The 70,394-nt window shown below is 52.4% G+C and overlaps 1 protein-coding gene across 2 annotated transcripts; it reads right to left on the bottom strand.

Annotated features, from left to right (window-relative positions):
- Window positions 1–19,713: 19,713 nt before the first annotated feature.
- Window positions 19,714–62,030, bottom strand: SLCO2B1 (solute carrier organic anion transporter family member 2B1). Of its 2 annotated transcripts, XM_057421173.1 has the most exons (14): window positions 61,897–62,030; window positions 52,547–52,684; window positions 52,293–52,455; window positions 50,485–50,712; window positions 49,132–49,230; window positions 46,997–47,127; window positions 37,696–37,804; window positions 30,956–31,120; window positions 28,821–29,013; window positions 27,652–27,811; window positions 23,217–23,386; window positions 21,447–21,511; window positions 20,645–20,765; window positions 19,714–20,236 (listed from the first exon to the last, which is right to left on the bottom strand). In XM_057421173.1, exons 1-14 carry the CDS (start codon window positions 61,975–61,977, stop codon window positions 20,062–20,064), a joined length of 1,998 nt encoding a protein of 665 aa, XP_057277156.1. In that variant the 5' UTR covers window positions 61,978–62,030; the 3' UTR covers window positions 19,714–20,061. The 2 variants fall into 2 exon arrangements, with proteins under 2 accessions (XP_057277156.1, XP_057277157.1); XM_057421174.1 differs by lacking the exons at window positions 52,547–52,684; window positions 61,897–62,030 and having other exon boundaries at window positions 52,289–52,446.
- Between the last annotated feature and the right edge of the window lie 8,364 nt (window positions 62,031–70,394).

The following is a 70,394-nucleotide window of genomic DNA, read 5'->3' as shown; positions in this document are numbered from 1 at the left end:
AGTGAGGAGCAATTGACGGCTGTACAAACAAAGGGGACCAGGTCCCATTCTCTGTTCACAAAGCCAACCATTAGAAATCACTGAACCCGAGTGCTGGTGGTGATAACAGAGGAAACGACCGAGTCTGGAAGTTTTACGGCCAGCTCCGTGTGCTGCTGGAGCCAGGCGATTGCTGGGGAGGGCCTGCTATTAGTCACGATAACCAGAGCATAGATCTGAGCATCTCTAAAGGGAAATAAAGCAGCTCTTTACAAACGGCACCGTGTTTTACAGTCATCAGTCTGGTTTCACTCGAGGCAAAGATTTCCAAGATTTACACACAAGTGAAGCTCCTTGTGGTGCAGTCAGAACGTGATAAAAGCTCCGCTATCGTTTGGTGCAAAGCAGCTGTTTCTGGGGTATCTTGGAGATTTTGGCTCCAAGTGGAAGTCTTTGATTGACATTGAGGTGCTGGAGCGGGGCCAGAGAAGGGCAGGGGAGCTGGTGCAGGGCCTGGAGCCCAAGTGTGATGGGGAAGGGCTGAGGGACCTGGGGGGTTCAGTGTGGAGAAGAGAAGGCTCAGGGGGACCTGATGGCTGCCTACAAGTGCCTGAGAGGAGGATGGAGCCAGGAGGGGCTGGGCTCTGCTCCCAAGGAACAAGGGATGGGACAAGAGGAACCGGCCTCAAGCTGCACCAGGGCAGGTTTAGATGGAGCTGAGGAACAATTCCTGCCCCAGAGGGTGCTCAGGCATTGGAACAGGCTGCCCAGGGCAGGGCTGCAGGCACCGGCCCTGCAAGGGTTCACACCCCATGGAGAGGAGGCCTCAGTGCCATGGGGCAGTGGTGGCCTTGGCACTGATGGGGTAAGTGCTGGACTCAATGATCTTAATTAAGGGTCTTTCCAATGATTCTAAGCTCATCTCTGCAGACACTGGGCTGTGCTTCCCACTCCTACTGACAGAGACACAGCCTTCAGCACTAAGTGCAGTTGCACAGGGGGTTACTGCAGATGAACCAACGTGCTGGATGATTTAGTCCATTCAACCGTTCCCGAGCAGTGATGTGGGCTGCAGGGAAACTGAGCTGCAGAAAGGTCATAAATCTGTGGGCTGTGGAGAAGCTTCCGATGCTGCTTTTGGGGTTGTAGCTACCGAGCTTGTGCTTTCATCCCTTGGTGCCTCAGGTCCCCCTGCACAAGTGATACTGGTCCGGTTGCCTACCAGAGGTGTCCAGAGCTGTCTGAGATGCCTGAAAGCGTTCAAGGCCAGGCTGGATGAGGCTTGGAGCAAGCTGCTCTAGTGGAAGGTGTCCTTGCCCATGGCAGGGGTTGGAACTGGATGAGCTTTGAGGTCCCTTCATCCCAAACCATTCCATGATTCCATGATTCTGTGCCCTTGAGCATCCTGGCAAGACCCCAAGTGCCAGCCACCAAGGGCAGAGGCTTCTTGTAGGTCCCATATCCTGGCTGCTCACCCCATTCAAGAGGATTCATTCTTGATCCAAGCTGCTCTGTTCTTACATACAGCTTTTCATGCACAGTCATGTTCACGGAAGGCTTTTCATGCACATGGAATCACAGAACCTCATTGCTCTCTGCAAAGAAATCTGAATACAATTGATATTACCCTGGCTCTTTTCTTATCTTCTCTGCTGGGTTCTCCTCCCACAAGCTGCTCGCATCTTCTGCTCTCACACCATCTCAGCTTATTATATCCATTCACTTGATGGATGCTGAGGCTTAATGATGACTGGTACATGACTGATAGAGAGACTGGGAAGCAGCGAGCAATATTCACTTCCAGATGGAGACCCAAGTCCTCTTGCAGCTGAGCGCTGGAAGGGAGCAGGGAAACAAATAGCTTTGAAATGATTTCCTTGGGCAACCTCTGAATATTTCACACTTGGCTGTGACTTGGATTTGTCGCTCAAAGCTGTCCATGCAAAATAGAGCCCATGGAGATGTTGCCCTCTGAACACCCAGTAGGATTTGGGCCACCGGCATCTCCAATCATCTGCTCCTTCTCCTGGGCATAGGGAGGGACAGAGAGGTCTGGAGGCTGCTTCATCCTGCCTCAAGATCATGTGTGTGGCCCATGCTCTGCTTATCCCTCCCTGCAGGCTATAGGGGAAGCCTTGCCCCTCCTCTGTCAGATACTGGACACTCAGCCAGCTCCATCACTGGCCGGGAGGCATCCACTTAAGCACAATCTCTTTCCATGAGGAGTTTCTCTCCTGCTGTATAAACACCACACGTACATTAGCCTAGAGGAGCTGGAAAGGGTTATTTTTACTGACCTGATCTATTGGCATGAGAAACTGCTTGCCTGGCTCTCCAGATGAAGGGCTATAGAAGAAAGAAGCAATGAGGCCATCAACAGGGAGACTTCTTATCGCTTGAGCGCTGTTTCTGTGCTTGCATCCGAATGTCCTCGCTCTTGAGGCCTGAAGCGATTGAGAAGAGCAAGCAGCAGTCCTTGTTTGGTGGTAGGGGTGACGAGAGAGGATGGACCAGGGTCTGCTGGAGGTTGGGAAGACCCATGAGTGTCATGAGTCTGCCGCAGACCCATTCCACCATCCAGGCTTTGAGATGATTCGACCCAAAGGCAGCAGCCCAAGTGGTCCTGGGAGTGAAGGGACATCAAAGTGGTCAGCAGAGAAGTGACAGCCTGCTCCTGCCTATGCAGGCATCCCCATCAGGGGTTTCCCGCAGAAGCGATTCATTTTTAACTGGCTTTTTCCACATTCACACCATTAAACCCACTGTTCCTTATCCTGAGAGGTGATAGTAACTGATGGATAGAGACATCTTCTGTGGGCCTGCCTGGGTTTCGCTCGGTGTGCTCTTTCTGTCATCCCTCCAGCATTTTAATTGTGGCCTTCACTCACCAAGCTGCATTTCTGCTGCTTTATCTAGTAGAAACAAAGAGACATTTTTCACCCTGGCCTCAAAGCCTCTGACTGTGGCCACATTGGCAGTCAATGGAGGTGGATTTAGGTGGCTTTCCAGCAGCTGCTCTCCATGGAAGATTTGCCAGCAAAGTGCAGAGCATCCACCCCTGCCCTCTGCAAACAGCTCACAGACCCCTCAGCCACAGTGAATGGCTTCTCTCTGGGAATCATAGAACCATGGAATGGTTTAGGTTGGGAAGGGAGCTTAAAGCTCCTCCAGCCCCAACCCCTGCCGCGGGCAGGGACCCCTTCCATAGAGCAGCTTGCTCCAAGCCCCTGTGTCCAACCTGGCCTTGAGCACTGCCAGGGATGGGGCAGCCACAGCTTCTCTGGGCACCCTGTGCCAGCGCCTCAGCACCCTCACAGGGAAGAGCTTCTGCCTTATCTCCAACCTGAACTTCCCCTGTTTCAGTCTGAACCCATCACCCCTTGTCCTATCACTGCAGTCCCTGATGAAGGAAGCTCCAAGAATGAGTCCTGAATCCTTTATTGGGTATTTAATAGAGGCAAAGCCTTGCACAGCACAGGAAATCCAGACTTGGTTTTCAAAGGGTTTGGTTTTTAGTGTCATGACATGACCCAACTCCTGGCTGCTGAACTTACTTCCCCGGTACGCATTGGGTTCAGAGCATCTATTAGAAACCCCAGGCATGTTCCATCCTTTTCCTGCAAGGTCCTGTGCTCTCCGGACATGCTGAGGGTGAAGGTGATTACCTGGAAAGGAAAAATCCTTCCTGCCAAGATCCTCTGGGAGGAATCTCCCTTCTGTTAGTTTAAAACCATCACCCCTTGTCCTGAGTTTGGGTTGTTGAGCCTGGAGAAGAGAAGCTGTGTGGAGACCTCAGAGCAGCTTCCAGTGTGTGAAGGGGGCTACAAGGATGCTGGGGAGGGACTCTTCATCAGGGACTGCAGTGATAGGACAAGGGGTGATGGGTTCAAACTGAAACAGGGGAAGTTCAGGTTGGAGATAAGGCAGAAGCTCTTCCCTGTGAGGGTGCTGAGGCGCTGGCACAGGGTGCCCAGAGAAGCTGTGGCTGCCCCATCCCTGGCAGTGTTCAAGGCCAGGTTGGACACAGGGGCTTGGAGCAAGCTGCTCTATGGAAGGGGTCCCTGCCCGTGGCAGGGCTTGGAGCTGGAGGAGCTTTAAGCTCCCTTCAACCCAAACCATTCCCTGATTCCATGATTCTATCACCAGAGGCCCTATGAAAAAGCCTGTCCCCACATTTTGTTAGCTACAAGAATGACAACCCATCACCAGGGCACTTGCATTGCTGTCTTGTGATGTTCCCTGCTCAATGCAGACAGTAACTGCAGCGCTCCCGCTTCCCTGTTGTTCGAGGACGTTCCAAGACAGGCGAGGTCAGCGGGGAGAGAAATGAATGCGCAGTGCACAGCACTCGGCTGTCAGAGCAAGGATGGATGGTGCAAGCACCATTTATCTCATGCAGCTGCATAAATCAAGCCAAGGAGAAGTGAGAACCTTCAGGGAAATCCCAGGCGTGGAATAGGAGGCGATTGGGAAGGAGTACAACGTGGCACCGAGGTACCATGGAGCCCTTTGGTCAGTGGAGACGGGTGGCAGGGAGCTGCAGAAGTGCTGGGGGATAAAAGAGGGCAAGCAGCTGATGTGCACAAGAGCTCAGAGGAGCACCAACTGTGTTGTGTGTTGGCGTGTGGGGGCCTGCACATGATGAAGGCACCCTCCTTCCCCCCAGGACCCCAGATATTTGTCTTTGGAACACTCCAGCACTGGAGAAAGGCACTGAATGAGCCTGAGGAGGATGTTAGGAGGAGGTGGAGATGCTACTGAGCTCTTCAGCCAAGCTTTTGAAGACTTCTTAGCCTTGTAGCCTTCAGCAAATGCCCCCTGTGCCTCCCTGAGCTGCCTGATTGCTGCATCACCTCTAAACACACACCCTATGGTGGGCAGAAGGATTTAGGGACTCTTGGACACGCACAGAGAACACACACTGGGAATCCTGGGGCTACTCTGGAAGAGAAGCAGCAGAGAAAAGGTGGCTTTGAGCCAAGTGATGGGCTGAGCACTGCAGTGTTTACCAGGGTGAACTTGCCCTCCAGTGCCTAAAGGGGCTGCAGGAAAGCTGGAGAGGGGCTTGGGACAAGAGATGTAGGGCCAGGCCAAGGGGAATGGCTTGAACCTGCCCGAGGGGAGACTGAGCTGAGCTCTTAGGCAGAAGCTCTTCCCTGGGAGGGTGAAGAATCCACGCTGGGATTCTATGACTTAACCTTGTGCCCTGCTGTGCCAGAGAGAGCTCTGCCTTGCAGGGGTGCGCACACTTTGCTGCAGCAGCGTGTGCAGGTTATTGATGGATGGAGTTAAAGCCACTTGTACAAAGCAGAAGGCTTCAAACTCCTCCTGCAGCTGTGAAGGCACTTTGGATTTAAAAGCCGATGTGGCTTTTCCAGCTCTTACTCCCCAGGCTGCTCTGTCCCATGCAAGGAGTCCCCATGGCATAATGTGCACAGTGCTTGCTGCATCTGACCCCAAATCGAGCCAGCGATGCTCCAGCTCACGATGGAGCCCCAGCAGAGGAAGCCAAGGAAGACCTCAAGCCTTCTCCTCCACGGTGTCCTCTGTCCTTTTCCACTTCACATTTCATCTGTTTGTTTCACTCTTGCCTTTGCTTTTGTCCAGTTCTTTCTCCTTCCCTATTTATTATTAATACATAAATTTTCTGCCTCATTTCTCCCTCCTTTTCTATTATTTAACTATACCCAGGCCACAGGTAGGGTCCTCTGGCTCAAAGGATGCTTTGAAATGAAAGCTGCATGGACCAGAAGAGGTGTGTTTGGAAGCCTCCATCACCTTCCAGGGCTCAGATCTGTGTGTGCTGCTTCCCATCATGCCCAACACGATGGGATCTGAGGACATCCAGGTTTTACAGAACCGTGTCCTTTGAGACCTGGCCGTTTGCTCGGTGCCAAATGAAACCTTAACAGCTCCAGCAGGGCTGTTATCTTTGGAAGGGTTTCATCCTGCAGCCTGCAGGGATATTGTGTTCCTCTGAATGCTTTACATCCTGCACGATTAGGTGGAAAGAGGAGCACAGGAGAGAGCTACATGGATCAGAGGAGTGGGCTGGGAACCCCGCGGTGGGATGTGCTGCTGGTCTCAAAGGGGTGTGCTGCGGAATGGTCCTTTCCCATGCATTTCCCAGCACCTGCACAGTTTTCTCACTTCCCAGCCCAGGAACAAGCGGAAGGAGCTGTTTCCCTCTGGGAAATCGGTTCTTTTACATTTATGGAGAAAAACAAACACAAAACTTCTTGGGGGAAGGAGGCAGAGCAGGGCCCACATTAACCCTTGGGCATCCTCCTCTTATTGTCCTCTCCAAGAGAGGCCTCATAGGCAAAAACCCTCTTGGTGTTCCCTGAGCTGGTCCATCACAACCTTTTCTGTGCCCTTTGCTTGGTGGCCCTGCAGCAGGTCGTGTGCATCCATCATGATGCGGGATGCCCTTGCTGGATTGGGTATTCGGGAACATGCATTAATATTTAGGATCCCAGTGGCTTAAATGATTTTCCACAGCTGTGTTTGTATAGAGGAGTCTAGGATGTGATGCGAGCTGAAATAGGAGAGCACATTGAGGCAGGTGGACGTCTACATTTAGGGGTTTTAATGTGCAAACTGAATCACATCTCAGCATCTGTATATGGGGGTGAGGAAAGATGCTGCTTCTGGCTTGAAAACCATCATGGACCTCATTGGCCCATGGCTCACTGCTCTGCTCTGTGCACAGCTTGCACTTGCAATGCCTCCCAGCCTCTGGAAAACAGGTTTGTGGTCCAGGGAATGGGAACAGGATGGTGGGGACCACACCGGAGATGAGGCATCGCATTGTTGGGAGGTGTGATTGCTTTGCAGCGTGCTCCCTGCTTGAGCTGCCTTTGAATCCTGGCTTTTGTTACAAATCACAGAGCCCTTTGTCCTCTGTTCCCAGAACATCTACGATTGCTCCCTTGAGCTATGAGGATTCCAGGAGAATTTGCAGCTGGGTTTTCAGGGAATTACGCTGCACACCAGGCTGCTAATCACAGTTTTGCTCCAGGTTCCTGGAAAGAGTAAAGCTGTAGTTTCCTTTTTGCTTGCCTGTTGTTATCACCTGGGTCCAAGAGCAACGTGTTGCCTTGCATGCCTGAACATAGAATCAATCGTCATAGAATCATAGAACCAACTATGCTGGGAAAGAGCTTTAAGATCATCAGGTCTTCAGACCTGTCTGTGCCACATCTCTGCTGGAGGGGAGAGCTTTGCCCTTTTCTGCTCCAGACAGAGGAGATCAGTGCACCAAGACTCAGAATGAGATTGTCTGGAAGGGAAGGTGGTACTTGGTTTAATCCCCATGTGTTTCAATGCTTTGCTCCTAGATTTCCCACACTCCTCCTCTGCTACCCGTGTATCTGCCAGCAGCAAGGCCCATGTGCCCCAGCCTGCTCAGGGTCACCTGCATGTGATGAAGAAGACCAGGACTTCAGAATGTTTGATGCTTCCCAGTTCTCTTGTCCTCGTCTACCATGACCACTTCCTCTCCAGTGGTCCTTCTCCATCCCCTCCATCTCTGTGGGGTCTCCATAGACTCTGACCTGCTTATCTTTCTCCTATATCTCCGCCAATGGAGGTGTAGATACTGTCTCTGTGCTATCAAGGTCCTTCACGCTGTGTCCTTGCCCCCCATGGCAGGCCCTCAGCCCCAGGTCCCTGCTTTATCCACATCTTTCTGCTTTCTCCAGGGTTGCCTGATGGAAGCATCTATCTAGGCTGAAGGAGTGGGTGATGTAGGAACCCCACTGTGCTTCTGCCTTGACAGAGACCCACATCCTCCTGTGGGGCTGTTCATCCTCCTGCTTGCAGTGACTTCTGCAGATCTCTGTATTTGTGCCCAGAGCAGCCACAGGAAATCAGAAGCTGAGGGTAAAGAAGATAAGCACAGGGTCCCATAAGCACAACTGTATGAGGCTGATTGCTTACATCCAGTCACAGATATGGTTAAGTCACAGACTGGGGGAAGCAGGGGATGGGAAGGTGGAAAAGGGAACCTTTTCTACCAGCAGGTATAGCAGCAAGCAGGTGCCAACAGGAAGTTTGACTGGGGAATGCTTTTCCTTCACTGGGGTTTGCTCAGGGAGGTGGAACCGCATGCACGGCTCGGAACCATCTCAGCTCCTGCCCTCTTTATCAGATGACATTTTAACTAGGAAAGCGAGGTGAGAGGGATTAGGATGTCACAGCAGCCGCTATCAGCGCTGTCTGAAAGCGCTCCTGTCCTTCAGCGCCCTGAAAGCAACAGATGGAGATGGAGCTGGGAATATTCCCCCCTCAGACCGGGAGGATAAAGGATGCTGTTCCCTCACCACAATAACTCCAGAGCCTCCACCAACAAGCTCCCGCACAGCTTCCTTGTGCCTACCTTAAACCCTCAAAGACGAGTTCCATATTTCATGAGTAATCTATTACCCAACCTGCCTCTAAACACAGACTGGGCTTCCAGATTTATTCTGCTCTGTTTGTCTTGGACCTTCGTGTAAGCACAACTGGAAGAGAGGAGGGGAAAATCTCAGCAATAAGTAAGGAAACACACTCAATTGGGTGAGATGGGGAGATAATTTTCTGCCTCAAAGTGCAAGGAGCTGTACTTCCTCCTCAGAGGAGTGCGAGTGAATGCCAGTTTAATTTAAAGGGATGATAGGAGCTTAAAACTCTTATAACAAAGACAGAGCATCTTCACCAAATCCCAGCACTCTTTCGCATTAAGGCAGCTGCCACCTCCACCATGTCCTGCCATGCTCTTGGCCCAGGGACAGGGAGGTCGCCCAGGGAAGGCTGCATCCCTCGATGGGATGGTTGCTCTTTGATGGATAGCTTGCTCGTTCCTCTTTTTCCTGACAGGATTCTGAGATACAGCCGAACGAAGGCAGGTTTGTAAATGGCAGGTCCTCTGTGGCCTTCGGTGTCACAGCCCTGGAAGGAAATGGTGATCCAAGCAACCAGTACTGCAGTGTAAGAACTTCTTTAAAGGGACAGTCAGATGCCACACAGGAGCAGGAAAGGAAGGAGGGAGCATTTGGATAAGTGGCTAACAGGGATGATGCTCATAGAATCATGGAATGGTTTGGGTTGAAAGGGATCCTAAAGCTCATCCCATTCCAGCCCCCTGCCACAGGCAGGGACCCCTTCCATAGAGCAGCTTGCTCCAAGCCCCTGTGTCCAACCTGGCCTTGAACACTGCCAGGGATGGGGCAGCCACAGCTTCTCTGGGCACCCTGTGCCAGCGCCTCAGCACCCTCCCAGGGAAGAGCTTCTGCCTTGCATCCAACCTGAACTTCCCCTGTTTCACTTTGGTGGTGGGTCAGTGATCAAACAAAAGGACAGAGCAAAGCCAACCATTAGACACCAGCAGTGCTTCCTGCAGGGGACAGTCTTTTCTTGATGATCTCCTGCCTACATCACATCACACCAGTGCTGTGCATTGCTCTATAACCTGTCTCAGCGCTGCACCACGGATGAAACCCCAAGAGCAAGTTCTGCTGCTCCCCGTCTGACAGAAGATGTTTTAAAACCTGACATTTTCTTCCCTTTTCCATTTTCAGCCACACCTGGTGTAATTCTGGGCATTCCCAGGATCTGGCTGAATCCTACATCCTCTGAACGCCCAAACAAGCCTTGGCTTCAGCTCTCCCACCCACCACGGAATGCGCAGGTGAGAAAAGCTGCTCTTTGGGGATAGACTTCCTGTGACTGTACTGAACGTGTCTCCTGCCAGCTTCACCCACTGTCACAGAGCTGGTAGCACCAACACAGGGATGATCCCTGCGGGGATGCCAGCTCCGGAGCAGTGCCAAGCATCCCCGTGGGGTCCCAAGACGTTCCCCGCTGTTTCTCTGCTCTTCGGAGCTTCAGTAGAGCCTGGGAAGGGAGGGTTGGAAGAGGCTCAACAGCTTCAGAGATATTTTGGGCTAAGAAAAGGCTTTATCTGTATTAGAGTTACCCTGGGAGTTTGGATTAAAGGCATGGATACTCCCTCCTCCCATTTGGTGCCATTCTGTCTTTAGTAATGGAATTAGGCAAGATTTAAGCATTCTTTGATTTAAACTGACTTCTGTAAATCCTCAGTCCCTGGCTCAGGGACAGGGAGCCATTCCCAACCGAACTACAACTGGAATAAAGAGGACTTTACTGTCCAAGATCTAGGTCTCTTCTTCCTCTTTCCCTTTCCAGGTCAACTCTCCTGCATCCAAAATCTGGTCCTATTGGTGTTTTTCCCCAAAGAAGTGAACATACAAATATAACTGCACTGGATATCTAAGAGGGTTGACAGTGGAATGAGTATTTCTCCATGTGTTCAGTGAAACCCAACCTGAAAAGGAGGCTCGGGGGAGACCTGATCCATGTGCCAGGAGGTAAAGGGGAGAAGATGGAAACTCCCTTTGCACAAGGAGTCCCATGGGAAAGCCAAGGGGTGATGGGAACAAGTTACTGCTGGGAGATTCCCAATGGACACAAGAGGAAAATCATCCCACTGGGAACAAGCAGCCACTGGAATAATGTCCCCAGGGCAGTGGTGACTCCCCAGGGCTGGACCCTGTTAAGATGGGGCTGCACAGGGTGCTGGGCATCCAGTGTGGGTCAGGCTGTGCCTGGAGAGGTTGGAGCAGGTGAGCCCTGAGGTCCCTTCCATCCTGGTGTTCTATGACTCTGTGTTTCCTAAAGCCTTCCACTGATGGACCCAGGGTTTTAGACCCCGCTGGGGCACCTCATTGCACGTGAAGCTCTTTCCTGCTCCTCCACCTCCATCTTTACCCCAACTCATAGCTTTTTCTCCTAGGAACAACTGATCTCCCCTCTCCTTCCAGCTCCTCTGTACAAGGCGGCTGCCACATCCCCTTTCTCATAGGGCACATTTTGCACCCAAGCCCTCCTTCCTCAGCTGGGCTGTTTTACTCCCCATGTTAAATCCCAGCATTATTGATTTCAGGCTGTTCCTCCCATCTGCCACAAGTGATTTGAATTCCAATCTTGCCATGGGCAGTGCTCCCACCCACAGGCACAGATTTGATTGGCTCTTCTTTCTCTCATCATCCAAGCCATTAATTACAGTATTGATCAGTATCAGAGACAGGACAGACTGCAGTGAGATGCTGAGGGATCAGTCCTTCTGGGTAGGTGATAACTACTTGTAACCCCTGGAAGTGAAGCTTTCTAATGAAACTTGCTCTTCCCCTTTCTTTTTACTCCTCCCTGCATGATCATTTCATATGGTTGATAATTACTTTACAAGAATAGGGTGGGATAAGGCCCAAATCCTTCCTTGAGAGGTAGCACAGCTTCCCCAGGTAAAGCAGCTCCTTGTCCAAAGGAGAAATGAAGTGCTTGATGTGATCTATGACAATCCATGATACTGTTATCCAAGTGATGGTACATGGATTAGTAGTTGCTTCACCACCTTTCTGGTGCTGGGGGCTGAGCTGGGTCTGGATCTGACTGATTTCTCCTTTTTCCCTTTCTAAGATCCTTTAGAAATCCCCAATCCCAGCAAATTGTGGGGTAATTGGTAGCAATTCAGTGATTCCTTGGCTCTTCTCTTCCGTATCCCATCGGGAACTTCCCAGACCTTCCTAAACTGGGTATTCCTACCATTGATATGCAAATACATGAACTATTTGCCTTCCTCCTCCCCATCCTGGGCCTGGATTTCTTTCTGTGCCTCAGCCCTAGCCTATGGCCAGGCACAGGGATTCTTTGTGTCTGTTCACCGAGCCTTTTGGGAACAGATTTTGGGTTGCCAGAGGCAGTTTGAGTGAGTTTTAATAGAAACACTGAGTGGGTTTGATAGACGTTTTGTGTTGGCATTCTGCAACAGTCACTGAATCCCCATCCCCATCCCCTCTGCTGAAAACCCTCCTCCTTTAACAGCAGCAGACAAGCAGGAGAACCCCTTTGGGCTTGGATTGCAGCAGAGCCGTGGCCAGGAGCACCCCAAGGAGGGACGTAGCTGAGATAAATAGACTGAAGGGATGTGAGGTTATTTAATAGCTTTGGCTTTGCTCTTTTCCAGAGGAATGAGCACTGTGCTGAGCTATAAAGTAGTGCCCAGCTCCATAAATGCCTTGGATCCTTCCCCGCTCAGACAGACAGTGATGAACCAGGTTCACTAAATCTTTGGCCAACTCTCCTGATGTTTTCTTTCTCCAGCCTGCAGAGATTTGGCCCAGGAGTGAATATTCCTGCGTTGGAATACGGCTGTTTAGTGGGAAGGGGTTAAAATGCCAGGAACAGCACCAATGCAGATGTCTGTAGGATGCAGTGCATTGAAAACCCTCATGGAAATCAAGGTCTGGAGTTTGGGTTCCTCTGCCCAAGAAAAAGCTGTACTCATGGGTTAACTGGATGAAAAAGAGAGGTGCTATGGCTTTGTAGGCAGAGATCTCCCTCTCACCTCCCTGGTGCTTCATAGAGTCATAGAATCAACCAGGTTGGAAAAGATGCTTCAGATCATCAAGTCCAACCTTCCTTTATCTCTGCTGGGTTCAAGCAGCTCCCAGCAATGCACCTCAGCTTTGTGAACCCCATTTTGAGGTGCTGGTCCCCATCCCTGCCTTGTGTAAGAGACTGTGGGAGGGGTTATCCCAGCCAGGAAGGGGTCCTCTCCACTGGAAATGCAGAGCTGCCCCTTTGTGAGCCTTTACCTGTGCGTGGTGGGACTTCAAGGCACCCAGCTTGCCTTTACTGCCGGATGGATGGAGGCTGGGTGCTGGCCAGGGATGCAGAGGACTGCTGTGGGTGTTAAAGCTGTCTCAATTTTATACCGTTGACAAGAGCAATTACAGGACTTGCTGCTCTCACCGTTTGTGCTGCCGTTTGTCACTCCTTGGCAGTGAGTCCGGCACCAATGAGCTCTTGGTGTCACATCTTCTGCCTGAGGAATTGGTGGCCTCGGGCGAGGGGCTGTGGGGAAGGACTGGGCTGTCCCTCATCAGGGATGGAGGTGATGGCCTTGGCTTTGAGGAAATTCAAATCATCGAATCTCAGACTGGTTTGGGTTGGAAGGGGCCTTAAAGCTCTTCCAGCTCCAACCCCCATCTAATTCCAACGCCCCAAATCCTGGGAAACATTTCAAATTCATCCCTATCTTCATTTCTTCCAGTGTGAGCCTCTGTAAAGTGCTGTGCTGATCCCCACACCCCCTCTCACACCATCTCTGACATTTCCCCCCCTCCCCTGCAGCCAAGCAGTGCCTTGGGCGTGCAGATGCTGTCCTGGACACAGCGATGCTCCAGTGTTATGGGTTCTCCCTGTTGATGGGGGTTTGAGAGGTGAAACTGCCCTCCAGAGGTGTTAGCACTGAGCATCATCGCTTTCCTGCTCTGGCCGGGCCTGAGGAGGTCCCAGCTGAGCCCAGCCAAGTGCTGCACGTTCATTGATGGATGAAGGAAACGGCGACAGACCAGAGGAGACGGTGATGGATCTCTTGGGGGTTTAGAGAACAAGAGCGAGGAGGGAAAGGTTGAATCTCTTGGGTTTATTTACTCCAGAAAGGGGAAGGTCAAAGTGTAATGGATAAGTAAAAGCAAAGTCGCTGTTAAGAGGGACACTATCAGGTTTTCCCCTGAGGAAAGACATGGGGAAGTGAGTTAATTCTGCAGTGAAGATTTGAGCTGTCTGCTCTGAAGGGCTTCCCAGTGCACTGACCACTGGGCAGCTTGGGCAAAAGGGGGAGGCCAGCTCTGAGATGGATGGTCCAGCTTTGTTTTGATGTCTTAACTCCTTCTGGTTTGAAGATGATAGAGGGTAACTTGTTGAGTGAGGTACATTGGGGTGTTCTCACTGTCTTGGGTACCACTGCTCTACCAGCATCATAGTGCCTTGGCTACCAAGGGTTGAATCACCATAGAATCCTCACCACCCTCACAGTAAAGAATTTCTTCCCTATATCCAACCTACATCTCCCCTGTTTAAGTTTGAACCCATCTCCCCTTGCCCTGTGACTACAGTTCCTGATGGAGAGTCCCTCTCCAGCATCCTTGTAGCCCCTTTCAGGTACTGGAACGCATCTGAACTCTTTTCACCCACAGCAAACAGCACAACAAGGGGCAACAGCCACAGGATGTGGTTTGGGCTGTTGGGGCTGGGCACTAGGAAAAGCATCTTACACCAGAAAGGTGGTGAAGCCCTGGCACCAGGATGCTGTGGTGTCTCCAACCTTGGAGGCTCTTCTAAGTCAAAGTCATGGCTGCCTTCACCTAGTATTGGTGATGCTCTTGCTGACTAGGTGACCTCCAGAGGTCTCTTAGAGCCTTTCTGTCACCCTGACCCTCAAATGGGACAGTTGAGCTCTTGAGGACCTTCTACAATGCTGTGTTTGGTAACTGCTTAAACTGGAGGCTGCATTGTACTGGAGAACAAGACACACATATAAGGAGTGTCAGCATATGATGGAAGGATGCCGTAGAGCACAGACGAATTTGTAATGGATTGACCTGAAGAGGGTGATTTAAAACCCATAACTGCACAAAACCAGCCTTGAAGATGTTTTCCTGCAGAGCTCTGTGTCTCTGCTCACCAGCTTGCTGCCTTTGCTGGAGCTGACGACATCCACCCAACCCTTTGCACCTTGCAAAGCCTTCTTGTAGCTGGGGACATAGCTTTCCCTCCGGTTCTAATTCATCCTTTTGACCCTGTACAGCTCCCACCAGCACTAAAGGCCCTGTTTGACCTCCGTGTCTGTGAACCTCCTAGTACAAAGTGCTGCACAGACACATCCAGTGCATTCAGTTCCTGGTTTGGATGTCCTTCCTATACCTGCCTTGCTGTTGGGTTATCTTCTTTAGCCTTCCTGGACCACAAAGCAGCAAGACAGAAAAGTCAATGGAGTTATGTCCCAGCTGGATTGACTCATATTAACCTCCCTTATGTAATTCATGGCTGTTGCCTACCATATACCCTTAAGTCCTTTGTAAAGTCTATTTTAAGTTATCTCCAGGGGAATATCTCCTCTAGGGAAAACCTGGCAAAGCATAAGAGCACAGGCTGGATTCTGCTGATGCTACACCTTCCTTTGCTTCCTCCCTTTGCAGTCCTACCTGCCTGCCCCTTGCTCTCCATCAAACACTCCTCCTCCCACCTTGGAGCTGACAACCTTTCATATTCCCTGGGTTTTATCTCCCTTCCTGCTGGCAGCAGGAGGTTGCCTTCCCAAACTGCCTTCTTTTAATCTTCCCTTGCAAGTCAGTCCCTTTCAACAGTGTTCTGAAAGACCACAGAGGAGGGGAAGGGGGGAACGTGGGTTTAGTTCTCTTTATAGAAACTCCAGCCCAAGTTAATGGAAATTACCACAGCAAAAGCATACTAACAGGCCTATAGTTGACCACAAAGCTAAGGCACGCTGGTTGCTTTGGATGCTTATCCACAGGGAGCCCTCCTCTGGTGATGGGGTAATGGGGAAAGCAAGAATTCGGGCTGTACCCTGTGTGTTGCCTGTGAAAAATCTCTATGTGATGTGATAGGAGTTTTCCAAGTGGAAAATGGCCGTGGAGTCCCGAGCCCGGCAGCAAGAAGAGGGAGTGAGCTGGCCAGGACATGCTGCTGGTGGCTTCTGCATCCATCATGAGCAAGACGTCTGAGGGATGGTGTATCCTGCCTTGCCACCTCAAAGAGCACCACAGCTGCAAGGGACGTGATTGAACTTGTTCATCTTTGAGTAATGCTGTTTGTGAGCAAACTTACAGGACAAACTGCTGTATGAGGCTGGGGTTTTCCTCTCTTTTTCCCCTCCTTTCTATAAGCAACACCACTGCTGTGGTAGATGTGAAGTTAAGAAACAAGGGGGCTTTGTGAAAGGCTGCACAGTCATCCCGCTGAGGGTTTCTGTTGTGGTTTAACCCCAGCCAGCAGCTAAGCCCTGCTCAGGCACTCATTCCCTCACTCATTCCATTCAGTGGGGTGGGGAGAGAATCAGAGGGGTAAAAGTGATGAAATCTGTGGGTGGGATAAGACAGCTTAGTAGGAAAGTAAAGGACACACAAGTAAGCAAAGAAAAACAAGGAATTCATTCCCATCTTCCCAGGGCCAGGCAGGTATTCACCCATCTACAGGAAAGCAGGGCTCCATCACACATAAATCTGACTTGGGAAGACAAACATCATCACTCCCAGTGTCCCCCCTTCCTTCCTTCTTCCTCCAGCTTTATAAGCTGAGCATGACGAGGATGCTATGAGGGCTGGAGCAGCTCTGCCCTGGAGCCAGGCTGAGAGAGCTGGGCTGGGGCAGACTGGAGAAGAGAAGGCTCCTGAAGGGGAGACCTGAGAGCAGCTCCAGTGCCTGAAGGGGCTGCAGGAAAACTGGAGAGGGGCTTGGGACAAGGGATGTAGGGACAGGCCAAGGGGAATGGCTTGAACCTGCCCGAGGGGAGACTGAGCTGAGCTCTTAGGCAGAAGCTCTTCCCTGGGAGGGTGCTGAGGCGCTGGCACAGGGTGCCCAGAGAAGCTGTGGCTGCCCCATCCCTGGCAGTGTTCAAGGCCAGGTTGGACACAGGGGCTTGGAGCAAGCTGCTCCAGTGGAAGGGGTCCCTGCCCGTGGCAGGGGTTGGAGCTGGAGGAGCTTTAAGGTCCCTTCCAATCCAAACCAGTCTGGGATTCTCTGACTCAACATCGTATGGTATGGGATATCCTTTGAGTCAGTTGGGGTCACCTGTCCTGAACTCCTCGTGCACCCCTATTCTCACTGGTAGGGTGAGGAGCAGGAAAGCCTTTGCCTCTGTGTAAGTGCTGCTCAGCAATCCCTAAAACCTCACTGAATTACCAACACTGCAGCACAAACCCAAACCATAGCCCTAAACCAGCTACTGTGAAGAAAATTAACCCTACCCCAGCCCAAACCAGCACTGGGTCCCTCTGATTCAGAACAGAGGAACTCTAGGGCTCCACTGGCTGCAACCCCTTGAGCCTGTCCCCATCATTGCCCATCAGCAGACCCAGATGAGCAAAGGGTCTGCATCCACAGACGGATTGCACTGGCACACCAAAACACAGCGCCCAGGACCCCTTGGACCCATGCAGTGAGCTGCTTTGGTGCTCAAGCACGGTCTGGTCCCCATCTGAAGCCATCTGCTCTAATGGTAGGGAGGTGCAGCCCTTCTGGCTTCATATAGTCGTTCTGCAAGCCCATCCCAGGGTATTCCCGGCTCAGCACAGTGCTGCTCTTGGGTTTTCATGCCACACAAAGCAGATTGGGCTGGTGTTCATTTGTGGTGGGTGGGAAATACCCTGGAGCCACTTGAGGTTGTGCTGAGCAAGGCAGGAAACTGCCTGCGAGCCAAAGGCTTGTGCTGAGCCAGGAAAGAACCTTCTTCTCCACGGGATGCAGTGGGGATGCTGCACATTCATGGGCTGCCAAGAGCTGGAGGTGAGCACCATGGACCATCTCTTCTCAACTCCTGTCCATAGTACCTGTCGTGGTTTAAGCCCGGCTGCCACGCAGTCTGTCTCTCACTGCCCCCCTTCCTCCACACAGCCACTTCTGCAGGGATGGGGAGGAGAACGAAAAGAATGTAACTCCAATGGGTTGAGATAAGAGCAGTCTAGCAACTAAGGTATAACACAAACCACTGCTGCTACCACCAATAATAATAATGATAAGGGAAATAACAAGGGGAGAGAACACAACCGCTCACCACCCGCTGACCGATACCCAGCCTGACCGAGCAGTGATCTCCCTTCCAGGTGACTGCCCCCAGTTTGTACAGTGGGCATGACATGCTGTGGTATGGAATACCTCCCGGCTTCCCCTCCTCCCTGGCAGAGCATGAGGCTCACAACGTCCTTGGTCAGAGTGAACATTACTGAGCAACAACTGAAAACAGCGGTGTTATCAGCGCTGTTCCCAGGCTGAAAGGCAAGAACACAGCACTGCACCAGCTACTAAGGAGGAGGAAAATGACTGCTGCTGCTGAACCCAGGACAGAACCTCAGTTCTATTCCATGCCTGCTAACACCCTGGTTTAGGAGCAGATGCTCATCATGGCTTGAAAACAACAGTGTAAAACTCCCCTAAGTTTGGCTTTCTGATGCTCGTGGCTAGCATACGCTATTGGTCCTTCCTTGAGTGGGTCCACCTACATCTCTTCAGCATTCACTCTTTTGTGGGTCTTCTAACAACCTTCTTTAAGCCAGAAGTCACTTCTCTGTGTTTAGGTACTTGAGAAAGGGGCTGGAGAGTCTCTCATCTCAATGAACAAAATGCTCTGCAAAAAAATAGCCCCCCCCCAAACCCCTAAAATAAAAGAAAGTAAAATAAAATAAAGTAAAATAAAATGAAATGAAATAAAATAAAGTAAAAAAATGAAATAAAATAAAGTAACATAAAGTAAAATAAAATAAAATATAATAAAATTAAATTAAATTAAATCAAATCAGTTTCTTATTCTGATGTGTGTTAATTTGGTCTCACAATGGCTGTGCAAAGAGTCTGGTGAATTATCTAAACCAGCCACTTAACCACCGGCCTTTCCCCCTCACCATAGGACTGCTTGCCAGGGTGTGAGGAGTTAATGTGTTTTCTCCTCTGTGTATGTCTTCTCTGTCCTGCACATTTGGGTTGAACTTTGTAGTTTGGGGGTTTCTACTGAACTCCATTCTTCAGCCAAAAATGACAAGTTACCCAATGGTCTGCGGCTGCACACTGATGGCATGAGACCAGGGACAGGATTTATGCTTGGATGGAAAGGAGCCTTGAGATGGGAAGAATGCAGGAAATAGAGGAAACCGCCCCAAAATAACACCGCACTTGACTTTCACCCCGTAATTAGAGCTGCCTCTGACAGTAACCCCTTCGAGGAGCACAGCGAGGCTGGCTGGGCTGTGGGCTCTGTCTGTGGGAGGGATGGGTTCAACCTCCCTTTCTGGTCCTGCATCCCTGGGGAAAGTCCTGCCTTTGTCAAACTGGAAAATGGGAAAGAGCCTTAACACTGCCGTGCTTCAGGAAGCCCCTGAATAAGTACTGATGATAAAAAAATAAGATTTATTAATATTAGTATTACTGCTGCAAAACGTGGCCAAACTGCCAAAGTCTGTGGGTAGAATCATGGAATCACAGTTGTTTGTGTTGGAGGGGACCTTAAAGTTGATCCAGCTCCAACCCCTGCCGTGGGTAGGGACCCCTTCCATAGAGCAGCTTGCTCCAAGCCCCTGTGTCCAACCTGGCCTTGAACACTGCCAGGGATGGGGCAGCCACAGCTTCTCTGGGCACCCTGTGCCAGCGCCTCAGCACCCTCCCAGGGAAGAGCTTCTGCCTAAGAGCTCAGCTCAGTCTCCCCTGGGGCAGGTTCAAGCCATTCCCCTTGGCCTGTCCCTACATCCCTTGTCCCAAGCCCCTCTCCAGCTTTCCTGCAGCCCCTTTAGGCACTGAAGCTGCTCTAAGGTCTCGCCATCAGGAGCCTTCTCCAGGCTGAACAAGGCACTGAACAGGTATTGCAGTTTCTCTCCCAGGCTGGACCTGTGGCTCCTTTTGACATCCTCCCATCCCCAGCATCCTCATCCCTTCCCCTCACCTTCAAAGCAGCCTCTGCACAGCAGCAGGGTGAAGCAGACAAGTTTGTCCTTGCCATGGTCCACAGCCTGTGACAAGCACCCCATCAATGTCAGCTCCAGTGGGATGAAGCCTTCAAGAGACCATCTAACACTGCAAGAGCAAAAGGAACAAGCACAGTGACGTTTTGGGGACAAGGACAGCCCATCCCTCATGGAGATGGATGGACCCAGTACAAAACCATTTCTTACAAATGATTTATTTAAAAACCCCACGGAATCCTTCAGCTCCGTGGTTACTGCGCCGTGCTGGCGTCACCAAGACCGTCAGTAGGAGCAAGTGCTTTGGAGGACATGAATCCAGAAGGCTGCAGTGTCCAAAGGTTAATGTGTGTGGACTGATCCACGTGAAGGAGCAAGCTGCACCACTGAGGTGGAGGAGGCAGACGTCCATGGCACTACAGATGTAGTCCATCCCACCCAGAACATTAGGAAGCCGCCCCGTTGTCCACCGCTCCAACCATCCATCCTTCACAGTTCAGGTGTGGCACGATTCACACGACTTCAGCTCCAAGGACATGGATTTCTGGTGTCACACTTTGGATTCTGGGCTCTTTATGGAGTTGCCTGCCAGTTTCTCCTTCTCTGGGTCTGCCTTTGTCCCTGCTGCACTGTTGGCTTCCCTTTCCTGCCGTCTGAGGATCATATAGACGGTCACAAAGCACAGGAAGGCACCAACCTCAAAGAAAAACTGGAGTCCAAGGTACCTGTGGTGTGGAAACACAATAAATCAGGGTAGGAAGCGTGTTCCTGTGCACATCAAGCACCAATACCCAGTGTCCCCGGGCACCCAGCGGACACTGAACATGGGGACTGGCTCCTTGGGCACATTCAGCAACTGCTGCAAGCCTGGAGTTCCATGCAGGGAGTTCTGGAATTGGACCTCTGTGGTCTACAGCAGCAAGTTAACAAGGTCCTGTTCAGGGTTTTCACTTGTGCCAATGACTTTCCAAACCATTCCTAGGCATTGCTGGGAGTCAGAGTGGGCCGGGGGGGATGCGAGTTTCCCTGCTTGCTTACCATGGCATATGCTGCAACTCATCCCATGCAGGAGGTGGCCTGATGCCGCGTTGTCCCTCTGCACCCTCAGCCCTTGTCCTGATGCACACCCCTACCTTTGCCTGAAGAGGTTGTTGTCGTAGTATCTGCAGGCTGCTTTCCTGTCACACTTCTTCTCCCAGAGGATGCAGGTCGTGTCGATGGCGCTGCCGTACAGAACAGGTCCTGGCATCCACGCTGGAAGCAGAAAGGGTTAAGGGGGGCATTGGGACGTTACAGAAGCAACTCTGCTGCGACAAACCCAACCCTGGTTACTCTCCCATGTGAGGGGCTATGAAGTGGCTGGGGATGGTCTTTGCGAAGGCACTGGTCCTGCACAGAGCACCAAGGGCTGGCTGTGTGTTTGCACCCCACTGGGATGCAAGATGGTCCTTCTTTCTCATTGCTCTTTGATAAAGGACCTTTCTCATTGCTCTTTGACAAAGGAATGATGCTCACCTCCTTCATGCACTGCGCATGGATGCTCCATCCCACAACTGCAATGGCACGTTCTGGGGGGTCTCCAGGTGAACATGGATTTTCACCATAGGAAAACTAAGTAGTGGGATCACAAGACACGGCTTGCAGCCACCCTGATAGGCTGAGGGCAAACGTGGCAGTATCCTCACACAGCCAAGGGCTGCTTGCGTGGATCTAAACTTATTCCCTGCCCTTTATTCATCACCCCATGGAGATGCCTCATTCCCTCCCCACCATGTGCAGCCCCCCAGACCCTGCAAGGCCGCATCTTCCCTGGTTAGAACAGGCTTTATCCAGTCTGAAACTCTGATTAAGCACCACTCCTGCAGCCCTGGGGCTGCACAACCCCCGGAGCTGCCACGATTTTCCAGGCTGACACTTCAACACGCTCTCCTTTACCTAAAACTCTCAGCAGCATGAACTGTATCCCGACAGCAAAGGATTTGTCTTCAGGCTGGATGCTCCTGAAACACAGAATGGAAATCGTGCTGCAAAGATGGATGTTTCCCTCCCGGCTCTCACATGAAGCCTGATGGCATCTCACCCCCCAAACCATCCTTCAACCCAGCCCAGGACCCCAGGCAGTTCCCGTTTACATCAGTGTCCTGATGAAGCTTCATTCATCAGGGCCAGACGCCTTTTCCTGGCCTGGAAAACCTGCTGAGCTCCATAAGAGACAGGGAGGAGCTCAGTGAAGTATTCTTGCTTCTTGTTTAAAGAGGAAGTCACAAACAAAACCCAATTTAGCTGCTGGCTCTGCAAACACAAGCAATAGAAGGGATGCTTTTTGTGGCTGCAAGGGAGATTTACCCGTTGAGGAAGTGGCTTTCCTTGAGGATGTCCCAGTGTGTGTTTTGGTGGTACCCCAGTTTTCTGGAAGTATTTCAGGCTGTGGTTCCTGATGGGGTCACGCATGGGAGGGGACTGGGTGGGAGAAGACCTCCAGGCCAACACATAGCATAGAATCATGGAATGGTTTGAGTTGGAAGGGACCTTAAAGCTCATTCAGTTCCACCCCCCTGGCCTTGAACACTGCCAGGGATGGGGCATCACTTCAAGGGACTCAGCTTCCCTTTCCTCTCTGACTGCCTGCTGTACGCATACCTCACTCATGGCATTAAAGGTGGGGTTTATATGATTTAATAATAAGTCAAGCTAAAACCAGGTTTTAACCACAGCTTATCCCTAAAAAGCAACTCTTTGGAGGGCTTTGACCACAGAAATGTGCTTGGGAAGATCATGTACAGACTAATCCATGGCTTTTCCCTCTCCTGCCCATCCCAGCCCGGAGCTTGTGCTGAGGCTGGCTCCAGCCTGCCCCATAGGCACCTTTACAAGGGTATGGGCAACTGCGGTCCTAGTTGCTTCTCTGCACTGGAAAGGGATGCTGTGCCCAAGGGAGATCCACCAGAAGGAAAGGAAAGTAATGAAACTTCTTAACTGAGCACAGAGGTGCATTAAAAAGTGCTGAAGTTCTGCAGTGCTGAGTTAATGGTGCATCTCGTTCCTGAGGCACCAGCCGTGGTGGGGAGAAGGAACAGGCTCTGCTGCTGGATCTGAAGGAATAAGGGTGCTGAGGGCCATGTGGGGTTCCTGCGAGCCCCACGGCCCCATTGCTGGGTGGGGGGGCTGTGGGGGCCTGGCATGGTGCTGAACACCACGATCCCTACAGGAGCAATTGGCCCCACAGCACCGTGGCTCCACGATACAGCCTCCAGCAGCCTGAAATCCTCACTTGGCTGCTTAAGTCTGCAGGGATCAGCAGCAATAACCAAAGAGACCTTGGAGGAGCCTTTGCAGTCTTAGGGAAGCAGGAGCTCTGTTAGTGCTGGGTCTTCAAGAGCAAGTCCTGAAGGTCTCTCCTGCTCCAGCATTTGAGACCGGAGATGCTTGGTGGTTCTGTCCTGCCCAGCAACGCCAGGTCTCCAGAGCCAGGCATAGCCTCGATGGACAACCACATGCACTGCCCTGATGGGAGCAGGGAAGCCCCATTCCCTGCACCAACACGTGCAAAAACCATGTAAAAACAATGGGATGAGCAGGTGCAATATGGGGTTGATTCAGCTGGAGAGAACCTTCCTCAACTCAAGGACCTCTTGGGCTCCCAAACAGCACTTTGTGATGTCTTTTGTGGCTGCACCCAGACCATGGCCAACCCAAGGTGCTCACCTGAGGATGAGCATGAAGGACGGCGTGTGGGAGGTGCTGGCGAGGATCCCTGCCAGGCAGGACAGGATCACAAAGGGCAGGAAGAGGCGGGAGCAGCCGGTGCTGCAGGTCCCGGGTCTGGCAGAGCCCATGAGCCCGTGGTCGGAGATGCAGCTGCAGTTGGTGTAGTTCTGCAGAGAGGAGAGAAACCAGAGCCTGCTCACCTGGAGATACCAGGGGTAGGTGCCAGCTGCCATGGGGCTGTCTGTGCATGGCCAGCAGTAATCAGCACTCGGCACTTCAAAGAGGGGTTGAGGGGAGGAAGAAACACGTATGATAAAGCTGGATGGGAATAACAGGCTGATGGATTGAGGAAACACAGGTTTCCATCCCACTGACTGCCTACAACGTGCTGTCATCGCTGAAAGGAGGTCCCAGACTCACAATGTCCCAAGGGCATCACCAGGGTGTCACATCCCCACACAGGTGATGGGGAAGCTGGTACCACCGTGGTACCTTGGTTCAAATCATAGCAGCATGGAATCCCAGTGGAAGGGACCTCAGGGATCATCTGCTCCAACCTCTCCAGGCACAGCCTGACCCACACTGGATGCCCAGCACCCTGTGCAGCCCCATCTTAACAGGGTCCAGCCCTGGGGAGTCACCACTGCCCTGGGGACATTATTCCAGTGGCTGCTTGTTCCCAGTGGAAATCTCCCAGCAGTAACTTGTGCCCATCACCCCTGGGCTTTCCCATGGGACTCCTTGTCCAAAGGGAGCCTCCATCTTCCCTGCAGTCCCCTTTACCTCCTGGCACATGGATCAGGTCTCCCTGCACCTTCTCTTCTCCAGCTGAACAGTCCCAGCTCTCTCAGCCTTTCCTCACTGCTGCCCAGCCCTTGGAGCATCTTTGAGGCCCTTCTCTGGCCCCTCTCCAGCCCGGCCACAGCTTTGCTGTGCAGCAGGACCCAACCTGAGCCCATGTTCCAGGGGTGCCCTGAGCAGCGCCCAGCACAGTGGCACAAGGGCACCTTCATCCCTGTGGTGATGCCCCTGGGGATGTTCCCCAGCACCCTCACTCTGATGGAGCTGGGGTCCTCCAGTGTCATCTACAGTGGTACCTTGCTTCATCTCTCTGTGCTTCCAGGGGCATCTGGAAGTGCTCCCAACCCAGAAGCATCCTTGCCTTGCTGGTGTGAGCTGCAGCAATGCCTCCCTACTCCCGGCAGCAATCCTTCTATGCTTGTTTCATGTCTGCTATGCACTGAAGATGCTTACACACAGGTTTATTTCAATGTCATCATCTGCCATATGAATGCTTTGGCATCCTGAATAAATCTGGACTCCTGGTATGAAACAAACACAGCTGATAAAACATTAAAGCCTGATGTGAGTTTACCCACCTGTGCTACATCTGTATTTAAGAGAGACATTGAGGGGCTGGAGCGGGGCCAGAGAAGGGAATGGAGCTGGTGCAGGGCCTGGAGCCCAAGTGTGATGGGGAAGGGCTGAGGGACCTGGGGGGTTCAGTGTGGAGAAGAGAAGGCTCAGGGGGACCTGATGGCTGCCTACAAGTGCCTGAGAGGAGGATGGAGCCAGGAGGGGCTGGGCTCTGCTCCCAAGGAACAAGGGATGGGACAAGAGGAACCGGCCTCAAGCTGCACCAGGGCAGGTTTAGATGGAGCTGAGGAACAATTCCTGCCCCAGAGGGTGCTCAGGCATTGGAACAGGCTGCCCAGGGCAGGGCTGCAGGCACCGGCCCTGCAAGGGTTCACACCCCGTGGAGACGAGGCCTCAGTGCCATAGGGCAGTGGTGGCCTTGGGGCAATGGTTGCACTGGATGGTCCTGAAGCTCTTTTCCATCCTGGCTGATTCTATGATCTTGAGGAGGAAATGTCCATGGGAGCAGCATGGGCTCCATCCCCTGTACCCACCTTGTCTCCTGCTGCAAAACCCTCCATCCAGTGGCTCCATGCAGAGCAGAGCTGCAACCAAAGCCAGAGCCAGGCTCAGGGGAGGATTAAACCAGAACATCACTTGCATGTGGAAAATGCAAAATCTCACCTTTGAGAGAGGGTCATAAATTCCTGGCACAGCGTTAGCAAAGGGAAGATGCCTCGGGGCAAGAAACAGGGGATTTTGTCTTTTTCCTCCCGATTTCCATCACAATTCTCTTTTTCTTGATCAAGAAACCTCTTTTTAAAGACCTTTACATGAAATGGGTGGGATTTTACTGTTGCTGGCGGGAGCCAGACTCACACCAGGCTGGCAGTTTGCAGAAGGGTGACCCCAGAGGCAGGAGCCACATCACTGCCTGGGGAAGGGGCATGGCTGATGCCCATAGGAGACCCACAAGGAACTGCTCTTGGCTGAGAGCACAGGGGGAGATTTGGGATGGAAGGGGACAAAATCCCTCCTCCCACCTGGAGGAAAGGGGATTTAGAATCTAAATTAAGGGATTTATCCTCTTCAGCCATCTGAAACGAACGAAACCAAACTCATCCTCTGGGCTCCTTCTGCCGCCATGGGCACAGAGGAGGGTCTCCAGGGGACCCGGCACAGCCGAGTGCTTGCGATAGCCGAGATGAATTTGGGCCAAGGCAGTTCACAGAAACACAATTAGATAAATTAAAACTCGCTTGATCCGTGCAGCCAGCACCTTGCAAAGAGTCAGAGTCAGGAATGAAAGGGACTCAAAGACAGCTTTGGTTTGGCTGGAGGCTCCAAGCCTGGACAGGGGCTTGGGGCAAGGGCCTGTAGGGCCAGGCCAAGGGGAATGGCTTTAACATCCCTGGCAGTGCTCAAGGCCAGGTTGGACACAGGGGCTTGGAGCAAGCTGCTCCAGTGGAAGGGGTCCCTGCCCATGGCAGGGGCTGGAGCTGGATGGGCTTTAAGGTCCCTTCCAACCCAGAGCATGCTATGACTCTAAGATGATTCTATAGGTGGCAAGAAGACCCAGCAAAGTACCTCAGTGCTAAAGGAAGAGCTAATGTTGGCTTTACCAAGTAGTATTTGATGGCACCATCCAGGGAGCCCCAGTTTTGCTGTAGCGTTCGGCTCCACGTAATTATACATATAACGAATGCAGGAGTGGGTCACATTCAGGACTTTAGGATGTCCAAGGGCTGGAGGCATCTTTGGCAAGGAAGAAGCCGTTGAAAAAGCCCCGCTGTTCTAAACACAGGCACAGGGATGCAGAAAAGTACATCTGGGACTGAGCCTTGGCACAAAATAATGGTTATTAGAATGAAGTGGTGTTAATTAACAAAACGCTGCTAAAACGTGCCCAGACAGTCCCTTGCTGCCATTACACCCTGTGCCAAGAGCCCAGCGGGAAACTACTCACCCTGTATGGATTGCTAATGTGTTTCAGATAGGTATTTGGATTGGCAAAGCCTCCCTTCCTATTTATTTGTTGAACTGTATCGCCTGGAGACTCAGCTGACAACTGGCACTGTGAATACTCAGCCCCATCGGGGTTTGGGTGGCAGGCAGGGAGCAGCAGAGGAGAGAGAAGCACAGGGCAGGACAATAGCACTTCCAGGTCTGCAAACCAAGGCAAAGCCAAGAGCAAGCCCCATTGCTCCAGCTCCCACACCAGGATTTTCCCCCTAAATGATCCGGTTTGAGAACCGGCATTTACAGGGAGGATGCACATTGGATCATGACTTTGTAACCTGCAAGTCCGCAGGCTCAAAGGTGGAATAACACTGCTTTACCAAGGCCCTCCCACAGCAGTCACTGACTAAATATCAGTGCCGTGTGTACTGGGGCAATGGTCCCTCCATTGCCTGGCTCAGAGCACACAGAGCTGCTCCCCAGGTCCCCAGAAGCAAGAGCAAGAGCTGCCTCCCCTCTCTTCATCTATAGATACGACACAGCTAAACCAAGTTATATGATGGAGACAACCCGGATGCTTCTGCAACCGTAGGTATCAGTTGAGTGTTTTCAGCTTCCAGTTGAAGGTGTCCCTGCTCATGGCAGGGGGGTGGAACTGGATCATAGAATCACAGACTGGTTTGTGTTGGATGGGCCCCTAAAGCTCATCCTTGCTGATGAGCATTTAGGGGTGAGGGGAAAGCAGAAGGTCTTTGCATCTTCCATGATCTTTGCATGGCCTTTGCATGAAGTCCACTCAAGCTGCTGGGTAGCAGGGAGATATTGAAGCTGGGGTTTGTGGAGTTAAACCAGACCCAATGAGGGAGCAGTTGATGGGGAAGGACACTTAGGTGTCCCAAAAGGTTGGATACCTTGGCCAAGGACTGTGTTATACTGGAGAGTGCTAACAGACACCAGGCTTTTCCTGGGATGTTCCCAACCTTCTCCTGCCTATCCCACAGGGCCATGCAGAGCTTGTCCAACACTAACATCAGAAAACCAGACCTGAGCACTGCATGGGTCATCCCTCATTATCCATCCCATGCCCGGACAAGGATGCAGCACCCGAATGACTTACCAGGACTGAGTTGTTGTCTGCATCGATATTCACACCCCTGCAGCCAGCAGAACAGGGTGAGATGTATTCGATAGCGTTGGAGCCACAGATGGGGTTGTAGGCTTTCTCAGGGCAGTTGCACTGGAGGTTGCACTCCAAGGCGTGGTGTCCAAATTCGGAGCTACAGCAGGAGGAAAATGTTAATGCATGGTATTGAGTATCATCGATACACTGAAAATATACACCGGGTATACTGGGATTAGCAGAGAAACATTTGATTGCTCAACGAACATTGATTGCTCATGGAACGGTTTGGGTTGAAGGGACCTTAAAGCTCCTCCATTCCCAACCCCTGCCACAGGCAGGGACCCCTTCCATAGAGCAGCTTGCTCCAAGCCCCTGTGTCCAACCTGCCCTTGAACACTGCCAGGGATGGGGCAGCCACAGCTTCTCTGGGCACCCTGTGCCAGCGCCTCAGCACCCTCCCAGGGAAGAGCTTCTGCCTAAGAGCTCAGCTCAGTCCCCCCTCAGGCAGGTTCAAGCCATTCCCCTTGGCCTACATGTGAAGACCCACAGAAATTCCACTACAAGCCCCCAAGCCTTTGCTCTGCCTGTACAAAGCATCCTGACCACAAACGGTGCAGAAAACCCCCCACTTCCTTCACACTGAGCCCCAAATCTGGGTTCTTGGGGTATTTGCAACACCACAGAGGTGGTGAGCTTCCCACTGAGGGCTCAGACCAGCTTCCACCGAGACCACAGGATGCTGAACGTGGGACTTTACAGACACTCTGGACCAAGAAGGTCCTGCCCCTAGGGAAGCAGCCACAGCCTTGAAGGTGTGATCCCAGGGCTGGCCCCTGCCCAAACTCTTCTCCTCTGAGTAAGTGCTGCACTTTCCAAGATGAATTTTTAATCTTGGGCTGTTTGTGCCAAAAAACGTTCACTTGGGGTTTCACAACCGGGCCATGAAGATGGAAGGAGTAAGGATGCAATGAAATGAGTGTTCATTCACAGCAGCATTGATCTCTAGCCTTATTTTATCACCATTCACTGTTTCTCATTAGGGAATAAGCCCATTTTTGGGTGTTCTACTTAACTCCCACCTCCACCCCAACCAGTGCAGGTGGGAATTGGGGTGTACCCACATCCCTGGGAATGACACCCCCCCATTCCCATCCTGTCAGTACCTCTCACTGTAGGTAACACCCATGACCTTCTGCGTGGGGCAGCCGAGGAAGAGGAGGGGAAAGGCCACAAGCAGGCAGAGGAACATGCCGAGGACACACATAGCACTGCATTGCCTCAAGGACATCTGGAACCGCTTCAGGATGGCACCACCGACCACGATGCCAACCATGGCCCCAGGGATGTTCACAGCACCTGAGGGAAAGACAGCTCCTGAACCCTGTTCTCCATCCTCTGATCCGTATCAGTCCCTTCATTATAACAAAGCCCCAGAAGATTTGCTGTTGGGGTCCTGGTTTGTAGCATCTGTGCTCTGATGGGTACCAAGGCTTTTGCAAGGACCGGTGGGATGATGCTAAGATGCAAAACCAGCAGGATCCCACAGCAGACTGGACGTTTTATGTATCCATGCGTGGAAGATGTAGGGACCAGTCAAAACCTATGCTTCACCCAGCAAATGTGATTTTTCAGTGTAGACAAGGAGAAAACATCAAGTGAACCCGCAGAAGATATTAAATCCCTGTGTAACGCAGCCATCTGCCCACTTCAGTTGTCATCAGTGTAAAACTGTGAAGGTTTCCATCGCACACTTGGCATTCTACAGACCCCACCTTTATAACGGGATATCAAAGCACAACCTGTTTAATTCAACAAAGAATCAACGGGGAGATTGCTTTCAGCCAATAAATACCCACACGAGGAAGGGTTTTCCAACTGCAGAAGGCTTTTTGATCTGACAGACGAAGGCAAAACAAGATTTAGTAGCTGGGAACAAAAGCTAGAACAATCCAGCCAAGAAATAGGTTTTTTACCCTTTAATGGGGTGGGTAAATCAAGCCTGGGAAGAGTTCAGCAGGGCACATCAGTGCAGGACACCACTGCTGCTGCCTTGAACCTTTCTGCCTGTATTTAGCTTGGGCTTTGCCAGTCTGCTCCGCTCCTTTTCCTCTGATTTATTTGCTGTGGACTTCAGAAAACTCTTTCTTATGAGGAGTCCTGCTGTTTGTGCTAAAGTGTATTTAAAATACTTCCCCGTCTGGATCTCTGAACTCCCCAACTGATTTTACAAGAGGAGAGTGCTCTCCTTTGTACTTTTATTACCATGAGAAGATCACAGAGGGAGACCTCGGCCTCGGACAGGATATTCTGGATATTACAATGCAAGCAAAAGCAGGCTAATCTCCTGAGCACATATCCTGCTCAGCACTTACTCTTTTCCTTCCTAACACCACCGACGGCACACAAGTAGATCAACAACTACAAGCAATGAGTCTGACTACAGAAAACACACTGGAGAGTTCAGGCGCGATCAGAGTCCGACCGGCCTCTTCCTCCAAAGTGCCTTCAAATGCATTCCTACATTTCTGCAGGCTTTCATTCTATTTACTAGCGACTATTTAAAGACCCTTAACCCAATGATTGATGTAAAGTAAGCCCCGCTACAGCAACACGCACGGTTCACATCCGTTGTTTCTTTGCTCCCTTGAAGCAGAGAGTCGGTTTCCTTTCCTTGATTATACGGAACAGCTTGAGATAACAAACATCTATGCAGGTCTTAAAAGGTTTTCTTCTAGCAAGAAGTGTAAAGGAAGGGAAGCAGATAGCAGCTGAGAAACTATGGGTAAGGACCTTGTGTCACCTCTGTCTTGGCTCCGCAGGAAATGTTCCTTCTTAGGAATCATGGAATGGTTTTGGTTGGAAGGGACCTTAAAGCTCATCCAGCTCCAAGCCCCTGTGTCCAACCTGGCCTTGAACACTGCCAGGGATGGGGCAGCCACAGCTTCTCTGGGCACCCTGTGCCAGCGCCTCAGCACCCTCACAGGGAAGAGCTTCTGCCTTATCTCCAACCTGAACTTCCCCTGTTTCAGTTTGAACCCATCACCCCTTGTCCTATCACTGCAGTCCCTGATGAAGAGTCCCTCCCCAGCATCCTTGCAGCCCCCTTCACACACTGGAAGCTGCTCTGAGGTCTCCACACAGCTTCTCTTCTCCAGGCTCAACAGCCCCAATGTTCTCAGCCTGGCTCCATACAGGAGCTGCTCCAGCCCCTGAGCATCCTCGTGGCCTCCTCTGCACTAAACAGTAACCTCCAGTTTATGCTCTAAGAGGTGCTCAAAGCCCTGACAGCAACACTCACCGATGATCATGTTGGCCAGGGAGGCTGTAAGGGAGAACTGCCTCTCCAGGAACTTCCCCATGAACGTGGCTAACCCGGCAACCATGGCAGAGAGGTTGACCTGAGCCAACACCACCAGCAGGAAGACGGGATGGCGCAGGTTCCTCAGCAGCACCAGAGGGAAATCTGAAAGGAAAAGGGAAAACTGTTGCATGGAGAGGAGCTGAACAGCAAAATAACCCATGGGAAGCGGCAAAACCCTGGATTTTCCCACATTTTATGCACCAAACTAATTCTTTAGGAGTGATGAGCTCTTCTGAACATTTCATTTACAAGAGGGCAGAATGAGTGCTTTCAGAGTTTACCATTTCAGGGCTTGATTGACCATTTGGACATTAAAAAGCCAGAATGAGGCATCATAACACTGCAAAAACAGACCTGATAATTGCAAACCAGAGTGAGAGAATGGAAGCTGATGATCCCTTACCCCACCTGCCTCAGGAACCAGCCGTGGGATGGGTGAATCAATGGCAGAATTAGTTGTTGCAAGCAACAAGGTAAGGTTTTCAGTTGGAAGTGACCTGCAGTGGTCATCTGGTCCCACTGCCTGAGCAGTTCAAGGCTGAAGCTCGTAAAGAAGGGCACTGTTCACGTGGTCATTGCCCAACTTGCTGGAGCGCATCCAGAGGAGCCCATGGAGATGCTGCGAGGGCTGGAGCAGCTCTGCTCTGGAGCCAGGCTGAGAGAGCTGGGCTGGGGCAGCCTGGAGAAGAGAAGGCTCCTGAAGGGGAGACCTGAGAGCAGCTCCAGTGCCTGAAGGGGCTGCAGGAAAGCTGGAGAGGGGCTTGGGACAAGGGATGTAGGGATAAGAATGAGCTTGGAGCAAGCTGCCCTAGTGGAAGTGTCCCTGCCCGCAGCAAGGGATGGGACTGGATGAGCTTTAAGGTCCCTTCATCCCAAAACAGGCTGGGATTCTATGATTCTGCAGCAGTGTCTCCTGCTAAGCTCTTCTTCAGAGCTGCCAGGGTCTTACGATGCCTGTGGAGAAATTCAAGTGACTTTATGGTATCCTTTCAGCCTCAGCTGAACCTCTATGAATTGTATTCATATCTCCGGCCTTCCAAGGCTGGACTGTACCAGGATGGCTGAGAGCAACTTGGAAACCTGCTTGTCCTTGCCCCACCACCCATGGGCTGAGCACTGTGGCCCCGAATGATTATAGGGGTCATTCCAAACACGCATGCCCTGAGTGAACAGCGCCTCGGTTCATCTCCCTGGAGCTTTCTGGCAGTGCTTCTGCTAAAACAAATACCAAAGGAGCTGGGAAGTCATTAAAAGTTAATTTATTTGTTTGCTGCGGTTGCAATTTCAACGTCCTTTCTGTTTCCATCATTAAAAAATATGTATTTGGGGATGTCTTTGGATAGGCAAGAACTGCTCCAGTGAAATCCCCTGTGGCTGAACCCTTAGTGCTTGAGGAAAGACATCTTCATCGTGCTCAGCAAAGACAGCTCCCCCTGCCAGTGCCATGGGATCTGGGACGCCTGATGCTGACACCCAGCAGCTGGGAAGCTGCAGGTCTCCCTCCTGGAGTGATTTCTGCTTCGTGCACATCCCAAACCCACTTTCTGCTCCCCCTGCACCGTCTCCTTCTCCCGTGCTCTGCATCCGGCTTCGCAGCGCGCAAGCAAAGGGCGCGCATAAGGGCAACTTCCAGACAAACACATGATGAGTTTCCCAGATGAAAGGCAATATGCTGAGGCAGAGATAAGGAATTAACAGGGAGGATTAATGCAGTGGCCGGCCATAAATTAATGGTGTTAATTCTTAGCAGCTCACAAACAATTGGGACAATCTTTATATCTGCTCCAGTAGGGAGCCGCTGGGAGATTGCGGCTGCTTGCCTGGGAGTTGTCCCAAGCTGTGTATTTGTTTTAGCTGTCCTAAAAGGTTATAGAAGCATGGAATAGTTTGGGTTGGAAGGGACTTTAAAGCTCATCCAGTTCCAACCCGCAGCCATGGGCAGGGACCCCTTCCACTAGAGCAGGCAGTGGTCTTTACCTCTCCTGTGAAGAGCAAAGGTCCATCCATGGATGGTCCCTATTCAAAGGCAAAGCTCTTGTTCATGGAAGTTTTGCCTCTCCAGCTCAGCACTCTGCTCTCAGGGATAGGCAAGCAGCTAAAGACATTGGGGAGCAGCAAAAGCAGGGCACAAGAGAGGGTCCAAGCATGCAAGACATGTTCAAGGACCCTGAAATACTGATATGTTGGAGAGGTGGGAGGGTACCACTCAGCTATGACCAGCAATGATATCTCTGGGCTACATATGTGAACCCCAAAGAGGGAGGTGGTTTTATCCTTAGCTATAGAAGCATAAAATGATTTAGGCTGGAAAGGACCTTAAGATCATCCAGTTCCAACCCCCTGCCAGGGGCAGGGACCCCTTCCACTAGAGCAGCTTGCTCCAAGCCCCTGTGTCCAACCTGGCCTTGAGCACTGCCAGGGATGGAGCATTTACCACTTCTGGTTTTTGAGGCATATACCTGCTTAGTTTTCTTAATACTTCAGACGTACTGCAAATGTGAAACCTCACCTTGCTTGCTGAAAGATCTCCCAAGAACTAATCCAGCCTTTTGTGGGGGGCAATGGAAATCTTACACCAAAACAATTCCTTTCCCATAGGGTGCTTTGACCTTTTCCGGCAGACTACATCCTGTCTGCCACCCCAGACCACAGCTGTAAAGCTACAACAGCGAGCAGGCTCCCCACTTCATAGTGAGAAACCATCCTCTGCAACCACCACCTAGTTACTAATTCAGCCTTACAGCTCCAGAGAAGAAGCTGGGCAGATACTAAAAGCAAACAGAAGCTTTGAAATCATAACACAAGAATATCCTTGAAACCATCTTTAGGCACCAGAGATAAAAACCCCCAAACAAGTCACAAGCCCAGTGTTTTAATTGCTTTGAAGATCACCTTTAATGGCTTAATTCCCAGTACGTGCAACAGAAGCTGCACATCCTCCCAAGGTGCTTTCAGCAGAAATTAGCAATGGAAATTACTTGAGGCTAAATCCTACCTTTTTGATTACTGCGAGCAGGTCCAATGCCTGCAAACGGAGCACTTGGTGAGTACAAAGAGCGGGGTGCAACCCAATGTCACCCAGAGCATCTGTGCGGGAGCCAAAAGCAGTCCCAACAGTGCTTTGACTTTCCTACTTCTGACTGACTCCTGCGAGTGGATGCTGCTCCCTCCTCGGGTAACTGCCCTCATTGTTTGGATCCGACCCCAGTGCTTTGCCTGAGGATTTATCCTGTACGTGGCTCCATCCTGTTACTGCTGATTGGGGAGGGAAAAGCTCTTCCTGCCCTTGAGGCAGGCTTCCCAGGGCTGTGCAAACTGCTCTCTGCTCGTCACACCTTGCCCCAGGAAGACCGAAAGCCCAGAGGCTTCCAGAGAAAGGGAGAACACGAAGCACCCCGTGGGATGGGCTCTAACCCAGCCGCACTTCATTCCCAATAAAGCAAATGGCAAGTATTCCCTTCTTTTGCTCTCAGTTCTTTCCATGTGCAATGAAGCAACAGAACAAATGACAAAACGCATTTCCTGCTCCATAATCACGCTTCATTTTGCATCATTTAAGCTGAACTAAGTGACTAAACAACATTTCTGAACATCTTTCTGCTCCAGGTCAGTTTAGGAACTTAACGCTTGCCTCTGCCAAGCCCTTAAGAGAATGATGAACCCTTAAAGGTGATTTTCAGCCCTATGCTGCTCAAGGAGCATCCTCAAGTGCTTTGACATCCCTGTTCCCTCCAGCTGACAGGCAAAGGGATGCTTCCCAATGGGAGATGCTGCCTTCCTCATGGTTCTGGTCCCAGGCTGAGTTTGCAGCCATCCCTCATGGGTGGCTCAGAGGGAGGACTCTGTCTTACATGGGATGTGGGGATAACATGACAGAAATATCCCATGGGAAAACCTGAGATCTCGTGCAGTCCCTGTTTGATCCAATCCCTGCTGGTATCCTAAGGGTTTCCTTCCTCCCATCCCGTACAGGGGACCCACAGCCATCAGCACTGGGCACTTCTGGGGCTGTCTCTTCCAAGGATAGCACCAAAGCACTGGGCAGCTCTGGTACCACCCATTAAAGCTCCCCTCAAGATGCAGATGGACCAGCAAGCAGATGCAGTGTTGCCAACAGCCATCTCCATCACAAGGCTTAGCCCCTTGCCCATAAAACTAACATACTATTTACAAGCAGTGAAAAGGTGTGCGCATCAAGGCTGAATTAATACACAGGTTGCTATTTCTCCTGTCAGATATGATAGGAATCTGCTTTGTGTCATTTCTGCTGATGGACTGATACAGCCCATCTCTTAAATGCCCATCTCCTGCCCTTCTGCCCCCCATGCTGCAGGCAGAGATGCCAGATGCAACCAGGCAAGCCAAGGAGGTACCTCTCAAAGATTCCACATCACAACCCCATCACCTCCAGCCTGCTGAGACTGCAGACTGGGACCGTCCTCCTTATGGATGGGTAACCCTTTTGTACTGGGGTGTGATGTACAAAAGGCTCCGTATGAGTACGGCACAGGGACCAGACTGTCCTACAGCATTTCCCCATCACGTGTGTTCCGTTCTGCCTCTCTTTTCAAACAACAGAAGGTATAAAATTCCAAGGTGACTCAGGCTGGAAAATCTCCAGATGTTGTTTTCATAAACCGGTGTGTAGAAAAGAATAGAAGAGAGGAAAGGATGTCTGGTGAGAGAAACAATCATAGAATCATGGAATGGTTTGGGATGAAGGGAGCTTAAAGCTCCTCCAGCTCCAACCCCTGCCACGGGCAGGGACCCCTTCCATAGAGCAGCTTGCTCCAAGCCCCTGTGTCCAACCTGGCCTTGAACACTGCCAGGGATGGGGCAGCCACAGCTTCTCTGGGCACCCTGTGCCAGCGCCTCAGCACCCTCACAGGGAAGAGCTTCTGCCTCATCTCCAACCTGAACTTCCCCTGTTTCAGTTTGAACCCATCACCCCTTGTCCAGTCCCTCTCCAGCATCCAAAAAGAACAGAAACAGAATAAGACAGAAGAAACAGAATAAGCAAAAAAAGTCACAAAATGGGAGGCAAAATCCTCTTTCCAGTCACCTGTAGGTGAGCTAGCACTAAAGTCCTGAGATTTCACCCCAATTGTCCCCATCTATCCATCACACGCTAGTTCCTGCCCACTTTCTGGCTCTAAAAAGAGGTTTGTGTTAGAGGTCCTGGTAACGCATCCTTCCCCATGGCAGGGGGGTGGAACTGGATGACCTTAAGGTCCTTTCCACCCCAAACCATTCCGTGAGTCTACGATGACAACAAAAATCCGGACACTTCATTTGCTTTAGGACTGGGCTTTGGGGGCTGAATTCTCAGAAAGAATGGATTTCTATTAGCACAGCTCCACAGCCCTGACAACAGCAACGCTGCGGCTCAACCCCACACAACCCCTTCCCTTCCTTCCCTCTGCACCCAGGAGCTCACTTGTGTTCATCTTAAAGAGGCAAAGAGCCCATCCGAGGGCGATAAATCTGTTCCCATCACACTGGGTTTCTCGCTGACGATGCGACAAGGTCGGTGAGGGGATAAACCCTCAGCTTGCTCCCCTAATTCAGCGTTAAGGTAGTGAGCAAACAGTGCAAGGAGCACAACGCAGACCTGCCCGCGCTGCTGCGGCCGTGCCTGCCCCGCACTGACCTCAATCATACAGAGAATTCCCAATACATTAAAGGGATGATACTGAGGACACAGGGAGGAAGCTGCTTCAGAAGGTCACTTTCCATCAGGAATTGCCAAAGTGCAGTGTGTTTCCTTCAAGTAAAACAACTCGGAGCAGGCTAAAGCCCAGCTGAATCCCTGCAGCACAAAGAGCCCGCTCAGGGCTAACCAAGACATTGCAGTGGGTTAAAACCACCCCAGACAAACACACAGCAGACCCTGGTTGTCCTTGGAAGGACAGGGAGGGCGCCTGGCTTGGGTGTTGTGGCCAGCCTTGGAAGAGGGAGTCTGGGGAGGATTTTGGGGGTGATGCTGGGGTCTGATTCTCACTGACCTGAGAGACGGGCTGGGTGCCCCCATACTGCAAAAGGCCTCCAAATGGGGCTCTCTCTCTTCCCATGGCTTGCACCTTGCACCCTTTTCCTGCCTGGTTTGGGGCTCTGATGAGGTTTTGGGTTCCATTTCCCACTGCCTAGACGAGCCACAAAGCCACGCAACACTGCAAGCTACCAACCCCAGATGCTTTGATCAGCATGAGATGGAATGGAGGAGTGTGGAGGAGATGGAAAGCATCTGCTGTGAGCAGATCAGGAAGAGACCTGCAGATCTAATTATACCTCTGCTATGGAGACAGACTGAGAGACCTTAGAGCAGCTCCAGTGCCTGAAGGGGCTGCAGGAAAGCTGGAGAGGGGCTTGGGACAAGGGATGTAGGGACAGGCCAAGGGGAATGGCTTGAACCTGCCCGAGGGGAGACTGAGCTGAGCTCTTAGGCAGAAGCTCTTCCCTGGGAGGGTGCTGAGGCGCTGGCACAGGGTGCCCAGAGAAGCTGTGGCTGCCCCATCCCTGGCAGTGTTCAAGGCCAGGTTGGACAGAGCCTTGGGTGCCATGGTTTAGTGTGAGGTGTCCCATGACTGCAAGTCCCTGCATTGCCCACTGCCAGGACGTGTGCTTGTGCAAGCGGAGAGAACCCATCCAAGCAGGAGGCCGGGGATGCAGACACTTACGTTTGATGAACTTGGTTAGAGAGAGGTTTTGCACGTGTTCAGATCTCGACCTGAGCTGGCTGAGCACATCCTCGCTCTTCTTGCTGTCGCTTTCCGTCCCTTTCGCCACCTGGGGACACACAAGAGGCTGTCACTGTGCTGACCATGCCATTGCCATTGAACCCCCTTTATCTCTCCCCAGTCATGCCAGAGAGCAGCTCACCCTGGAGATGGAGCCTGCAACGCTTTTGGGCTTGGCCAGCACTGTCCATGTCCCGTGGGGTGGGAGCATCCACGCATACAGCTCTGTTACAGGGATAAGAGCCACCTTCCCCACAGTAATTAATCCCACTTCCTAAATATCAAGCTAGGCCATCACCCACGTAGGGCACAGCATGTCCTCAGCTCACATGAACACGGGAACTCAAGGGGTATAAGTCTGTGCATCCAGAAAGCTGGATAACCTTAGGGAGGTGTTTTTCTTCCCCAGAGGGTCTGCTTTACCTATGGGGAGGGTGGAAGAAAGCACAGGAACTGAAGGAGCAATGATCCTAGACCTCCAACCAAAGGTTTGGATGCTGGGTTTGGGTGGAGGATGAGCATTTCCCCCACATCTCCATATGTACCATGATAAGCTGCTGTGTGAGTGTCTTTGCCCACACTGGTCCATGGAAGGGGACAGATCCTGCAGCTCTCTCCCTTTTATCCTTCTCTATGCAGAACAGCAACACTTTGCTGCTGGAGGTCTGATGAATCCATGTATCTCTGCTTAATTTAGCCTCATCCAGTGCTTAGAGCTCCGTGGGTCACTAACCTGGGTGCCCAAAGGACCTGGTGCTGCTGCTCAGAAGCAAAGAGATGCTAATGGGAGATGGAGGGCTTGAATCATCCAAGATCCATTGCAGCCCCATTAGATGACTGCATGTCCAAGGCAAGGGTCCAACACCCCAGGGCATCGTTCCCCTGCCAGCAAGCAGCAAGCCAAGGGAGAAGAGGAGTCCTCCCTTGGCTATCGCATCCCCTGCTCTGCAGGCTGCTAGGGAATCACTGGGATGGAGGGCATTAATGACATTAGACGTGCTATTATCCATATGCAATAGCAGAAAGTGTTTAGAAGTGTGGTTTTCATGGAAAACCACAGTGTGCTCTTAGCCCAAGGGCCAGAGGCAGCAGCTCAGTCTCTGACATCCACACTGGCTGGAGCAGCTCAGGCTCTGGCATCGCACATGGGCTCAGCAGCAGCGCTGTGGTAACAGTCAGCACCAGTTTACTGAGAGACAAATGAGTTCATTCAACAGAAATTAGATGTCCTGCATTCACAGAGAGAACTGGGCAGCTCTTGGGCTAAAATGGTCCCTTTTCCTCTGGAAACAAGGCTGATTATTAAGCAGCGAGGAAGGCAAAACATCCCGTGCTGCAGCTCCCACCTTCCCTCGTGGAGCAGCCTCTACAGGGGGAAAGAGATAACGCTCATTGCATGGCTTCTATTGCTGGAGATCAGGGTTTAATGAACCTCTCAAACGTGACTCCTGGGAGGGTGCTGAGGCGCTGGCACAGGGTGCCCAGAGAAGCTGTGGCTGCCCCATCCCTGGCAGTGTTCAAGGCCAGGTTGGACACAGGGGCTTGGAGCAAGCTGCTCTATGGAAGGGGTCCCTGCCCGTGGCAGGGGTTGGGGCTGGAGGAGCTTTAAGGCCTTTTCCAACCCAAACCAGGCTGGGATTCTCTGGCTTTTCCCAGGTTGAGCTCAGGTTAGGGATGCTCTTCCTAATGGAAAGCATGGAGCAGCTTCATCCTCCTTCCTCAAAAGCCTTCACCATCCCCACACGAGGGTAGATGTGACAGCTATAGACAAAATCCCTTTACAAAAACATGAGAGGCAATGGGAGCCCGTTCACTGATGGACACACACCCATCCTGTAAGGAATCATCCTGAAAAACCCAAGCGTGGGGCCATGTTTTAAGGTGCTTCCCACATTTGTCTGGGTTTCTTTGGCATGGTGCTGTTGCAGCCGGGGCAGTGCTGAGCAACCAGCCCATGTTCTTGCACCTTCCAACTCCAGCTGGCCCAATTGCCTGCTCTGAGTAATGCTGAAATCCTCTGTGGCAGGAGCACAGCAACAGCAGCAGGGCTTGAGCATCTCTGATGGTAGACCCACCATCCTTCTCCTCCCCGCCCACAGTGAGGAGGCAGGATTCATCCCGGTCCTTCTGCATCTGGTTTCCCAGCGTGTGAATGTCCCTGCTTCATCCCAGAGGAATGCATTTCCTGACCCTTTCAGGCAGCAAGTAAATATATCAGGGGTCCAAGCCAGCTTGGGGAGAGGAGTTCTCCTCCTCCTCGAGGTCTTGGCTCCATGTGCAGACAGCAGCTGCTCCTCGAGTGGGTGCTAAGCCAGATGTGCACAGGAACATCCCACTTGCAGGGGTCATGCTCACATAGAGGCATTCCAGAGCGGGGAATTTCGGGGATTTGGGGCTTTTTGTGGTTTTCTGGATGAGCAGAGGGTGCCCAGCAGAGCGATCCCTCTCTGAAGGACAAAGAGCTGGAAGCTGAGAAAGCCACAGTGAACAGCTTGGATGTATTTCTGGAAAACACTGCAGTTTTAGAGCAGAGAGGAGAGTTTGTAACCTGATTTAAAGTGAAAGGAAGCTGGAGTTTGTCTTTCGTAGCATCACAGAATGGGTTGGGTTGAAAGGGAGCTTAAAGCTCCTCCAGCTCCAACCCCTGCCACGGGCAGGGACCCCTTCCATAGAGCAGCTTGCTCCAAGCCCCTGTGTCCAACCTGGCCTTGAACACTGCCAGGGATGGGGCAGCCACAGCTTCTCTGGGCACCCTGTGCCAGCGCCTCAGCACCCTCCCAGGGAAGAGCTTCTGCCTAAGAGCTCAGCTCAGTCTCCCCTCGGGCAGGTTCAAGCCATTCCCCTTGGCCTGGCCCTACATCCCTTGTCCCAAGCCCCTCTCCAGCTTTCCTGCAGCCCCTTTAGGCACTGGAGCTTCTCGAGGTCTCCCCAGATCCTTCTCATCCCCAGGATTAAAGGCATGCAGCCCTCTTTCCCTGCATGGACATGAATAAACGAGGTACGAGCAGGGTTGAGACCAGGACTTGCTTTGCAGGAAAAGCATCTTCCCTGCGAGCCAGGCTCCTGCTCTCCCCCTGCTGCCACTGCACCTGCGAGAAGGGCAGCCAGAGGTGCTGCAGCCCTGTTCTGTTCAAACACAGCCCTGGAGAAGGGGATAAAAGCCGTGCTCTGTGGCTGAGAGGTTTTCCTTGCTCAATGTGAGGCTTCTGGAGCGTTTCCCTCTGGCTGCGCATCCCCTGGCGCTCCCAGCTCGGTGCCAAACAAGGTCAGGGAGGAGCTATTTTCATCTGAAGCAAACAAAAAGCAAAAGCCCGTGGCTTGCGAAGGAATCCGTTTCCTCCTGACAAGGTCACGCTCCCCACAACGCATCCCTGTGCCTCTTGCAGCAAGCGTGGGTTCCACCAGGGACCTGGCTTCCTAGAGCCCTCAACAACCAGCCCACAGGCACCTTGCTCACGTGTAACGGGATGGTTGCATTCAGCCACCGGTTATGCCCATCTATAAAGCTCCCTATAGTATCTAGACATAGAGATCATCCCATTCCTGCCCACAGCACCTCCACAGCCTGCCCTTGTCCCCCTGTTAGCTCCCTACATAATGCTCTGTGTATACCTAGGCTGCCTTTGCCTTGAGGTTTAAGGAGGCAGCCTCAGAGCATCCCAGGGCTAAGCCTCAGATTCCCTTGTCCCCTCTTTTTAACCTTTCCCTGCTAACCCCAACCGGAGCGGGCACCGAGGAGCGTTCCCCATCATCTCTCATGTCAGCACCACTGGAAGCACATCAGGTCACTGCTGAACAAACAGGGGAGGGTTTGGGTGAATGCTGCAATCTGTCCCCACGCAGACACCGGAGATGTTATTTTGCACTCCCCCAGCACCGTTGCGCAATGTCTCTGCCTGCACTGAAGCTCCAGCACCTTCCCACCACGCCAGGACCCAGAACAGCCCCAAACAGAGCTGTTTGTGCCCTGAAACACCCTCTGTGGGTTGGGAAGGGGATGGGAAGTCCCCAGCGAGCCCGGTGAAGGGCAGGAGGCTCACTGCAGGCTCAGACATGCTGGTGCAATGCTGTGTGCAGCCAAGAGCAGCATCCACGGGGCATCCTCAGGGCAGGGCAGGAGGGGTCCTGGCTGCATTGTACCTGCAGGACCTTCTCCTCATCATAAACCTGCTTTGGGACTGGAGGGACAGGAGCTGATGCCAAGCAAGGCCGCCTCCATCAGGAATGGTGATGTCCAAACATCTCTTCCAGTGCAGCTTAATAGGGAAGCACTGATGGATGGACTGATACCCAGAGAGGGTTGCGTGACAGCACCAGGGCCTGGACATGGCCGGGACACGTAGACCTGCTTCCCATAAAACCCATCCCAGCTTTCTCACGAGGCATCTGTTTGCAGATGACAAGGGCTGACATTACAGGGAGGCTTTGTCAGGGCGAGGAGGAAGCGTCTCTCACTCACCCCCTTTGCACGGGCTGGTTCGGTGTGACTGTGGAATGTCACAGAATGAAACCTGAACTGGGAGATAATGGGGTGGAAAAGACAGATCTTGTAGAGGAGAAATGCTGAGCAAGGGCAATGCTCCTGCTTCTGTTTGAGGTGCTCCTGAGATCACCTTTCCCCTTTCCAACCCTCTTCCATCACCTGTAGAGATACAGCGACTGGAGAGGTGCTTTACCTGCTGCAATGCAACAGGCAATGAGCCTGCAACAGACACAGTGCCCAAGAAAAGGCCTTTCCTAAAGGGAAAGTCTTTAGCAGTCAGAATACAACTGCCTGGGTTGGGACACAACATCAACAGAGAGTAAAGAATGAGCTAAACTTTGGCTACTCAGCGACTGGAAAGTGCTCAAATGCTGTAGTTCCCCATAATCCAGGGCACAGTCCCAGGGAAAGAGTTCAGGCTCATGGAGGCAGGATTAAACTGGAATTATTGGGAAATAATGGTATTGACTGAAGTAGTTTGTCCAGTAACAGCCTCATCCTCCCATCCCCTGCCTGGGATCAGGATGGAACTGGCTGAGCTTTAAGGTCCATTCCAACCCAACCATTCCATGATTCTATGACAACTTCATAGCTTTGCTGTGATCATCCCTTAATGGGCTTATTTGGGATGCTTTGGTGCCAGAAACTCACTGACAAGTATCAAAGCAGAGGAATAAAAATGCTCTGTGTCTGGAGTGACTGATTTATGCAAAGCAAGATCAAAAGAGAGAACTCTGACGATCATCGATGTTAACCCTGAGCGCACAAATCATCCCCGGAACTTCAAAGGAAGAGGCTATCAAATAAAAGAGAAGCTGAAATGTGGTCGTAGAATAAGTAATGGAGATCTGTCTTGGCTGGTGGGAGGAGGCAAATGAGCTTCAAAAGAGGCAGAGGGATGCGCTGTTAGTCAGTGCTTGCTGCACGATGCCCATTGAGGGGAGGGTGTTTGGTATGGATTTACCACTAAGGGTTCTGATAAGTTATGTAAAGACAGGAGAAAGGACAAATGAAGGCAGGGTGAGGGTCAGAGAAGAGGAATAATCCCTTTGGCAGGGAGAAGGGCTGAGCCATGGGCCTGTCTGCACCACTGGGATCTCGTCTGGTGGACTGCAGCAGCGGACTGCATCCACAGCTCCATGTGGTCATGTTATTCCCAGGCAGGCTCCTCACCTACTGAGACAGGCAGGGCTCTGCAGACAGACACAAAGACAGCTTGACCCTTTGGCCTCCAAGAACGAATCCTATAGCTGGTGGTGCAGAATCATCTCAGCTTCTTCTCTGGACAGAGCAGATCTGTGCTTTTCCTACGTGCTGTTATGGCTGATGTGCCTATGGGTATTTGGTGTGGGTAAGATGCTGTGCTGGGGCTTTACAGACACGGTGGGAAAACCCAGCTGATGCTTCAAGGGCTTGCAGCTTGTGGCTGCTGGTTGCTTTATTCCTGCTTTAGACAGGAAGAAGCCCTGAAAGCAAAGGCAGCAAAGGAAATGCTGATTGTCTTTGAAGCTACAGCTGTATTTAGACAGGGTTGACCCCAAGGTTATCACAATGTCCATTCTTGCTGATGTGCTGGTGTGTAAAGCCCTTTGCTGAGCCCATCCCTCCCTTCCCCTCTGCTGCATGTCAGGGCATGGGGCTTCGTGCTGCAGAGACAGCACAGGGATCCCACCTTCCCTCGCCGCAGTGCCACATCTGCCCCTCTCCATCCCAAACCGGAGCCGAGCACAAGAAGAAACAAGAGCTTTGCTCTCTGTGGTGAGAAGATACCTGGGTGAAACCTGAAAGCTGAAGCACAAGCACCGTGGTACCAGGGACCCCCTGGGAAAGGGTGTCTGTTCCAGCTGGGGCAGAGGAAGGGCCATGGAGCAAGCTGCTCTATGGAAGGGGTCCCTGCCCATGGCAGGGGCTGGAACTGAAGGAGCTTTAAGGTCCCTTTAACCCAAAGCACTCTGGGATTCTATGGGTCTATGAAAACTGGGGTCAAAGCTTTACCAGAGCTGAGTTTTACACCTGGAGACACACATTTCTGTTCTCCATCACGTCTTAACAACTCTGCCCATCCCTTCTGCAGGGCTTTGTCATATATCCCTGGTTGATGCTCTTTTGGAGGTGAACCCTGGCTGCAAGAGGCTCAGTGGTGGGTGCAGTAATGAAGTGACCTTTGAGATGCTGCTGCCTCCAGCTCACTGGAGAGGAAAGGGGGCTGCCCTTCACCATGGGGGAGCAGTCATGCTCCTACCCTTAGCAAACACTGATTTACCCCCAGGGCAAGCAAGGAAAATGATGTCTAGTTTTCACTCTGCAATACCTATGGAAAATCATCCATGATAATGCAGATTCCCTGCAATGCTCTGAGTGCTCCTGCGGCAGACAGATGTTTTACACAGAACATCTGGCAACGTTTGGACATGAGCCTTTTTGGGTTGTTTTACTGTCTTAAGCAGAGCCCTTTACTGCTGCTCCAGCACTGATAACCCCATGGGATGGTCATGAGCTGACTCTGCTGGTCCTGGCATCCCCCATCCTTCAAGGGTTCGAATTTTGCCATCACTTCCATTACTGCCCCATCATTATTTTTTACTAAAGGGGTTTCCAACAGTTTTCTGATGGAAATGGTAAAATGGGGAGAAATGGAAGCAGATCCAGGCTGCAAAGGGATAAACGGGCGCCCAGCCATGTGGGAGCACTCCCCATAGTCACTCACAACCCTTCCTGCTGCCTTTATACACCAACAGCCAAGCAATCCTTCCCTGAAGCTCTTCGCAATCACTCAGGCTGATCAGAGAGCAGCACTTGCACAAAATCAAAGTGCAGTTGTTTCACTTCAAAGAGCATTATTTTCCCTCAAGAGCCATTTATGAAACGAAGATTGCCATCAGCCCTAATAAAGGACCTTTCTCCCGAGATGCACTGTGCCACCCTTGTACACTGAACACATTCTGCTAACATGGATCATCTGCAAATGACTGGAAAGCGAACCAAGCTTCACGAGGACAAAGCAGGATCACCCTTATCCTCTAACCTCAGTTTACACCCCATCCCCTTGCAGGACCACAGCACCTTTGCAAACCTCACAGCATTCCTTGCAGCACTGGGTGCAGTTCTGGTGTCCTCAGCATAAGAAGGCCATGGAGCTGCTGGAACAAGCCCAGAGGAGGCCACGAGGATGCTCAGGGGCTGGAGCAGCTCCTGTATGGAGCCAGGCTGAGAACACTGGGGCTGTTGAGCCTGGAGAAGAGAAGCTGCGTGGAGACCTCAGAGCAGCTTCCAGTGTGTGAAGGGGGCTACAAGGATGCTGGGGAGGGACTCTTCATCAGGGACTGCAGTGATAGGACAAGGTGTGATGGATTCAAACTGAAACAGGGGAAGTTCAGGTTGGAGATAAGGCAGAAGCTCTTCGCTGTGAGGGTGCTGAGGCACTGGAATGGGTTGCCCAGGGAGGTTGTGAATGCTCCATCCCTGGCAGTGTTCAAGGCCAGGTTGGACAGAACCTTGGGTGCCATGGTTTAGTGTGAGGTGTCCCTGCCCATGGCAGGGGGGTGGAACTGGATGACCTTGAGGTCCTTTCCAACCCAAACTATTCTATGATTCATAACCCAGGAGTAGATTACAATACCCCCAGAACTGTAACTGGTACAAGCAGCCACATTCTCCCAGGCACGTGGAACCCAAATCCCTGTAAGCATCACTCATCCCTGTGGAAATTCAAGCAGCAGAAGCAGAAATGAAGGATTATTCTGCACCGGGCAGTGCAGGGGCTTGTTTAGACAAGCAAGTTTCGACACTGCTCCAAGATAAAACACGTGTGAAAGGCAGTTACACAGGCTGGAGTATCAACTGAGTGCAATTTCACCTACTAAGCGCGTCCCAGCAGCTGCTGTAACATTCCAAACCGGAGCGTGATGCCTCCTCTTAAAGAGTGCTTTGGTTTGGATTACCCCTCGTGACCCGCAGGGACCCGCAGCCAGTGAAGTGCTTGGGAACCTCCTGAGCTGTTCTGCAGCTTGGAGTGAGCACTGAAGCCCTCAGGAAGGCTCCAGAGGAGTAAAAACCCTGGTAGTAAGCATGGAGTAAAGGACTCCATGGAGTAAAGCACTCCAAGTCCCAGCAAGAGGCAGGGACAAGCATCCCGTGAACAAGCTGCAGGCAGGCAGACGTTGGCTTGAAGTGACATGTTCAGGCTCTTAAAGGTTTTTCCCTGTCAGTTATCACTGAGGACTTTATAGAGCCAGGGGGTTTAGGGGATGGAAAGCATCTAAAATCCTTTTGGCCAGAGAAGAGATCTCAGGGAAATGGTCACACACTCTAAGGAGATGGACTGCTCATAGAATCATGGAATTCTATGGGATTGGGTTGAAGGGACCTTAAAGCTCATCCAGTTCCAACCCCCTACCATGGGCACGGACACCTTCCACTAGAGCAGGGTGCTCTGAGCCCCATCCTGCCTATGCAGAAGGATCAACACATAGGCACTACTCCAGTGGCCAGCAAGGATATTATCCCATCCATTAAGCTACTTGCACCACGTTGGGTTTCACTGAGCCCAGCACACAAGGGCCTCTGACATGAGAGATGAGACCAAATCACAGCTCCCAACTGACGTTGGGATGCAGCTATAAACATCACAACCACATCCACAGTCGCGTTTCCCACAGATGCAGCAGGTAATGGTGATGGTGATGGATGAACATGCACATGAACACACGAGGTGCTTGTGTGCAATACAAAAAGGGGAATCTGCAGCCCTTCTCCTACCTCTTTTGGCATTTCCCGTGGGAAGAAGAAATAAGGCACCGCAGACAGGGCCACGAGACTGGCTGCCACCAGGAAACCCAACCACCAGGCTCCGACCCACCGCGGGTCCTTGTTCGTGAGCTGGACTTTGCCTGCAACGCAGATAGAGATATGGGTGTTAAATCAAAGGTGAATGGAGGGATCCCGAAGCGATGGTGATGGGTGTCCCAAGCATCATCCAGCTCCAAAGCAATGGCTCCCAGTCTGGGGAGCATCACTTTTGGGGGCTGAGCAGCCTTTGCCCCCAGGTCATTCCATGGTGTTAAATCACATTGCATTCTTCTTTATCACCATTTTTAGCGTCTAAAAACCCACTGAGCCCTTTGGATGGAGACAACTGGGACAGGGATGTCCTCGAGCTGGAAAGGCAAAGGAAAGCATCCCCATCACAGCCTTTTCAGATAAGGGATAACCATGTTGTGACAAAGCTTGGAAATACTCAAGGGGATTAAGTCATAATATCTGCCCATAGGACTTCCTTTCCCTTTTCTTTTCCTTTCCTTTCCTTTTCCTTTCCCTTTCCCTTTCCTTTCCCTTTCTTTCCCTTTCCTTTCTCTTTCCCTTTCTTTCCTTTTCCTTTCTCTATCCCTTTCCTTTCCCTTTCCTTTCTCTTTCCCTTTCTTTCCTTTTCCTTTCTCTTTCCTTTTCCTTTCTCTTTGACTTCCCTTCAAGAAAATCCTTTATTAGGATGAAAATGGAGTTAAGTAGAGTTCACTTTCAGCATCCAAGACCACTGGTTTAGATTTCTTTGCAGTCTGGCTACCCACACAAGGACCTGATTCACAGCAGGACCTGGACCATGGAGCTGTTCCCACCAGTCTGGTCCATCAGCCGGGGCCTGGTTTGCAGTTCAGCCAACAGAACCCCTTCTTTAAAAAAGCTGGAATACGGATTATATTCCTTCTTCTTCCCCCAGTTTATCCCATCCTCCTCTCCTGTCGTCCTCAGGACACTGCCAAAAATAACATTTTCTGTGGGGAAGGTACTTGGCGTTAATAACACAGAACATGCAGGAGCCAGGATGCAAATTCACAACGGGGCGAGTGTGAACCAAGATCTATTTGCACAGGGAAAGGGGATACCTGTGGTTAGGCTCTAGTCACGAGCAACCCCAGGAAATGAGTGCTCCCAGAAGCCTCTTTGTTCACGGTGAGGTTTAACACAAGTGAGCTGTGCTCACTGGAGGGGTGCAATTAAAACTGAAATCAGTTCGCTGGATTCGGCGCAGCGGATGCGGCCGCATCTCATCCCCCATCTATGGCGGGAGCAAGCGATAGGCCAAAGAAACTGGAGCATCTCCTCCCTGCACGATGCCTTCAGCAAACTGGGGGTTTAAATCTCCTCCTGAATAAACACCAATTGTGTTCTTTCATAGTTAAATTTGATTAGGGAGCTCAGTTAGGTTTAGCATGATGCAGCCACAGCTCGCTGGCTGGTCCCAGTGGGGTGAAAACATCTTTAGGCTGAAGATAGCTCTAAAACTGGGTGTTCTCCAGTTCTGGCTACTTGGACACATTTCTCACTCAAGGTCCATCTGCAGAAGATGGTTTAGAAGAACTGAGCATCAGGGTGTGCAGGCAAACAGCAAACCCTCATCCCATTGCTCCATCAGGTGATGCAGGTAAGACAAGACTGCAGACACCTCTCCATGGTTCACCCACTGAAGAGGATGGATAGCTACAGCAATAACCCTCATAGGAGGAGGCAGCTCAAGACTAGAGTGTGCTCTTGTGCTGCAAACATCATATAGGTATATAGTGACAAAGTCCAGGGCAAAAAACGACTGGTGAAGGCAGTGAGCAGGAGTAAACCAGAGGCCCTAAAAGGAGACAAAGCTCCTAAATGCATCTGTATTATCAATACGCACTGCTCATCCAGCTCCATGCCCGACACTCTATCTCCCCTCGGGCAGGTTAAAGCCATTCCCCTTGTCCTGTCCCCACAGGCCCTTGTCCAAAGCCCCTCTCCAGCTTCCTTTGGACACCCTGGTTGCACCCTCATCCGTGGGGCATTGGGATGCCCGGAGAGCAGCTGGCTCAGGACATGGGATGCAGTGTGAAGGATGCTGCTGGGTCTCCAAGGACACCTTCGCTCACCTCCAGTGACTTTGTCAATGTCCACGTAGAAGCGCAGCATGGCAGAGCCCAGCATGAAGGCCACCCCTGGCCCGATGACAGTCACAGAGAACAAGATGCCTGCAGAGGGGTGAGAGCAGAGAGGGAATACTGAGGCAGGATAGGGCTGGACCAAGGTCCACCACATCCTCCTCCAGCACAGCTGCTCCCCTGGCAGCTTTCCTACCTCACACCATTCGAAGGACAACAGCCCCGTGCTTTCCATGTTCCCTTCACAGGAAAGGTTTTGCAAAACTCAGACCCTTCCTTCCCCTTTTCTTCAGCTTCCTACAAAGACTGAAATACACCCAGGAACAAGATGTGCCCCTTGGCACAAGAAAGGCAGGAAATGCAATGGTGTTTACAAGGGTAAGGTGATAAAAGTTATCAGCAAACTCTCCCGTATGGAATACTGATAAAAAACCCAAATGCATACAAGATCCCCCTCGTAACAGATGAGCCTTTCAAATAGGGTTCAGAGGTTTGAAGCATGTACCAGAGCACAATCTAATGTAGTACTCCCAGTTTCTTGACGGTAATAACCTGGGTTTCAGCCACCCTTGTTATCCAATTCAGCTAGAAAAGGGCCAGCAAGACCTGCAAAGACCATCCCAGCACCCTTGAGCCATCTCTTTTAGACACCAAGCAGTTCTCCAGCACCCCCTCTGCTGAAGGATACTTCCCTACTTCCTAGGTGCTTGACCCTGCCTATTGAGCTTCCTATGATTTTCCCCATATCTGACCAAAGTCTTCATTGCTGCATCTTAACCCCATAGCTGCTGTGAACAACAGAGATCAGATTATTCCTCTTCTCTGTGCTGAAGCCTTTCTGGAGGAAGACATGGTTATGATGTTCCTCTGCATCTTATCACTCCATCGTGTCCCCTAAACCGTATTTCCCAGTACTCCTGGTCTCTGCAGCTTGTACAAGCTTGAAGCAGATGAACTGTTTCTGCAGGAACCTTGTAGCACTGGGTAGAGCAGAAGGGATACAGCAACCCCCTGCTCTCATTAACACCAATTAGCACCTAATTATCAACCTAATTCTGATTTGCCCTCTTCATCATAGAAGCATGGAATGGGTTGGAAGGGAGCTTAAAGCTCCTCCAGCTCCAACCCCTGCCACGGGCAGGGACCCCTTCCACTGGAGCAGCTTGCTCCAAGCCCCTGTGTCCAACCTGGCCTTGAACCTTTGTCCCAAGCCCCTCTCCAGCTTTCCTGCAGCCCCTTCAGGCACTGGAGCTGCTCTCAGGTCTCCCCTTCAGGAGCCTTCTCTTGTCCAGGCTGCCCCAGCCCAGCTCTCATCCTGCCTGCCCACAGCAGCCCCAGCCTTACCCAAATAGAGGGGGGAGTTCCTCTCACTGGCGAAGTCATCGATGTAGGAGATGCCGAAGGGCTGGATGGGGACACCGCCGATGCCCAGCAGCGCCTGGGCGATGAACATGACGAGGAGAACCTCGTGGTTCTCCCTGGCAGCATGGGGGGTGCAGCCGGCATCACTGGTGTTCCCCTGGGAGCCCGGGACCCCGGCCTGGCACAGGTCGGTGGTGTTGCTGAACACGCCTGTGATGAGAAGGGAAGCAGGACTAAGGAGCTCTCTATGGAAGAAGAGCTTCCCTAGGACAGCAGCAAGCACACAGATATAGAAACATGGAATCATGGAATGGGTGGGGATGAAGGGACCTCAAAGCTCCTCCAGCCCCAACCCCTGCCCCGGGCAGGGACCCCTTCCATAGAGCAGCTTGCTCCAAGCCCCTGTGTCCAACCTGCCCTTGAACACTGCCAGGGATGGAAATGAGAACCCATTTTCCTCAGAAAGGGATGTCAAAGTGAAAGTGCTGATTCCAGCACCTTCGTGTTCCTTAAACCCCTGGGGGAAGGATAGTGGTCTTTACAGCAGGATTGCCACGGTTGTGCTGCATTTACATGCAGCCCTGAGTGCTCACACAGCACCTGCACCAACGCTGCTGCAAAGCATGGCTGATGGCTTCCAAACTGTCCTTAGCTCCTGACCCGTTTGCAGCCATGGTTTATTCACCCATTAAATCACCCATTAAGGCTTTGGTGACTGCAGTTGAGCTCTGTCTGATGAGGCGGGGAAAAGGTGGTTAGTGGAGGCTCCTGCAAGGTTTGCTGGAGCTTCACAGCAGGATTTAGGAGGGTAAGAAGGCAGTGGCTGTCTCCTTTCTTTCCTTTCTCATTCCTTCATCTTATTTCAAGGAGAAAATCCCAAATCCATGACCTGTTCCTCCACGAGCGATTCAGAGCTGCACGTTTCTCACAGGAGGTTGATTCTCTGGTGGGGTCTAGAGCCTGAAAGCATTCACAGAACCATGGAATGCTTTGGGTTGGAAGGGATCTCAAAGCTCCTCCAGCTCCAACCCCTGCATGGGCAGGGACCCCTTCCATAGAGCAGCTTGCTCCAAGCCCCTGTGTCCAACCTGGCCTTGAGCACTGCCAGGGATGGGGCAGCCACAGCTTCTCTGGGCACCCTGTGCCAGCGCCTCAGCACCCTCATAGTAAAGAACTGCTTCCTTATCTCCAACCTGAATCTCCCCCTGTTTCAGTTTGAACCCACAGACAGCCCAGCTACATTGAGGCTGCCAGGTGAGATGCCCCACAGGCAGAAGTTAGGTGTGAATCCAACACTCACCCATGGCAGACAGCACTGTTTCACCCCCAGAGCTGCCCCATCGGGATGAGACAAGCTCCTTCCCGCACCTCTTGTTTCCTCCCATAAAGGTGACAGAGCTCATGAGACTTTATCTTGTCTACGTTAGGACAATAAGGGAGCAATTCATGTGCATGAGGACAACTCGGTTCAACATACGGAAGACGAGAGCCCCAATGGCTGGAGAAGACCTTCCCAGTACCTGCTGTTTGTCTGCTGTGTGCATGTGCAGAAGACAAGGAGAAACAGGAACAGCCTATGTTCTGATTCTTTTCATGCCTTTCCCCATGGTTCCAGCTACCCCTGCCTCTGCTTTCCACCATCCATTGCCTCTTAGGACCTAGATGATTTCAACCCCAGACAATTCAAACTCCTTGAGGGCAAACCTACAGTCTTCAGCTCCCAAACCCTCCAGGGAAGGTCTCATTTTTACTGTCCCCAAAGGCACAAGATAAGCTCCTAGAGTACCTACTGGCAACGGACTGGTCATACTTGTAGGGTCCCGTTATGAAGTGGGGCAGAGACATGAGGAACCCAGCCAGGGAGACGAGGATGGCTCCGCAGCCGATGAAGCGAGGTCTGTGCACGCGGCTCCCGAAGTAACTGATGAAGACGATGAGCAGCGTGTTCCCCACCTGCAGCAGGACACACAGACCAAGAGGTCTCACCGGGGGGCAGCAGGAGCGTGGGGAGAGCATTCGCCAGGAGAAGCAAGCTGGTTTTCACCTCATTGAAGGACGCCAGCAGCCCCGAGGTCTGGCTGGAGAGGCCGTAGCGTCTCTCGATGGTGGAGATGGAGCTCTTCAGATAACCAGAGACCAGGAGCTGGGAGAGCTGCAGAAACCCGTGGCAGAAGACAAAGAACTGCCAAGACAAAAAGAGAGCATCCAGCACGGTTACTGTGAGCTGCAACACAACCCCGTGCAGCTCCTACACAAAGGCATGATCACGGGATGAGACCTTGGGTGCCATGGTTTGGTGTGAGGTGTCCCTGCCCATGGCAGGGGGTTGGAACTGGATGATCTTAAGGTCCTTTCCAACCCAAACCGTTCTATGATTTGACGATTCATTGGGCATAAACCTTTCCCCGTGAGCCTTTGAATTACCCACCATCAATTGTCTTCTGAAATGAGGTCATGGCCACTAAACAGCCCTCTGCCAGCAGCGCCCATAGGGTCAGTGTTTGCGAGGAGGGTGCTGTTTCTTCAGCTGGAAGTGGCTTTGGCCAACAGATCGCTTCATTGGGATGCTGCAAGTTTGTGTTGGCTTCGACCCCGAGATCCAGCAGTGGAACTGGGACATTGCACAACGCTCCTGCTCCTGTCCAGCCCGAGGCACGCAGCCATTCCCAGTGCTGGCAGCAGCTCTCCTGGCATGGGAGCGAGCCCCTCCAAACACAGCAGCAAACAGCTCCTCTGGAGAGAAGCTCGGGGGGATAATTTGGACTCCCTGATTTCCTTTCCTTCTTGTGAAGCTCCGGATCCCAAGGGCACATCTCCTTTGGGAAAACGTGACGGTTCTTTTCTATTTCGGGGAGGAAATCGTGTCAGAGAGCGTCACCTCCCAGAAAAACATCTGACCTCATCTCTTGCAGGGTTCGGGATGTGCTCAGCTGCCCAGGAAAACACATGGCTTAAGCTGCCCCACCATTACCAAGAGCAGCATCCCTCTTCCTGCCCTCACACAAAAAGCATTCGGCAAGTGCCAAACGAACTGCCCTGATAGGGACAGAGACCACGTCCCCTTCACCCACAGCCCTGCAAAGGACTAGCAAAGGCAAGGAGCTGGCAAGCCATCTCCTCTCCTGCTGCTGCATGGCTCATTCACAGGCATCCTTTCAGTCCGTCCTGGGTCCAGCAGTAGCAGTCATGTTTCTCCTTCGTGGTAGCTGGTGCAGTGCTGTGTTTTGACTTCCAGCCTGTTGGTGAAGCCGATGTTTTGGGTTGTTGCTAAGTGATGTTTACCCTGACCAAGGACTCTGTGAGGCTCATGCTCTGCCAGGGAGGAGGGGAAGCCGGGAGGAAGCAGAGATGGGGCGGCTGACCCAGGCTAGCACAAGAGGTATTCCATACCACAGCACGTCATGGCCGGGGAGGGGGGTAACTGGGAGTTACCTGGAAGGACACGGACTCGTTTCTTGGCTGGTGGTATCGTATTCTCTTCCCTTGTTATTTTCCCTTATCCTTGTTGTAGTTGATAGTAGCGGTGGTGATCTGTGTTGTACATTGGTTGCTGGACTGTTCCTGTCTCAACCCATAGGAGTTGCACTCTTTCGATCCTCCTCCCTGTTCCTCCTGGAGCGGGGAAGGGGAGAGCCCCAGGGGGGAGCCCTCGATTGCTCTCAGCCCAGCACCACTCACAGGGTGGTTTGGGTTGAAGGGACCTCAAAGCTCCTCCAGCTCCAGCCCCTGCCATGGGCAGGGACCCCTTCCATAGAGCAGCTTGCTCCAAGCCCCTGTGTCCAACCTGGCCTTGAACACTGCCAGGGATGGGGCAGCCACAGCTTCTCTGGGCACCCTGTGCCAGCGCCTCAGCACCCTCCCAGGGAAGAGCTTCTGCCTAAGAGCTCAGCTCAGTCTCCCCTCGGGCAGGTTCAAGCCATTCCCCTTGGCCTGTCCCTACATCCCTTGTCCCAAGCCCCTCTCCAGCTTTCCTGCAGCCCCTTCAGGCACTGGAGCTGCTCTCAGGTCTCCCCTTCACACAGCAGAGGGGCAGGATCCCCTCCCTGAGCTGCTGCTCATGCTCTGGGGTGCAGCCCTCTCTCTGCACTGGGTCCTCGCAGAGCTGCTGCCCTCAGCCTTGGATACAACCCCAGATCCACAGGCACTGCTTTGGCAGCGCTGTTCCCAGTCCCTGGCCAGGGCAGGGCACTGCTCTGGCTCTGTGTGCTCTGCAGCCAGCTCCCATCAGAGAGCAGTTTCACCCAGAGGAGCTGCTCAGCCTGGCCCTGATTTCCACTGTGTCTCATTCTGATCCAGGGCTGAAGCGTGGTCACTGCCAAACCGGACTGCTCTGCAGGCAGAGGGACAGTTTACAGCACAAAGAGGATGGTGAAGCTCCCTTGGCTCCTGGAGAGCTGGCGCACAGGAGTACGGGTACCACCACCACAAGTGATGCGTTGGCATCATGCAATGCAGGATCTTCCCCTTTCCAGGCTCATGTCACAACCTATGTTTGGAGTAGGACAATGTCACCCAGCCAAAGGGAAGCTTTCCCAGAGCCAGCTTTGCTAAAACTCCTGCATTCCTGCAGGACAGCCTGGCTATTCCCAGCCACTGCTTCCTGAATACACGAGTTCAGATGGAAATTCCGAAGCTAGATTCGTATTTCACCCAGGCATTCATAGCATACAGCCCAATGGGTATCCAGGGTCTTCATGGCATGATGGTTTACATCAGCTGCCCACCTCTGCCCCCCCATCCTCTTCAGCTCAGGAGGTCAAAATGGGTCGGGAATGGGAATCCGGTGTTTTATTCTCCCCTATATTGGCACTTTAAAGCGCTAAATCCCTGCAAAGGACTCGCGGTGGCTTGGTGTCGGCATCACCATCACAGCACGGCTGCTGTTCTGCCCGGGAAGGAAGGAGCAGACTCAGGCGCTCCAGATCTGCTGGAGAGATCCATGTGCTCCGGCTGCACACACGGTGCTGAGCTTGTCCTGCGGCACAGAGCCGCTTGTTTACATCCCTGTTTCTGCTCAGGACATCTGGCTCTTGACCTGCATGGGCAGGAGAGATGCTTTTTGCGCCTGGAAGAAGACACCATCACTGACAGCAGCGTGACCCAGTAAACAGAGTTAGAGCTCTCCCAGCTGCCGCAGGGCACAAGCTCAGCTCTGCCTCGGAGCCATAGGCACCTCCACGTTGCCAGAGGTCATCCGGACATGCACAACCACGGTGAACTCCTGCCCCAGGAGCTCTCGGCTGGGCTAAGGAAGCCTGCTTTCATCTGAACCCTTCCTGTCAGCAAAGCCTGCTCCTTCCTGCTCCCAGGGGAAGCAGCAAACAGCGGGGTTGTTCTGAATGAAGGCAACCCATTAAAATCACATTACACATGCGTATCAGCTCCCAGGAAACAAACCTCCCAACCTAGAGCATCCCTGCCCGCACTCTCAAAGCACAGGCTGTGGATCCTGTCCACTCCCAAACCTAGGGCAGGCTTGGAAGAGGAGTGTGACACCAAGAGCCCTGGTTCAGGTCCCCTCCACTCTAACGCAAGCTTAGTTTTGGCTAAGTACCAAAGGATGAGTCTATACCTGTAACCGAAACAGGCCAGGGTCCATACTCTGACACTAAGGTCAGTGGGAAGGGAACAGGCTGCATCCGTCCTACCAAACTCACTGAGCCTTCAAAACAGGGTGGTTTCACCCCACCCCAAATGCTTGCTAGGAATGGTCCTGCTCTTCAGATCACAGAATCACAGAGTGGTTCAGGTTGGAAGAGACCTTAAAGCTCATCCAGTTCCAACTTCTGCCTAAGAGCTCAGCTCAGTCTCCCCTCGGGCAGGTTCAAGCCATTCCCCTTGGCCTGGCCCTACAGGCCCTTGTCCAAAGCCCCTCTCCAGGTTCCCTGTAGGTCCCCTTTAAGTACTGGAAGCTGCTGGAAGGAGCCCAGAAATGCGACCACACCACGATGCTCATCACCAGAGGGTTTTGGCTTCCTCCCAGCAAGCTGCTGCCTGCAGCTCTGCTCATCCAGACCAAAACCCTGCACTGGAAGGAGGATCCTGCACTTTCTGCAGCCCGCAGAGCACCACAACCTGAGTGCCTGCAGTCTGCTTGGGTTTGGAGATGCCATCCACCCCACAGGTCCTGGGGAATGAGCAATAGGGGCGAGCAAAAGGCAGGGTCAATGCAAGGGTATGAGGACATCATTGGTGCTGGGGCATCCTGAGGGGACTGAAGCAGCTTCAGGAAACTGGAGGTGGAGAGCAGGAGTCCTGGGTAACACCAGGAGCTGGTGGGGTGGTTAAAAACAGCCCTGCAGGAGCCCTCAGGCATGCATCAGGTCCCACGGAGGGAGCAGGGATGATGAAAGAGCTGCAAAGGCATCCAAGAGCAGGATGAAAGGAAGGGAAGGAAATACCCAGGGGCTGCTCAGCGGAGCTGCTGGAGATCAAGCCATCAATAGCAGGTTCTAATTAAACACTTCCATCTCTTCCCTTCAGCATTTGCCTTTTATACAATGCATGCTAAAACCCCAGCACGAGAGGAGCCAACATTTAACACTTTGCACTGCGTGTGTTGAAAGAGCAAAGGCCAAGAGGTTTGTAAGAAACCCCGATGTCCTCGTGGTAACTGCAGTAGATGCTGCACAAAGGGGTTTAGACACAGAACCCCAGAGAAAGGGAGGGAATTTAAAGTCAAAATCAAGATGGAAATGGTTGAGAAGGAAGAAACAGAGAGGAATGCGAAGACCATTGTTCTCCAGCTTCCACAGGGATTCCGAGTCAACTGGTTCTGGGAAATCACATAGGAAAACCCTGCTCTTTTGCAAGATCTCCCAGAGTTTGTGTGTTTCCCATTTCCCCGTGGTGGTGATTTACTTTGCTAACGCAGCAGAATGGAAGGTCTTGCAGTTAAAGCCCTGTAAGTCTCCTTCTTGCTCCTCAGGGAGCCATTGTGGACAACCACGCTCACCACGGGGCAGTTTTAGGCTGGGAAATACTTCCATGGTGAGACACAGAGAGCTGGTGATTGCTAGCGTGTGATTCCCAGTGTGCCCCATCGCAATGGGATGATGGTGGTGGGTGGCCGAGCCCCAGCAGTGCATCTATCACAGGGCTCCTATGGGACCTGCCATAGTATTTGGACCATGGTATTTGGTCTAGGGCTGACCACGCAGCCTCAGATGCCACCCTATGCCTTTCCCAGCTGGATGTGGGACACAGTCCACGCCACAGGGCAGGCAGATCCCCTGTGTCACCATCCCATGCCATCTGTGACTTCTCCCAAGGACCTGAGGCTGGGGTCCTTCCATGCCTGGACTTGGACTCATGAGATCAGCCAGCCTGGATCTGATGGGTTACCCCAGGAGAGGGTCTGAAGGTGACCTGGGTGTGCAGACACCAACCCTTTCCCAAGGCCTGGATCCTGACAGCAGGATGCACCCACAGAAAGCCACGAGCAACCCCAAGCCCAGCTCTTTCCCCACCAGCGGCTCTGCCATGCTCCTAACACCTCCCTGCTGCATCAGTTGAACTAAAACAACCCAGAGAATCCAAACAGGCACTGGTGTAGCTGAGGAGGAAGAAAGGGAGAGGTTCATTAACGGCTTGCTTTAATAAACAGCTCGGAGGTGTTGTTATAAGGGCCTGCTTAGGCTCTCTGTTGAGATCACTCCCACCACAGCAACCAGAGCAAGGTACCAAGGTACCTCTACCACAGACAACCCCTTTGCAGTGCCAGAAGAGCAACCCTCCTCCTCTGGGGATGTGCCACCACCACTTCCCACCACGGAGAGGGCATCTTCCCAGAGGGAAGAGCAGCATCCCTGGTCTTTGCTGAGTTGCCTTCACCCATGGGCAGTGATGTCCCAACCCAGTGCCTGCATCCTCCACAGTCAGCCCTGGGATGGGTGCATCTCCCCTCTACCACACACCAAAGGAGGAGTTTCTCTGTCATCACCGATTTTTGGAGGAATTCATTGATTTTCTGCTTTTCTCTGTATTTTTATTTATAAATGTATAAAATATATAATTAAGTTATATCTTAAATTCTATTCTATTAATTATATTATTAAATATCATTTAAATAACATGATTTAATTATAATTTATCTTATAATGATATTTAATTATATTATAAATAATTAGATATATATTCTATATACTTTATATATAAAATATGTGTTTTCTCTACATATTTTTACTGTATTTCTGCAGGCTTTGCCCTACCAAGCCCTGTATCTCGTCGGTGACTATCGCTGCTCCCACTCCATACGTGTAAGAGAGCAGAGACTGAGAACACCCCAATCCTCAGCAGCCCCTAAACTGCAGACCCGGGGATTCGACCCCAACATCTCCTCTCTTGGTGCTCTGCAGACACCTCACAAAGCCTCCGTTGTGTTTCCAGCGTGGATCGTGCAGCTTGGCAGCGAATCCCCCACGCGAGGGCTCCGAAAGCCGCCCGCTCCTGCCGCCGTTGCCACAGGGAAGTCCCCATCACGCTGCTCCCATGTGTTCGGGAGACTTCTGCTGCTATTTTAAGGAAGGGATTTGTGGCTCAGCACACGATAACAGCCTGGGCGCTGGGCCGTGCTTACAGCGAGGGGAAAAGGGGTCCGCTGCGAAGCGGCTTGTTCCAGTTTGATCCAAACCAGTTGGGTGTAACTGGGCACAAGGCCTTTGCCACTGTGCAGACCCACTGGTAATAAAGGCTTGGGGCAGGGGAAAGCTCTGGTTTGCTCTTGAACTAAAGCAGAGAGCAGAGAACATCAAGGGCTGAAGCTGCCAGTGAGGGAGGATGTCTATGATCAAGGGCATAGAATCATGGAATGGTTTGGGATGAAGGGAGCTTAAAGCTCATCCAGTTCCAACCCCTGCCACGGGCAGGGACCCCTTCCATAGAGCAGCTTGCTCCAAGCCCCTGTGTCCAACCTGGCCTTGAACACTGCCAGGGATGGGGCAGCCACAGCTTCTCTGGGCACCCTGTGCCAGCGCCTCAGCACCCTCCCAGGGAAGAGCTTCTGCCTAAGAGCTCAGCTCAGCCTCCCCTCGGGCAGGTTCAAGCCATTCCCCTTGGCCTGTCCCTCCATCCCTTGTCCCAAGCCCCTCTCCAGGTTCCCTGCAGCCCCTTCAGGCACTGGAGCTGCTCTAAGCCCAGAGCTGGATGCAGAACGGTCTCAGAGCACAGTAGAGGGAGACGTTATTGGGCACATCCTCAAGGTGCTGGATGGCAACAGGCAGGGTTTGGCAGGGATGGGAAGCAGATGTCCATGGGACTATGCCATCCCTGTGGGGTCCCTCACCTTCCCACCCGTGCCCCTACCAAAAAGGGCTTCATCAACCTCATCAATGGCACGATGCCTGAAAACGTGCACCTCAGACGAGCCGGCAGTGACCACCCCAGCAGCCACAGTCTTCAGTGTCCAAGTGGCCTTTCAGGTCTTACAGATATGCCAGTTGTATTGGGCAAAACCTCTTTCTGCTGACTGTAGTGGATCACACTGTGGACTATGCTTTGCTGCCAAGCAACGAACCACTCACAGCCTCCTTCCCCTTCATCTGCAGATAAGCTGTTACCATAATAACCACATAGTCTTCCCCAAAAGGTTCCTCCTTCTGCAGCAGTCTCCATCAGAGGATCCCAAAGTACTTCTCCATGTCTTTGCATACGCAGCTTTTCCCAAACTCGTGCATCCAGCATTGGATGCTTAATGCTGCTCGAAGCCAAGACAAGATGCTGGACTTCAATGGAAGGAGCAGCAAACCTGATTTAACCTGCTCTGATGAACTATAGGGATTCATGCCCAGTACCTCTAAAAGCTCAGGGACCATGGGTCATTCCCTAAAGGGCAGCCTCTCGCTGCATTTTGACACGTGGCAATCTGTTTTCAAGTCACATTCCCTCTCTGGAGATACATCTATATATATAAACTGCAGCGCTGTGATTTTTGGTCCTCCAGCCATGTCAAGCCCATAAACCACATTGTGCAATGGCTTCGTGCATCTGCAAGAGCAATTCAAACCCTGGCCTTGAAGTGATATTTTCTGAGGAAGTCATTTAGAAACCGGACACGGTGACCTAACTTCTTGAAAGCACAAAAGAAAACCACACAAAAAGAAAGGAGATTGGGGAAAAACATCCTGTGCCGAGTACTGGGGTGTGCTTGGTGACATGCGTGGCCAGGTCAGCTCTGCCTGGGGGCTGGAAACGGGTCCTGCAGCAGTTTAAATGTGAAGGATAGGATTGGAAAGGAGGATTTGATCTCCTTGGCCATGGGCTGCACCCAGGATAATGCCTGGCAAAGGCAGGATAAGGCTTGGCCATGGCTTCATTGAGGTTGCTGTGATTGCAATGATCCCTGCAAAGCTGCTTTGACCTAGAGAGATCCATCAGGATCTCCCTGCTGAGCTCCCCAAGCAGCAAGCAAGCAGTGGGGTGTCCATCAGGAGCAGGGCTGGTCCCCACCAAAACCTCTGCCCTTCTCAGGGTAGGCTCCAAAACAGCCATAAGCAATAGCAGAGATGGGCATTGCTCTGCCCAGGTCTGGCCTGAAATACTCCCCCCTAAGAGTTTCCTCTGCATCTGCCTTCACAGATACCTCTGCACAGCAATGGAGGTGTTGGTTCTGCTATCAGACCAAGCTGACTGCACCTCAGCAGCTTGGATCTCTGAAGCTTCAACCCCTTTAGAACATCTCCACAGGGAAAAAAACAGTGGGGTTTCCTTTAAAGCCCACCTTGCTGGTGACTGAAAGAACGGCTGACTGGATGGAAATAGGATGGGGGTGAACCCTCGGGGCTGCAGGGCACCCTGTGCTGTGCCTCCAGCCTCTGCAGCTCTGGTAACCCTCTGCCTGGGGGACTTCCATATAGACTGGCTCTGGCTTATCATAGAATCATGGAACGGTTTGGGGTGGAAGGGAGCTTAAAGCTCCTCCAGCTCCAACCCTGCCACGGGCAGGGACCCCTTCCATAGAGCAGCTTGCTTCAAGCCCCTGTGTCCAACCTGGCCTTGAACACTGCCAGGGATGGGGCAGCCACAGCTTCTCTGGGCACCCTGTGCCAGCGCCTCAGCACCCTCACAGTAAAGAACTTCTTCCTTATCTCCAGTCTAAACTTCCCCTGTTTCAGTCTGAACCCATCACCCCTTGTCCTATCACTGCAGTCCCTGATGAAGAGTCCCTCCCCAGCATCCTTGTAGCCCCCTTCATACACTGGAAGCTGCTCTGAGGTCTCCATGCAGCTTCTCTTCTCCAGGCTCAACAGCCCCAGTGTTCCCAGCCTGGCTCCATGCAGGAGCTGCTCCAGCCCCTGAGCATCCTCGTGGCTTCCTCTGCAGAAAGCCAAACTCCTCTTTCCCAGGTAATACCCTGTGTAGTACAAGGAGGTGTTACCGAAAGCAGGAGGGGTTTACCTTGATACTGAGAAATGGGTTCCTGCAGAGTGTTCCTCGGGACTGCTCCACGTAGCTGCTCTTGGTGCCGGTACTTGTCATCCTGCCAGCTCAGCTCTACCCGCCTGCCAAAAGAAACCATTCAGCACAAGAATAAGTTGAATCCGCCTTGCTCAGCACAGCCGAATCCTGTTGTGCGTTGTGAGCACCCACACAGCAGCACATGCTCCTCATAAGCAATTAGTGATTATTCCCCCCTTTCATTTTCTCCTTGTGCTTGGCTTCTGCAAAGCAGCAGTCGGTGCACGACCCTCACTGGGACTCCTGGGAGGTTAAACCCTGCTTGACGTGTGCAAGGACAGCATTGCTTGGGCACTGAAACCTGGAGAGGGGCTTGGGACAAGGGATGTAGGGCCAGGCCAAGGGGAATGGCTTGAACCTGCCCGAGGGGAGACTGAGCTGAGCTCTTAGGCAGAAGCTCTTCCCTGGGAGGGTGCTGAGGCGCTGGCACAGGGTGCCCAGAGAAGCTGTGGCTGCCCCATCCCTGGCAGTGTTCAAGGCCAGGTTGGACACAGGGGCTTGGAGCAAGCTGCTCTATGGAAGGGGTCCCTGCCCATGGCAGGGGTTGGAGCTGGAGGAGCTTTAAGGTCCCTTCAACCCAAGCAGCTCTGAGTCTGTTACTGGGGTGAGTTCTGTTTACCATCCCTATCAGTGCCCCGGGTGAAGGGCAGAGAGCACCTCACTCACAGGAGATACAAGACTGGGAGCAGCAGCTGATAAAGCCAACAGTCGTGCTGCCCTTCAGAGGGACCTCAAGGGAGAACCTTATGGAGTCCAACCAGCACAAGGGCAAAGTCCTGCCCCTGGGGAGGCACCAGCACGGTCCTTTGGCCAACCAGCTCTGTAGGGAAGGACCTGGGGTTGAACACAAGCCAGCAGGGAAAGGCAGCTGGGCTGCATTAGGATTAGGATTGCCTTCATCTCCAGAGGTTCCCTTCCAACCTCAGCCACTCAGTGAGCCTGTAATCAGGATTCCATAGGGGAAAGGGGGTAACATTTTACTGTCCCGAGCTATTGGACTCTATTTGCTCTGATCAAACCCGTTATATCCTTCAATCACACAAGACATCTTGGTTTCTTTTTGTCTGTTATTGACCACATGCATATATCAACCATCTAAATTAGTAAGCAGATCTCCAGAGCCCTCTATTCCCACCCTGAACCCTGGCTGCAAAGAGCATCCTGAGGGCTTCATATAGTGCCTGGGGCAGGCTCTGGTCTCCACTGTGCTGGTGCAAACCTCTTTGAGCCTTATTCTCTTCCCTATGGGACTCCACAGTCCCATGGCAGCTCCTTTGATTTGGTTAGCTACAGCTGAGACCAGGATCCAGGCTCTGCACAAGGGCCTGTAGGGCCAGGCCAAGGGGAATGGCTTTAACCTGCCCGAAGGGAGGTTGAGACGAGCTCTTAGGCAGAAGCTCTTCCCTGTGAGGGTGCTCTATATAAGCTCTGTATAAGCTGCCTCAGCTTTCCAGGTCCATTTGCAATATGCATCACATGGTGACACTGCAGTTGAAGTCAATGCTATGGAGGGAGAAAACTACCCATGGCGTTGGAGAGATGGGAAAAGGGGTTCAGAAGAAAGCCCCATCCGAGCATTAGCTCAGCCCTTGGACGGTGCTGGAGCAGTCTTGTGCCAAGCGTGAAGGATCAGCCCAGGCATGAAGATCCCACCAAGGCGATGCCAAGCTCACCAGCTGTGGCTGAGGTCCCATTTGCTGCGGCATGTCCTCATGGGATGTAACTGGTTTCAGCTCCCGAGGCTGATGGTTGCAAGGGGCATAGTGTGCAGAAGTGAGATGAAGCAGCTTTGGAGGTGCTGGCTGGCCAAACTGCCTTCCCAACACACAACCATTACTCTGCCTGCCTGAGCGTGGGTTTGGGGGACTTCCCTGCGGGCTCAGAGGTAGAAGAAGGGCTCAGCAAGTTCTTCTGCACCCATCCATACGCGGGGTCTCTGATGGAGGGTGCTGAGGCGCTGGCACAGGGTGCCCACAGAAGCTGTGCCTGCCCCATCCCTGGCAGGGGATTGGAACTGGAAGAGCTTTAAGGTCCCTTCAACCCAAACCATTCCCTGTTTCTATGGTCAGAGCCGTCCTTTCCAGCCTCTCATTTCCACCCCTGGTGTTTTCTCACCTCCCTGGAAGGTCCCTCCCACCTAAATTTAACCACCCAAAGAAAAGGGAATCCATAGGAATCCTCCATCCCCCTCCCCGCACCGCTGACCAGCTACATCCGTGGCACGAATGATGCTCGGGAGGACGATGCCTTTGTTGGGCTTTAACACCAGGCTTCCTGCTCAGGAAGCTGCATTGTTTGGAGGCACGTTAAACCCATTAGGCTTGCTGTTGAGCACACTGTAATCGATGTTTCCATCTCAGTGGCATCTCCAGGCTCTACAGCAAATGGGGGGAAAGGCTTTGCATTATTAGTCCTTCCTTTTCCCCCCTAATGAAAGCAAAGGAGCAAGTAGCACAGCCTCAAACAAATTAACAAGTGCACGGGGTGATGCATATTCTAGCAAGGGGAGACTTAACAGTGGCATTTATACAAGCATTAAGTGCAGTGCACAGGGGAGGTAAATCCAGGAGGGGAACCTGCGCTGCTGAGTTAGAACCCCTACATCATCCTCTGCAAGCAGCAGTTGCTGCCCTCAGCCCCATTGCCAGGGACAAGATGTTGCTGCAACAAAATACAGGATGGGATCAATGCAGTAAATTCGATTGTGAATTAAAGCATCCGAGAAGCTGCCCTGAACCTCTGGAGGGTTGAGCTAAAGCACCAGCCTGTCTCCAGACCGGATTGCCTGCCTCTAGGAGCAGAGCTGGGATGAATCATTTACAGCCACTGAGTTTGCTGCTGGAGCCTCTGGAATGCTCAGGGGAGACACAGGAGAAAGAAGAAGGGTGTCAGGGTGATAAGAGAGGAAGCAAAGGGAGTCTGAGCCTGGATTTCCAGGGATGGGAGTGGCCATGGAGCTGGTAACCTCTGTAGGCTTAGTGCCACTGGTTATCCATATGAATGCCTTTGCCTCCTCACCAAAGATGCACTCGATGAGACCTGCAAATCACAAACCCTGGGGTCTGTAGAGTATTTTGGTCCCCTTGCCCACCTTTTTGAGGCCCTGCTTTAAATGTGCACATCCTTTAACCCCTCTGGGTGTCCAGGAAGCTGCTGTACATGGGATTAGAGAATCAGATCATAGAACAGACTGGTTTGGGTTGAAGGGACCCTAAAGCTCGTTCAGTCCCAGCCTCTTGCCATGGGCAGGGACACCTTCCACTAGAGCAGCTTGCTCCAAGCCTGGCATCCAATTAATCCAGCCTCTTCCCTAATGAGCTTTCATAGTCTTCCTGCTAGGAGAGTACAGCAGACAGCACTGGTAGAGCTGTTTTCACTAATGGACAGCTGAGGAATAGTCACTTTGGGAATGCCATCCCTTGTCTTGGAGAGCCTGACCCAAGCCCACTCCCAGCCCAGCCCTGCGGGACCAGGACCATCAGATCCCAACCTCCATTCCAGAGCAAGCTGCTTCCCATCGCTGTGCCTCAGTTTCCCCAGGAACAAGCCAGGGAATAGACACTGCCTGTCCCTATAATGGGTCTGGGGAGCAGTGGGTAAACTGGGACAGGCAAAGGCTGTGAATGGGGCAACAGGGGCTGGCTTAGCACAGCACTGGCCATACCGGGGAGGAAAGGGTGCTGTAGGAAGCCTTGCTTCCTCCCTCCCTGCAGGTCCTGCACTGTGCACTCAGCTTCAGGCACGAAGGAACTTTGTCCTGAGCAATAAAGCACCATAAAGCTGAGATGCTGCGACGAGTTTCTAACGATTCCACAGCATCCCTGCAGCTGAGCATCTGCTCCACGCCAAACCTCCCCCTCCAGCTCAAAACCGGGGTGTCAGACCAAGCTTATCCCATATGGAGCAGGCGTTTTGAGGGTGCTGTGACGGGAGCAGCTCCGGTGGCTCTGCCCACTGCAGGAGGTGAGTAAGCTCCTTCCCAGAGGAGGACTGCTGACTGATGGACTGATGGAAGTGATGATGCCGCATCTGCAGCACCGCAGGGAGGAGCTGACCCTGGGTCTGTGAGTGCCGGGGCCAGGACCCTTACAAACACAAGGCAGAAGTCACCATCCCTTATCTTAATAATTAACCTGAGAGCGAGGAGGCTGTGTTTGCACACACCAGGGTTATCCGGGGAGGGGCTTTGGACAAGGGCCTGTAGGGCCAGGCCAAGGGGAATGGCTTTAACCTGCCCGAGGGGAGACTGAGCTGAGCTCTTAGGCAGAAGCTCTTCCCTGGGAGGGTGCTGAGGCGCTGGCACAGGGTGCCCAGAGAAGCTGTGGCTGCCCCATCCCTGGCAGTGTTCAAGGCCAGGTTGGACACAGGGGCTTGGAGCAAGCTGCTTTATGGAAGGGGTCCCTGCCTGGATGGAACCTAAGGAGCTTTAAGGTCCCTTCAGCCCGATCCCATGATGCTAGGATTCCCTGCAGTATGTGAGTGAAACCCATGGCTGCTGGTTGGGGTCCTGCTGCATGAGCTGCTCCACCAAGCCCCTGCACTGAAACAGGATGGGTGAAACCCAGCCACCCATGCACCTCACTGGACTCCCGAAAACCCTTGGGTTTGCTGGGAGAAGCAATTTCACTGCAGAGTTTACCTGCAGGCACGTCAAGGAGCAATTTTCTGCTTCATTAGGGTGCAGCAATGGCTTTAAAGGGCTTTGTGCCAGGGTTGGTGACACTGCTCGCAGTCACCGATCCTGCCACCACTGCCTGCATCCTACCTGGCCCCAGGCTCTGTGCCCGTGTCTCCCTGGCAGATGAATTTCACGCTCCAGATTTGGGGGAGAAAAGGTGAAATGCACCCCTGGGAGCTTCAACAGAGCAGTTTGGTGTCGTGAAACCCTCGCTGGGCTGAGATAACCCCTCTCCCCTTGGACGTGTGTGAATGAACGGAGCTGAGGTGCTGGATAAAGCTGAGCATGAGAAGCAGCTGCTTCACCCTGGGGCTCGTGGTGAGGAGGAGAAAGGAGGATGGATGGTGAAGTGTGTGGATGAAGATGCTCAGAGGGCTTCTCGGAGCAGAACTGCTCTGAGACAGAGGGATGCGAAGCTGTGATGGGAGCAGGCACTGCCTGTGCTGTGTCTGCTTCCCATCCATGGTGAAGACCATCCCAGGAGGAGGAGGAGACCCCCTGCTCCTAAGGCATCTCCATGGGGAGGTGTATAGGGAGAAGCACGCCTTTGCCATCACTCCTTGCCCACCATTGTGCTTCTTGGACATCCCTTCCCATCCCTGCATGGGGCAAGGGCATTCCCTTTGGTCACCAAAAGGCTTCCAGTGGCCACGTTGTCCTGATGAGTGTCCCACTCAGACTGAAGTTAAATGGTGGCACCGACTCCAGTGAGGCAGAAATAGCCCATTGCCAGCAGCACCAGACCCACATGGAGAAGGCCTGTATATGGGGTTGGCTGGAGGGAAGGACAGAGGATGCTGCCCTGGCGTTTGAAGGCAGCTTGCAGCAACCTCTTTCCTCATCCTGCAGGCAGGGCCTGCACACATGGCATCCCAATGTCAGTTTAAAGCCATCCCCCTTTTCCTACCCCTACATGACAAGTGGGAAGCACCCCCAAACCTCCCAGTTCCACTGGGATGCACACAATGTCCTGACTGGGATATCAGGGGACCGGTCCCAGTGGCACCAGCATCCTGTCCCATTCCCAAGGACATAAACCTACCACAAGCCCTTTATTACCACCAGCAGCACGGCCCCTGTGAGCTGAACAGGGACAAGCACGTGCTGGGCTCAGCAGAGCTTGGGTAAATAACAGCAAATGCAACAGAGCAAATTAAATCCCAGCAGGCACACAGAATGCCAGCAAATATCCCAGAATCTGTCTTCCTGCTGAATAATTCCCGTTTGCTGGCAGTAAAACACCAATGGTGTCACTGTGGGTATTTACAAGCATGTTAAACGTGAAGCTGGTTTGGAAGATGGGGGGGAAGATGCTCTGTAGGGCAATGGAAGACAAAGACAGTGTATGCCCATCATTCCCTGCCTGGAAAAGGACTGGGAAAGAAGAGGGACGTGGAGATGCACCCTAGAGCTGTTTCTATCTTGCACCGATTGGCAGAACCGAAGAGCAAATGAAATGAGCCCAATTTGGTGCTCCCGGTAATGAGGAATGTGTCAGGGATGGCACAGCCCAGCAACCTCGCCGGCACAGAGCAGGAGGAAACCTGCGACGGAGAAGTGCAGGGATGAGAATGAGAGGGGAAACTGGTGTTGAAACCCATGGAAACAACCACGGGTGCTGGGCACAGGGCAGGACCCGCTGCTCTCCAGAGGTCCCTGCCAGCCCTGAGCCCCTCTGGCTTGGGAAGGATGGAGCCCTTCTCCCTGTTCCGGTGATGAGGTCTCAGAGCTCCCTGCCCACCTCAGGATGCTGCCAGGTGCTGGAGCCCTTCTTGGAGGGGTCCTCACCAGCTCCAGCACTGTGAGATGCAGGGAAGGGATTGGAGCTCCTCTGGGGGTACCAAAACCATCCCCAATGGAGATGAGGCCCTGCAAAGGGTGATGTGGAGCTGTGGGTGCTGTCATGCAGATGTGGAGTTCACCTGGCCCCACATCTGCAACTGGGGACCTCTGCCCCTGGACCACCTCCATAGAGAAAAGAAGGCTCAGGGGAGACCTCATCCCCATGTTCCAGTGTTTAAAGGGGGGCTGCAGGGAAGATGGAGGCTCCCTTTGGACAAGGAGTCCCATGGGAAAGCCCAGGGGTGATGGGCACAAGTTACTGCTGGGAGATTCCCACTGGGAACAAGCAGCCACTGGAATAATGTCCCCAGGGCAGTGGTGACTCCCCAGGGCTGGACACTGCTAAGATGGGGCTGCACAGGGTGCTGGGCATCCAGTGTGGGTCATGCCTTGCATGGAAAGGTTGGAGCAGATGGTCCTTGAGGTCCCTTCCACTGGGATTCCAGGATTCCATGGTTCAAGGTGTATTTGCTAAGGGCAAAGGCAGCACCAATCCAGCCTGAGGACATGGTGGAAGCAAAGCTGGGTTGTTTTGGGTGGTCATTTCTGAAGCACTGAAGGAGCTTTCCTGCTGCTCTGCACATGGAGGCCAGCAGAGCCATAAGCACAGCCTGGGACTGCCCCCGCGTGCTGGATGACCTTGGTGGTGGCACTTGCCATCATCATACACCCTTGGGAAGAGGAGAGTGCCCGCTGCAGGGGCTGAGGTGGCCTTCCCTGCAAGAGGGGAAAGCACCCGAGGGCAGAATTGGCTCAGAGCACAGGGGGAAGGACTCGCAGGGGTCGTGATGGGGATGAGATCCACAATCTCATTGAGTTACACGGGCAACAAGGCTGGGATTGCACAGGGACATGAATCACTCAGTTTCGTTTTCAAAGGGTGCCCATGGAGCCATCAGGGGTCTGGTACCCTCCATGACATCTTGCTCCTGCTGCTTCCCAAGCTCTTGTGGGATGCTTCCTGCTCTCCGCAAGAGCAACGTCCCATTAAACCTTCCCACAGCTCCTTGTTGACCCACGTGAACCATGGGGCTGTCCCTGCTGGCAGTTGTCATAGAATCACAGAATCCCAGAATGGTTTGGGATGAGGGGACCTTAAAGCTCCTCCATTCCCAACCCCTGCCCCGGGCAGGGACCCCTTCCACAGAGCAGCTTGCTCCAAGCCCCTGTGTCCAACCTGGCCTTGAACACTGCCAGGGATGGGGCAGCCACAGCTTCTCTGGGCACCCTGTGCCAGCGCCTCAGCACCCTCCCAGGGAAGAGCTTCTGCCTAAGAGCTCAGCTCAGTCTCCCCTGGGGCAGGTTAAAGCCATTCCCCTTGGCCTGTCCCTACATCCCTTGTCCCAAGCCCCTCTCCAGCTTTCCTGCAGCCCCTTCAGGCACTGGAGCTGCTCTCAGGTCTCCCCTTCAGGAGCCTTCTCTTCTCCAAGCTGAACTGACACAGTCCCTGCTCCTACACTCTATTTGCTCTTCTTTTCCCTCACTGAGCAGGAGAATCCTTTCCAGCCCCATCGCGATGTATTGAATAACAAGTTATCCCTCTCCCTGTGGCCCATGCCAGATGTTGAGCCTGCTCTGCTATAGGGGATGACCAGATGTGGTGTGCGCTACAGAAACTGATGCCCTGTGTCCTCGGTGGGGATTTCCTATTTTAGCACCACCTCTTGTGTCTGGGAAGTGTTCCCTGCCCCGAACAGCTCCGAACCACGGGATAGGAGTTCAAATGATGAATGAAGTATGAAATACGATGTACGAAACGCCTGTTCCCCAGTGGGGGCCTGCCTGCAGACAGGGTATTGGAGTCCATGGAGCAACATCTGCCAATAGAAGTCTGGGGGAAGGTGATCCCAAACCACTACGTTTCTACTTTGGGGTTTTGTACACCGTAAATACCTTCCTAATAGCTCTTTCCCTCTAT

The sequence above is a fragment of the Pezoporus wallicus genome, unplaced genomic scaffold, assembly GCF_028554395.1.
Source record: "Pezoporus wallicus isolate ANWC-B61680 ecotype Strahan unplaced genomic scaffold, APGP_CSIRO_Pwel_v1 contig_8372, whole genome shotgun sequence".
Taxonomy (NCBI): Eukaryota; Metazoa; Chordata; class Aves; order Psittaciformes; family Psittacidae; genus Pezoporus; species Pezoporus wallicus.
The sequence above is the reverse complement of the archived record's forward strand: the minus strand, read 5'-3'. Positions and strand labels throughout refer to the sequence as shown.

Coding starts and splice junctions, on each gene's coding strand:
- SLCO2B1 (XM_057421173.1), bottom strand. CDS start 61,977: ATGACAAGTACCGGCACCAAGAGCAGCTACGTGGAGCAGTCCCGAGGA. Junction 23,387..27,651: donor CAGACAACAACTCAGTCCTG/GTAAGTCATTCG, acceptor TCCTCTCTGCAG/AACTACACCAACTGCAGCTG. Junction 20,237..20,644: donor AACAACCTCTTCAGGCAAAG/GTAGGGGTGTGC, acceptor TCCACACCACAG/GTACCTTGGACTCCAGTTTT.